Source organism: Blastomyces gilchristii (genome assembly GCF_000003855.2).
Source record: "Blastomyces gilchristii SLH14081 genomic scaffold supercont1.3, whole genome shotgun sequence".
Taxonomy (NCBI): domain Eukaryota; kingdom Fungi; phylum Ascomycota; class Eurotiomycetes; order Onygenales; family Ajellomycetaceae; genus Blastomyces; species Blastomyces gilchristii.
In genome coordinates this window covers 5,629,848-5,689,093 of record NW_003101680.1, presented here as the reverse complement: position 1 = coordinate 5,689,093, position 59,246 = coordinate 5,629,848, and the positions used below count along the sequence as shown (strand labels likewise).

General features: G+C 32.5%; 6 protein-coding genes across 8 annotated transcripts; 3 read left to right on the top strand and 3 right to left on the bottom strand.

Annotated features, from left to right (window-relative positions):
* Positions 1–24,489: 24,489 nt before the first annotated feature.
* BDBG_02585 (uncharacterized protein) lies at positions 24,490–24,896 on the bottom strand (the record flags this gene model as incomplete). Its single annotated transcript, XM_002627868.2, has 1 exon — positions 24,490–24,896. A coding segment is annotated over one exon (407 nt), but the record flags the coding sequence as incomplete, so codon positions are not given.
* Positions 24,897–33,134: 8,238 nt separating this feature from the next.
* On the top strand, positions 33,135–38,330 carry BDBG_02584 (G-protein signaling regulator). Of its 3 annotated transcripts, none has more exons than XM_031720849.1 (3): positions 33,135–33,320; positions 33,507–35,557; positions 35,618–38,326. In XM_031720849.1, the coding sequence occupies exon 3, from the start codon at positions 36,221–36,223 to the stop codon at positions 37,262–37,264; it is 1,044 nt and encodes a 347-aa protein (XP_031577173.1). In that variant the 5' UTR covers positions 33,135–33,320; positions 33,507–35,557; positions 35,618–36,220; the 3' UTR covers positions 37,265–38,326. The 3 variants fall into 3 exon arrangements, with proteins under 3 accessions (XP_031577173.1, XP_031577172.1, XP_031577174.1); XM_031720850.1 differs by lacking the exon at positions 33,135–33,320 and adding an exon at positions 33,406–33,429; XM_031720848.1 differs by having other exon boundaries at positions 33,135–35,557; positions 35,618–38,330.
* Positions 38,331–39,242: 912 nt separating this feature from the next.
* BDBG_02583 (DUF647 domain-containing protein) lies at positions 39,243–41,722 on the bottom strand (the record flags this gene model as incomplete). Its single annotated transcript, XM_002627866.2, has 7 exons — positions 39,243–40,013; positions 40,080–40,124; positions 40,243–40,580; positions 40,659–40,722; positions 40,785–40,797; positions 41,021–41,118; positions 41,558–41,722. 7 exons carry the CDS (start codon positions 41,720–41,722, stop codon positions 39,243–39,245), a joined length of 1,494 nt encoding a protein of 497 aa, XP_002627912.1.
* A 968-nt stretch (positions 41,723–42,690) lies between these two features.
* On the bottom strand, positions 42,691–43,187 carry BDBG_02582 (uncharacterized protein; the record flags this gene model as incomplete). The annotated part of the gene is made up of 2 exons (XM_002627865.2): positions 42,691–42,989; positions 43,106–43,187. The coding sequence occupies 2 exons, from the start codon at positions 43,185–43,187 to the stop codon at positions 42,691–42,693; spliced, it is 381 nt and encodes a 126-aa protein (XP_002627911.1).
* On the top strand, positions 43,023–44,535 carry BDBG_16612 (uncharacterized protein). Its single transcript, XM_031724532.1, has one exon. It carries the CDS (start codon positions 43,891–43,893, stop codon positions 44,278–44,280), a length of 390 nt encoding a protein of 129 aa, XP_031577171.1. The 5' UTR covers positions 43,023–43,890; the 3' UTR covers positions 44,281–44,535.
* Positions 44,536–44,588: 53 nt separating this feature from the next.
* BDBG_02581 (RNA polymerase II mediator complex subunit Srb5) lies at positions 44,589–46,132 on the top strand. The gene is made up of 2 exons (XM_002627864.2): positions 44,589–45,509; positions 45,590–46,132. Exons 1-2 carry the CDS (start codon positions 44,905–44,907, stop codon positions 45,927–45,929), a joined length of 945 nt encoding a protein of 314 aa, XP_002627910.1. The 5' UTR covers positions 44,589–44,904; the 3' UTR covers positions 45,930–46,132.
* The last annotated feature ends 13,114 nt before the right edge of the window (positions 46,133–59,246 follow it).

Genomic DNA, 59,246 nt, shown 5'->3' with positions numbered 1-59,246 from the left:
AAATCTCTTAATTGAAACAGTCTGATCACTTTCATGAAAACAGACTAGAAATATCTCAATTGAAACAGTCTGACTAACTTTCATGAGTGAGAATAATAAGTCAAAAATACACTCAGTTGATGTGAAAAAAGATGCTTCTCAAATGCTATCCTGAAATTCTGAAGAGAAGAAAGAGAGAACACGTAGAGAAATAACAAGTTCTTGAAATACAGGAACTTGAAAAAGCAAGTAAGATTCTTGAAAAGCAGTATCTGAGTAAGATAAATGAAGAAGTTCTGTTAATTCTTCATACTCAGACTAGACAACTACAGAAGATGATTAAGTTCAAACTTGAAATCTCAAACACAGTTTAAAAAACATTGAAAATTCCTAGTACAATCACTGACTCTTCATCTTACTCTTCTTCTTTTTTTCCTACTTCTTCTTCTTCTTTGAATCAGAAGAAAATATATGCTTAAGCAGCTGAATCTACTGTCTCTAAATCTGCTATCTTAAAATCTGCTCAAAATCCTGAGAAAACTGAGAAGAATACTGCTCATATCTCTATTCATAGAAAAGTGAAAAAGAAAATGCAAAAAGAAAAAAACTTTTAAATCTTCAGAAATAGAAGACTTATTCTTAAAGTCTCAAATCAGGATATTCTACAAAGAAATAAGCTAAACTCAAATCTCATTTTCAGAATCAGAAATAAAATTAATCAGCAGTTCTTTTCTCAGTTGATAACTGATATTAAAGTTCAAAAATCAGTTATAGCTTCAATTAAGTCATTATTCTTTGAAAACTCTATTATTCTGACTATAATGTCTGAATTCAGTGCTGAATTTCTTATTCAGAATAAGAATCTCTGAAAGTCAGTAGTAGAATCTTTGCTAAACACAACAATTCTATCTGAAAGAGATGAAAAGTGAGACAAATTCATTCTTTATAATATTTCAGTTGAAATTTTTAACTGTGAAGAAGAAATGCTACTTCTCAAAAATGAATTAGAAGAATACAACTCTATTCAACTGAGAAAGAAGTCTGTATAACTAAATTCAATTGAGTTCAGACAAAGCAGGAGAAATGCCTCTATTCTAGTATATATAAAAACACTTGAACAGTCAAAGATCTCTGAAGTAAGAGTAGCAGATTTGAAAATGAGAGTTCATGAATACAAAGACTCAAGAATGAATCTCAAAGCTCAAACACAGTGTTCAAACTGTCAAAGATATGAACACTTTACAATCTCATATTTTAGAGACTCAAAATGTGCATTCTGTGCCAGAGATCACAAAACTAGTGAGCATAAATGTGAAACATGCTTGAAAAGAGATGAAATATGTGAATATACTCTGCTTAAGTGCTCTAATTGTAAAGAAAAACATGCATCTAGCTTAAAAGAATGTATGTTTGCTTCTAGAACTCAAAAGAACTGAAGAAAAGATAAAGCTCAAAGTCAATCTAGAACTGAAGAGAAGAGTCAAGCCAGTAGACTTACAACTATAAGCTTAAAAAGAAGAAACTCTTAACTATCTAAATCTTCAAACTTCAATTCTTCAGCTAAATGTAAACAGAATTTGAATTCTCAAACTCCTGTTAAGATTAGAGAATTGAGAAATAACTCTGATAATAAACTAGATATAATGTAAGCAGTTAAGATCCCTACTTTTCAAAATAGTTATAATCTACTATCTGATGATAGTGACTAGATCCTACTCTATCTCTACTCTCTTTAAGTATGAATATATAACAAAAACAACAAAAAAAGTTTAAAACCTCTTCAAAAATCACATTTATTCAAAATAATGTGAATAGAAACTCAAATTATATTTATTCTTGTCTTCAAATTGCATTTGAATAAAAAGTTGATTTTATACTACTTCAGGAACTGAATTTTGATACTGAGCAAAATTACATTATTTCTCATTCAAGCTACTACTGCTTTCTATCTCAAAAGTCTGAGATAAAGTCAAGAGTAGTGATCTATGAAAGAAAGAGATCAAGATATCAATTTAATCTAAGATTTGATATCATGTCTGACTCTGATATTCTGATGAGTGATATTATAGATAAAGAAAATGAGTTTAATACTATACAGCTTATAAATATCTATAATGAAAAGTTATTGAAGAAAAATAATAATATCTGAACAATTGATAGAGGATTTCTAAACATAACTTTATCAAGAAACTCTATAATTGCAGGAGATTTCAATGCACATCATCTCTGATGAAATTCAGAATGCAAGAGAGCAGTGAGAGCTGATAATCTGATTGAATGAATCTTTGAGCATTCAATAGATTTGATTAATAAGTCTGATCAACAAACATTCTTTAGAAAAGACATGAAATAGAAATCTATTATAGATCTAATCTTCATGTCATAAAATCTAATGAAAAGAAGACTTATAAACTGATTTATTGATTCAAATGAGACATCAGAATCAGATCATAAGATTATTCAATTTAATATTGAACTGAGTGAAAAATAAATGAGTGAAAATTCTCTTCTCTCTAATCAGTTTAACTTTGAAAAAGCTGATTGAAAAGCAGTTGAAGAAAGCATAAAACTGTTAAAATCTGAAAGATAGAATGAGCTATATTGAAATTCTGATCAAGATATCTCAAATGAAATGCTTGAGAATAGAGTGAAGCTTATTACATCTATTATTCTAACAAGTGTTAGAGATAATATTTCAAAGAGAAAATCTTCTGAGTATTCAAAATCTTAATGAAATAAGAATATCTCATCTAAAAGAAAAGCATTAGCTACTGCTAAAAGAGATTGAAAGAATGATGTAATATCTGATAAAGAGTTCAAAGCTGTCAGAAATGAATATTTTTCAGATATTAAAAGAGCTAAAACAGACTACTGAAATAAATTTCTTGAAGAAGCATAAGAGAAGAAAGTTTTTAAAGCTTTTAACTATACTAAAACAAGAAGTGTAGCAAAACTTCCAGTCTTAGAATATGAGTTTCAGAATGAATCATATACAGCAAACTCTTTTGAGAAAAAATGTCAAGCTTTTATAAGAATTCTCTTTCAGAACTCACCAGATTCAGATTCAGATTCAGAGAAAGAGAATATATCACTTCTCAACTACATTGATAAAAATAACTGAGAATGGCCTGATCTTACATAAGATGAATTAGAGTCAGCTATCTTCTCAAGTTCTGTTAAAACTGCTGCAGAGCCTGATTCAATTAATCACTTGATTATTCAAAATATATATTCCTACTTAAAGAATGAATATTTTGAGCTCTTTTTCAATCTCTTAAAAAATAAATATCATTCTGAATGCTGGAGAGAAGTCACTGAAGTGATTCTTATAAAATCTAATAGAAAAACTTCAATTCCTAAGTTATATAGAGTAATATCTCTATTAAACTGTCTAGAAAAGATTTTGAAAAAGATAATAGCTACTCAACTATCTTTTATAAGCTCTATTAATAACTCTCTTTTATTCAGTGAATAAATGAGAGATAGAAAACAATGTTCTGTAATTGACACTGTTCTCTCAGTTATTCATAATATTTAAATAGCAAAGTATGAAGATCTGGTCTCAACTGCAGTTTTTATTGATATAAAAGAAGCATTTGATCATGTTTCAAAGTCAAAGTTAATTCAGACTTTGAAGATGTTAAAAATGTCACTTTCTCTAATAAAATGCATTAACTGTTTTATATCTAAAAGAATTATACAACTTTTCTTTGATGAAATGAAACAAGACAAGACTGAGATAAAAATAGAAGTATCACAAGAATCTTCAATCTCATCTATTTTATTTGCAATATACACTGCATATCTATTTAAAAATAGAAATATGAGAATAGTATGATCTCTGAGTTATGTGAGTGATATTGATCTAGTTTACAGCTTAAAAACTATCAAAGAGAATTTGAAAGTGATTGAAGAAGCTGCAAAGAAAATCTTTATTAGAGCAGATATCAATCAAATTCAATTTGATATGAATAAAACTGAGTTAATTCATTTCTTTTCTAGATTCAATGAGAAAGAACTATCTCTAACTCTTTTAAATAGAGAGATTAAACCCAGTGTAAATATCAAATGATTAGAAGTATGATTAAACTCCAAGTTGAATTTTAAATATCACATTTAACAAAGAACTGTCAAGACAGAAAGACTATTGAACAACATAATCAGACTATTAAATACAGAGAGAGGTCTATTCTTCCAGGCTATGAGACAGTTATATGTAGCCTGTATTACATCAGTAGCTGATTATGAAGTTCAAGTTTGATGAAATAATCAAGGGAATTTCACTGAACTCTTTCAAAGTCTGTAAAACAGAGTCTTGAGAAGAATTCTAGAAGCATTCAAATCATCTTCTATTAAAGCAATGGAAATTGAAGCTTCAATTTCTTCTCCTGCTATCAGATTTGAAAAGGCCTGTATGAACTATGCACTGAGAGTTATAAAGATGAGCTCAAATCATATAATCAGAGAAAGAGTCTCTTCTTCATTTTCATCAATTAACTCTGAAAATGAACTGAATTAGAATAGATTTCTTGATTGAAATGAAAATAATTCTTCAAAGAAAATATCTTCTCAACTTTACAGACTATACTCTCTGATTAAAAATTAATTTTCTTCTTTAAATGTTGAAAAAGTAAATCATGAGAAGTTATCTCTCTGAAGAGAAAAGCTTGAATCTCTTATAGACTTATAAATAAGTGAACTATCAAAAGAGAAAGAATATGAACAGCATTTAAAGAGAATTTCTACAATTAATATAAAAGACTCTATTCTGATTTATTCAGATGACTCAAAAAATGAGAACCTGAATAGATTAGATGCAGGCATTACTTATACTGAAGATAATATCAATTTTATCTCAGATTTCTGAAATCTAGACTGTGAATCTGAAGTCTTTGATGCTGAACTATTTGTAATAGTGAAAGCTTTCAAACTCATAGAAATAAAATCTTATAAAAGAGGAAATAGTTTGAAAGAGATATAAATATTCTCTAATAGTCAAGCTGCTTTAAAAAGACTTAGAAATAGTCAGATTCATAATAATTAAATGAATCTTGAACTGATCTTAAACTCTGTTTTGAAAATTCAAAAGAGAAGAATATCAAAGCTGATAATTCATCTGCACTGAGTTCCTGCTTATATGAATATTCATGACAATGAATTGGCTGATTCAGCTGTAAAAAAGAGTGCAGAATTAAGCAGATCTATTCAAAAAATTATGTCCTGGTCTTTTATAAAGAGAAAAATAAAAGAATCTTGTTTAGACAAGTGGAATGAAAGCTGGCAGAAATAAAAGAAGAGTATACATTATTCAAGATTTGAAACAAAACTCAAGTGGAAATCTTGTTCAATTAAATGTAAAAAGAAAATATTCTCATCTATAATACAGCTGAAACTAGGACATGGCTATTTCAAATCTTATATACAAAGATTTGATGATAGATTTGACTCAATAGAATGCTCATTCTGCAATGCAAATGAGAATCCTGAGCATATTGTAATGCACTGTGCATTATACAATAATCTCAGAGCCAGATTGAAAGAGAAGTATGATCTAAATCAATTAAATATGAGATTCTTATTCTCAACTGAGACAGGAATTAAATACTTAATAGACTTTCTATCAGAAACTCAAGCAGCTACAAGAAAATGACTAAATTCAGAATAATCTGAATATGAAGAGGAGGAAATCAATCAGATATAGTCTGTTAAAACAGCTATACACTATCTTTTAATAACTTGTTTTGTTACAGTCTCTCTTTACTTTATCTTTTCCTTTCAATTTCTTTCTATCTATTTATTTAATGTGTCTATCTTTAAGACTGTGTTCTCTTTCTCTTTTCCTTTGTCATGATATTGTCAAATGATTTCAAAGTATCAGAAGATGTTAAAACACTGTAATTTGTAAACAGTTTTTATATTCTGGGCTGGAATTTTCTGATATTACATATCTGAAATTGATGAATGTATAATAGTTAACTTTACAGATATAGAAAAAACCCTGAGAACTAGAAGTTCTCAGGTAGATGTCATAGTCTCTGACTGCATACATCTATAATTGAAGAATAATAATAATAATAATAATATATTTCAAGAAATATAACAGAGATTAATCAAGATTGTTTATTTACTTTTATATATTGATGATATTCAATCTGAGTTAGTACTAAAATTATAACTAAGCTAAGAAATAAGATTATTTTCTCTTATATTAATTCTTCTTACACACATCAGTAATCAGTTATTGAAAATAAATTATTATCTTTCTTAAATTATTATCATATCTTCTGAATTCACTTCTTTCACTTCTTTTACTTCTATTGAAGATTCATACACTCTTCAAGAAATCACTGTGAATTACAAAGTCTATATTGTTTACAATTTAATATAGAATACTCTCTTTTAATTATAATAAATAATCACTTCATTCTTCACATCTGATTTCAGGTTATAAAATTTATGAAAAACTCAACACAAATATTGAGATGAACTATGAAATAATTATTAACAGATTATATTATAAATTACTGAAGAGTTATCTCTCTACTACAATCACTGTAACTTTATTCAGAAATATTCATTATAAACTGATCATAGCTCTGAAGAAATTTTTCAACATCTGAAGTCATCAGAATGTAGATAATAAAAGAAAAATAATCAGAAAATTACTACTGAGCTGATAAGTTACTCTATCAGATAATAATTTTTGATAATACTAACTTTCTAATTTGAAGAAAATTATATAAAAATCATTATATATTAGTACTCTGATTTCATAACTCTTATCTGATAACTTCTGTGAATAATTACTTTATATATGTATATCTTCAAATCTTTCTCTTTGATTAATTGAAAACTCTGAATTCTGAACACTTCTTCAAATACTTAATTCAAATCTTCATATTTTATATCAATTCTGTCTTCAGTTCAACCTTGAGATACACTACAAAGTTAATATACAATATTTAGAATCAGAGTTGAAGAATTATTGAAGAGTATCTCTCACAGTGAATATATAAACTAGTATAAATAATCTTATATTTATAAGAGTTATATGTTATTACATTGATGAGAACGGAACTTATTAAGAGACATTAATTGAATTTAAATCATTGATTAGTAGTTATACTAGAAAATATATAACAGAGATATTAATAACTGTGATTAAAAATAACTATTGAAATATTAGTCTCAGTCTTCTTTCAATTATAACTGATAATACTGTGAATAACTACACTATAAGAAAGAGCTTAGAGTAAAAATTAACTTTGTATTTCTGAAATGATAAACAAGGTCATATTCTCTGTATTACTCATATGATTTAACTTGTAATATAAACACTGATAAAGAATCTTAACATTGAGATGAAGAATAATGAGATGACTGATTCTTGAAATGAGAATGAGATAAAAGTGATTACTCAAGTAACTTTTATGTGGTTCGGAAGAACATACGACCGTCGGATAATAACGCGGCCGCTTCCGAACTTGCTTATGAGTGTAAAGAGGCCATAGCGGCTGCTAATTAATTTAGCATATGATATTACAATATATAAGAAGCCGGCATACACCTGTAATCATACACTGGCTTAAGCAACCTTTGAATGACATCTGATAGCATGTCTAAAAACTGATGAGAAGTGCAGGCTCCTTCAGAGCATGATAATTCTGTCTATGAAGTGATTTATAGTTATCATGACAGTGTGGTTCTAGAACACCTTAAAAAGATAGTATATAAAGAGCAGTGAGTGAAAGAGCATCTGACTGATACTGCTTCACTTGTTGAGGGAAAACTTCACACCCAGGTGAATACCATATATGCAAATGAATGAGAAGTGAGAAAAGAGATGAGAGCAGTGAACCAGATTCAAAGAAGACCACTCTTCACTTAAAGAAATAAAAGAGAAGGTGATCACCACCGGAGTTGTATAATAATAACAGAAATCATATAACAATATAGTGATATAATGATATAGTAATAGAACAATATACTGATATAACAATACAGTGATATAATGATAGACATTGTACAATCAATGAGAAATCACTGAAATGAATATCTTTTCTAGCTGATACAAACAACACTCTTCTCTGCTATCTGAACTGAAAGATATACAGAACCTCTCAGAGGATTTACTCAAAGCAGTAAGAAAAGTGACTGAAATCACTGAACTGGAATTGAAGCTCTGTACATGTACAAGGATTCTAAATGAGATCAAGGCCTTGCATATACAGTGACAGACTGAGGCAGAAATCAAACAACAATTGACATTCACTGTGAATTAAGCATTCACTATGAAGAGCTTCACTGATACAATTACCATCATCAATAAGAATAGAGAAAACCAGATCTTAGGCCTGCAGTGAGAGATTGTATAATTACACAGACAGATAACTACACTGAACCTGAAGATCTCATCATGATCATTCACAATCTCTTCAGAAGCATACATATTATCAGAGACTGCTGCACAGAATAAGAATCTGAGCATGAAATATATCAAGTTAGAAGATCTGTCAGAGTCATTAAGCTTCAATAATGACTGAAAAAATAATGCTGCAATCAGCTGGCTAAGTCAGATGCAATCATATTATCAGATTGAATATGAACTCACAGACAGACAGTCAATGAAATTTCAACAAGTCTTAAGATCTGCTGTGTTCCTACATGAAAAAGTGAAGTTATTATGAATAACTGATAAAAAGATGAATCTTACAGACTCAGAGCAATATTCATTTCTATGAACATAAAATGAGTTTTTCAAATGAATCTTACACAACTTTGAGAAAGTGAATGTATAAGATAAGTGTTATAAACACTTCACTGAGTGTAGACAAGTGAGTAATCTTATATCATACTTCACACACTTCAGCTTATACTATCTCATATTGAATGAAGAGCTTTCAACATCTTTCTGTTTACAGATCTTCATTCATAATCTTACATCTGAGTTAAGAGTGAAATGAAAATGCTTAATCTCACAGCCAGGCACAGTGAAGGAAGCATACAATATCCTCATTGTATGAGAACAAGTGAGTCAATTGTGACAGAAAATACTGCAATTAAGTATGTCTCAGTGAAGAATGAGTAATCAGACTTCTATGACACAAGTCACACACTCAGATGCAATGAATCTAGATCTGAATATCACTTTTAAAGCACTGAATTCTCTGAAAAAGAGATTCTCTGAGTGAAATTCTTGATGTTGTGAGCATCAAGCTTGTTTCAACTGTGAATGTCAAAATCATGATGTAAAAGATTGCACTCAGTGTGTACAGTCAAGAGAAGCAAGAGAGTCAAAAAACTAGCAGAATCAGTGAGCTCAGAGACACTTACTGATATTCTATGAAAAGTCTTCAAACTGAAAGAGATGCCTGCATTAGATGATCCTCTGAATTCTGTGATTGCAAAGAAGAAGCAGACTTCTGAATAAGATGCAGATGAGAAGAATGAAGTAAATACTCATCTCAATGTCTTGAGATCTGAAATGTTGATGTATAAGAGACACTTGAGTAAGAATTGAGAGATGGCTGCAAAAGTATTAGTAGACACAGAAGCTTCTACATAATATATTGATGATTATATAATCTGAAGATTGAAAGAGGTCTGTTGAGTGAAGAATTCTCAACATATAAGATTATCTGATAATTAATATTTGATATCATCTGCAAGAGTAAGAGTTTCCTTGCACTTTGAAGAATGATCTTGCTATATTTGGGCGCGAGAGCTGCAGAATGTGAAATATGACCTTATTCTTGAACTTGATTGATTTCAAAGGTTCAATCCGCAGATCTAATGATGTACATGCCATATACAGTTGACTGATAGGAAGAAAACAGTTCATACAATCCTATCAACTGATATGAGAAGGACATTTCATATCTCTGATATAGAAGGGTTAAATCTGCTTATACATCAACAAGTAAAGAGAACAATTCACAAGATCTCATCTGAAAGCATTCTGTATGTCATACAGAACTCAGAAGCAGAGAAAACCAAGATAAAGAATATACAGAAGAATAAGTGTATAAAGAAGCTTCTGAAGAAGTATGAAAAGATCTTCTGAACAGATCTTTCACTGAAATTGCTGCTGAAATGAGGATTTATACATGAGATTGACATGAGGGATGCAAAACCAGTCAACCAGAATGTGTACCCTCTGTCACAAACACATCTCAAAGAACAGAAGTGTCAGATCACAGACCTTCTAGAATATGATCTTATACAACTCTCATCAAGTGTGTGAGACTTTCCTGTTCTATTTGTGAAAAAGACAGATAAGAAGTGGTGAATGTGTATTGATTATTAAACACTCAACAAGCTTATAATCAAGAATGAATATTCACTGTCATAGATTCAATAACAGTTGAATACAGTTGAAAACACTTAATATCTATCAAAGATCAATCTTCTCTCAGAATACTGACAGATTCATGTAGATGAACTGTCAGTTTCATAAACCATGTTTAATATATAATGAGAGAAGTTCAAATTTCTTGCAATGTCATTCAGTCTAACAAATACATCTGTCATCTTTTAAATAATGATGAATATAATTCTTCATAAACAGAATGAAATCTCATGTCTTATATATCTCAATAATATTCTAGTCTTTTCAAACTCATACAATGAATATCTGAAGCATCTTAATAAAGTGCTTATAACTCTGACAGAGCATAAGCTCTACATCAAATCAACTAAGTGTGTGTTTGAAATGAAAGAGTTGGAGTTCATAGAACATATAGTGAGTGATGACTGTATATACCCCATCTCAGAGAAATTGAATGTCATAGTGAATTAACCATAGTGGAGAAATGTACATCATGTATAGCAGTTTCTTGAATTGACCTCATATTACTGCAGGTTCATCAAGGATTTCACATGAATATCTGCATCACTCTCAGATCTCTTAAGAGGAACAGATGTAAATCTGTGAAAGAAGAAGTTTCATTCAATCATCTGAAATGCTGTGTGTGAAGAGACTTTTCTCACACTGAGAAAATGTGTAATAACATTCTCAGTGCTTATTCAATCAGATCATGATAAACCGTTCTACATCAAGATAGATGCATTTGAATAAGCTATCAAAGACACTCTTCTACAGATGAGCAAGGACAGCAAGCTGCACCTGGTGATGTATGATGGTAGGAAACTATCAGATACTGAGCTCAATTATCCAGTGCATGAAAAGAAATTACTAGTGATTAAGCACATACTGGCATTATGAGATAGATATATCAACAACAGGCATATGATAACAGTGATCACAGATTATGAAAGCCTTGTCTATCTATAATTAGTGATAAAATCTTTCAAATGCTTAGCACATTGAATCTCAGAGTTTTAAGTGTATAATCTTCATATCAAATACTGAAAGAGATCAGACACTGTGATGCCTGATGCAATCAGTCACAGACTCAATTTCATAAGTGAGAGTTCTGCAAACCAGGCACAAGGGACATTCATATTAAACATACTGAGAAGATGCAAGGAATCAGAATAAGTGAACATCATTATCTCTCACTTGAAGAATGATAAAGTATTGAATGACAAGCATCTCATGAGAGTAGTAGAAGAGATACTTCTGAACTTCAAGCTGGAAAAATTGAAAAATGATGTTATGCTTTACTGCAATCTAGAATACACAGAAGCTCCCTATCTAGAATCTTCATTTAAATATGACTTAGTGACTCACATGCACAAAGAATTCAGTCACTTAGAAAGCCCTGAACTCATGAGTGTACTTGAATCAAGAGTATACTGATCAAGCATGACTGAGAACATTCAGATATATGCTTATAAGTGCCTGAATTATCAGGTCATAAAAGAATCTAAGAAAGGGTTAGAATGTGAGAAAGTACAATATCAGATGAAGTGTACAATACAATCATTTAAACAATGAAGAGTGAATCTCATAGATATATTACTGCAGACATTAAATGGAAATTGATGAATAATCACTGCTATTAATTATGCTACTGACTGGCCAGTTGTGAAAGCAGTTTCAGAGATAATAGAGAAGATGATAATGAAGTTTCTACATAATAAGATCTATATCAACTATAGAATACTGTATGAGATTCTAACTGATAACAGTGTGAACCTTATAGAAGAAGTGATGAGACATTTCATGAATCAGTTACAGATAAGACATCATAGAACAACATCATATCATCTGCAGATGAACAGAAAGATGAAATACTTGAATGAAATCTTGAGTAACATGCTGATGAAATATCTAGTGAGCAAGTCTACAAGACTATGAGATGAATATCTCAGGCAGGTGCTACTAGCCACACAGATTCAACAGCATGCAGTCTTCAAGTGTTCACCATTCTACCTGTTGTATGGATTGCATCCATGCATCCCGGAGAATGCTTCAGAAAAGGTGAGAGAGAGAACAACAGTTATGAATGCAGTAGTAGCAGTTGCAGATGCAACAGTCACAGACATGAAATCAAGATTGAAAGAGATCAGCCATGCACATGCAAAAGCTAATGAGTTACTCCTGAACTGAGCAATTCAATTGAAAAGAATATGAGACTCACTAGTTAAGAAATTGAGTCTCAAGATAAGAACATGAGTTCTCATATACAATGAGAATTCTGAGAAGTTTCAATCTAGATGATTTAAGCTGTATAAAATACTCAAATCACATTCTCTGAAAATATACACATTGAAAGAATCAGAGGAATGAATCTTACACAACTTAATAAATAATTCATAACTTATAAAAGTAAATATGTAAGATCTGAGTAAATTATAATCATCTGCAGCACTATTATCAGTGTTGAAAAAGAAGAAGCTTACAATTAAAAAGTCTCACAAGATAAGAGAAATTATAGATACTTACAAATCAGATAATCTTACTTATTCTGATCTTTTCATAATTACAAGAAAAGAATGAGAAGTAATGAAGAAATCAGGCAAATATCATACTTTAATAAGTGATGAGACTGTAGCTGATTGTATAATAATATGCCACAGATAGCAAGTGCAATGTGATAAAAAGCAGTCTCAAAGTGACAGACTTACACATGAATCAGATTATAGAAGAAAAAGGAATTCAGAGTTGAATTCAACTATTTACATCAGTTTAATTATGAAGATCACAGAGGACAAATTATCTGAAACATTCACAGACACATGAGATCAAGCTATCTCAACCTCTGAGAACACTCAGAGATTAGATGAGATTAGTTTCAATGAGCTGTTTACTATAGTAATCTGAGCAGGCAAAGAGAGACAGTATAATATATGAGACAGAATCACAAAAGATGAAAGCTGCTGAACCTAGTTACTAAACACTGTACTATATAGAGATTGTGTAAGAGTAGTGACTAGCAGATAAAGAAAAAGTGTAAGAAAAGAAAAGAGATAATGAATTAATCACTAATCATAAGAGTTGACTGTAAAAGACAAATATTATTGTATATACTTTATTCATTTTCATATGTCACATGTTTAATCTATTTTCAACACCACATCACCTGAAAAACATTAAAAATAAAGGAAATCTCAAAACTCAAGATTCATAAGAAATTCAAGGGCTGCAAGCTGCTCTCATAACAACACTGTACATATCTCTGATTTCTCTATCACTCTGTGTATAACATTAATGTCATTTATCACAAGATTGACTAGAATGCTAATATAGAAATGTGTATATGTATGTGTAGAGAAATTGAAGAAGAGTGCAGGACCTGCAGAATCAGAAGCCAGGACAGAGAGAATAAAGACAGAAGAAATGAAAGAGAGAGGTACAGAACTGAATAAATGATGATGAGAGTCACTCAGCACTGAATGCTTATAATCTGATGTACATACAATCTTCTCTGCAGAAGAGAGAGAGAAAGTAATGAAAGAAGCTTAAGAGTGAAAGAGAATAGTCTCAACAGTGTTATCATCTTTGATTAGAATAATCTCTGATATCAGAGCAACTAAGAATCATTGTTAGTATATGAAAATTATAAAATCAGAGATGAGAACAGTTACTGAATGAACACTCACTGACCTTAGAGTTGTATATACAATTACAACATGCATGAGGCTTCTCAGAAAGAGAGAGAGAGACACAGAGAAATGCAGAAAGCAGAACATAGCATGTGAACAGCTCATTCTCACAATAACATCTCAGACAAGGTGTACAAGCCTCATATCTGTAAGTGTAAAAGAGTACAACATTCATGTTCTCATTTCTGAAAATATGAATATTCTTCACCTGCATCATGAAGTTGAATAACAAACACTAAAGAATAGAGTGATACAGATCAATCATTCTGAAGATATTTATCAGAGCAGATGTATCTGCAATATTGAATTTGATAATTATGAAAAGTTTCTTAATGTCTGTGAACACCATGACTTCATACACAGTAAAACTCATAACAATTTTTTCTAAGAATAGAAAAAGAGTTACTTCTGAACTGAGCAATTCAATTAAAAAGATGAAAAGAAAAAGACTTATAATCTTAATACTGTTGAGAAGAGGAATGATTCTCTGATATAAATGAATAATTACTTCATCATAAATATTTGAAATGAACATAATAATCAGCATCTGTGACTGAGCTTCAAATAGTTGTGTCATACACAGTCTTTATACAATAAATTATTCTGAGAGTTGATAAGAAGAGCAGGACTGTACACACTGAGAAATGTAGTTCATTAAGCCTACACAACATCTTCTTGAAACAGGGAGAGCTGGTAATGAAAGCAGAGATGACAAAATCAGAAGTAGCAGGAGTGAGAATCGCGGGAACAGGGGTAGCAGAAGCGGGAGAACCAGACACAGAGACAGGTGTAGAAGATTGAGAGGGAGCAGCAGAGGAAGAAACAGAGAGAGTAGAGAGAGATATGAGAGATCTGATTATACATGATATAAGCAATTTCTTCATTATCACATTCTCCAAGTTCTTGATCAATGATTCAATATTGAGTTCACTATCATTGATGAATACAGATCTGTCAACATGTAAAGATTCTATGTGAATAAAAACAAATATATCAGCATCTGCATTTATGTAAAATTGTGTCAGAAAACACAATCAGAAACCTGCTGAGAAGAAAATGATTGAGAATGTATAAGAAGATGAAGAAGATGTGTCATTCATGATAGTATGTTCTGGTGATTGTTAGAAGATAAACAAGTTCTGGTCACATTTCATAACATATTACACTTACTGCTAATGAACTGCTCAGTATGAGCACTACAAGAACACTTGTTATGAAAATGAGAGATTATTATCAGAAACGCGTACAATGTGATAGATGAACAGATGAAAAGAGTTGAACAGAAGAAGAGATAGGAATCTTGAATAAGATAGTAACATTTGATGATAATGATGATGAAGAAGATAGTTGAAGAATGAGAAAAGTTAGTAAATGAGAGATGTAATATAGTGAAAGTTTCTTTGTAAGAGTGTACACAGAACACTAGCTGAATCAGAGATAGGTCACATGATCACGAACACTAGTGGCATGCTAATCCGCATGAAGCTAGGGCGGACATCATGGTCATATGAGTGTGACTGAATCTGGTGAGAGAGAATGTGATTTGAAAGAACATATGACTGTTGAATAATAACACAGCCGCTTCTGAACTTGCTTATGAGTGTAAAGAGGCCATAGCAGCCGCTAATTAATTTAGCGTATGATATTACAATATATAAGAAGCCGGCATACGCCTGTAATCGTACGCTGGCTTAAGCAACCTTTGAATGACATTTACATTTACTTTACAAAAGATAATATTTTTTGATAACACTTTTTAATATTGCTTTTTGATAATACTTTTTGATAATACTACTATTAATTTTGAATAGATTGATTAATAATTTAAATATCACAGATTTAAAACATTGCTAATATAATTTGTATCTTCTCTAAATAATAATAATAATTTCATTATATTTAATAAATAAACAAATCAGTCATATCACTGAATATGATACAGAATGTTAGAACACAGTGAAGTTCAATATATAAGATAACTGTTCAGACTCTTTGATTGTGTCAGATAATTGATCATTGAGTGCAACACTCTGATTAGAAAAAGATTCAGATATTGAAACTTTCTGATATGAAGTGAACTCAGTTGAAATATGTAATTGATTTACTGTTTCAGTTTTATAAGATAATAAAGACAGTTTTAATCACTTATATATCAATACTGCAGTCAGTCTGATAAGTGTATAATAGTTTATTTACTTATCTTAAGAAGCAGTTGAATCACTTAAAAAGAAATTCAGTCTGAGATAATACTATAGTACAGACTATTATTACTATAAGAAATAAACTGATATATTACTACAGTAAAACTGAACAATCTTTTACAGAGTACTATACTATAGTAGCTCTACTAGATCTCTTCTATTAAGTTAGTATCTACACTTCTCAAGATTGAACAGAGAAGAAATGAGACTTGTATATTAAATTAGTCTGAGACTACTATAATATCAACTATCAGAGATTTGAATAAGCAGATATTTGAGATGTGAACACAGTGAAATACAATTCTCTAGTAAGTAATGATCTTTGATAATACTTCATATTATATAGAACTATAATACTAACTTTGAAACAGAACTTGTATACATTGATTATAACTGAAAATCAGACAAAACTACATACTTGTAAAACTGAATTTAACTGCTATCTTCAAGAAAATCTGATGAATTTATGCATTAAATCAATTCTAGAGTTTTGAAAAATTGTTAAGAGTATATATTCAACTGTTACACTGATCATACATGATATTCTGATAATTTCATTGACAGAGATGAGAATGAAGTGAAAGTTCAACTCAAGTTAAGATATTTATCACTATCATCAGAGACAATTACAAGAAGAAATAATCAAGAAACTTATAATTATAAAACATGAAATTATCAGACAGTTTAATACCTCTGATCACAGTATATCAGAGAAGTGTAGTTTTTATGAGAAAGTAAAGAATAAACTTGTATAAGAATGTATTTAGTTGTTTCATGAGTGTTATTAATAATTATTATCAAATTCTGATTATATAAGTAATCACTGAATAAACTGAATGAAACTGATTTTAATCTTCAGTCTCAGTCTCATTCTGATTTTAAAAGAATGATTTTCTTTCACAGTTTATTCTGAGAAATTACTTTCATTTCACTGTTCTTGAATTAAATCTGGTCATTTTTCATGTCATTTCTCTCAGAAATGATTCATTTTCAGATTTTTTTAAGGCTTGGTTCTGATAAGACTCACGTCAAGAAATGTATGAGATCAGATCAAATGAAACCAAATGTGAAATTCATGATCCCGCCGGCCAGTCTAGATACAGCTGCACTGAGACTGAGCAGCAATTAAAAAATCAGAGATATGAGCACTCTTATTGAAGAATCAGAGACTCTGAACATATCACTATATTATCTACTAGATAGATAGAAAAAGCTATATTCTTATAATCTGAGAGATCAGAAGATATAGACAGTATATATAATATCTTTATAATAAACTCTGATTAAAATATACATCATCTCTGACACTGCAACTGTTATGAATCAGTATAATAAGACATCACTGAGTATAGTATATCTTATATACACTGATGACAGTAATATAATGAGATGTATAGATATCTCAGTGATGTTCTTATTCACAGACAGAGAGAAGATATACTGCTTAGAACTGAACACTTAATACACAGTCTGTATAGAAGAACTCTATGATATACTTATAATACTTTAAATTATTCAAGACTGTGAGAATTCAGAGAAGCTGCTTAGAAGAAGTATCATCTTTATCAATAATTAAGCAGCTATACAAACAGCGAGTACATCAGTAAGACAGTCAGATCAGAAGATTTCAAAGCTTATTATTACAATATATAATAAACTCAAGAGTATGATGAAGATCAGATGAATCTCAGTATACTCAGAAGTTTCAGAAAATGAGATAACTGATCACACAGTGAAGAAGATAGCAGAATGAAGAGAGAGTATCTCAGACTTATAATATAATAAGTCAGAATCTCTTCTAACTCTGACATTATATCTTCTAGTAGTGATGAGAAAGACAGTGATCATATATTAACTAAAGACAAGATAAGAAGAGAGATAATAAGCATTATCTTATAAAACAGTATTAAAGAGACTATATTGACAATTAATAAAGAAGGTACTTAAATATTACAAAAGTCTGTCAAGACATCTAAGTTCTATACGTACACAGATGAGAACAGGCAAGATATATCTGTATATAGACTGGCCGTGTGACCGTGTCTGAAACCAGAATCAAACTTTACAGTTGTTATATTGCCTAAAAGCATTACTTCTGATCATAGTTTATATTCATTACATTGATTTCAAATCACATTATTTCAAATATTAAAGATCTCAGATTCACTTTTCAAATAAAAATCTAGTCTCAGATAAAGAATATATTTGAATTCTTAGTCACATTTTCATTCTGATCTTATTATTGGGAATGACATTAAATGAGATTATGAAATCATTTCTCACTTACATAATATCATAACATAGTGCTCATTTGTTAAAAATTCAATAGAGAGTATTATTAAATATCATTACTTTTCTAAACACAGATCATAGTTTATATAATTTTAATTATGAAAAAAATATAAAATATAAAAAAAAACAAAAAAAAAAAAACAAAATAAAAGTAAGAAAAAATCACAATAAAAAAATAAAAGAAAAATAAAAAAATAAAAAATAAAAACAAAAGAAATCAAGATTGCAGAGCTACAGTATTTTTAAAATACTCACTTCTCAGAGTCTTTACAATGTTCATCATTAATTATATATCTCTTATAGTAAGGAGTAACACAGCTGGGATGAGCCATTGTCTTAACATTATCTAATAAATAATCAGTATATATCTGTATAAATGTGAATAATTAGAAAACATACATTTAAAAAGTGTGATCAGGGTGAACTCTACTGTCACTTGAATAACATCAAGAGTAGAACACTGAAATCAATGATTTCTCTCATTAATTTCATAGACAAGATGTGTGAAGATAATTTTAAGAAATATAAGATTTCTCAACTTCTGATAAAAACAGATCTCACAGAGAGACTCTATTTTCATAATATCAGAGACTGAGTGTTACTAAAAAGTGTTACTTTTATACAATATATATACACTTACTGCAGTGATTCACTCTCTGCATATATGACTGAGAGTTGTAGCTTTCTCACACTGCATGACTCTCTCTGAAATGCTGTTATCAGTTTGCAACTCACACAGTCTCTCAGTTCAGCATGTACTATATGTATACAGCTCTGTGTACTGAGACTGTATTAATCATTATAATCTGATGTAATACTCACTTTTCACAGACCATGTTTCATTTGAGAGAGGGAGAGAAGATATGACTGTTGTTTTATTAAAGAGAGAATGAATAATTAGTATTATTAAATATAATTTAATTCATCTGCATTTAAAATTTGATTAGTCTATACTCTTCAATTTAAGAGTTTCAAAGAGTGTTTTAATAGTTTTCATATCAGCTTAGACTTAGTGATGAATTGAAGAAGAAGAGAAAAGAGAGAAGAAAGAAATAAGAATAACTTATCTTTATAATATGAAAATAGAGAATTGCTGTAATTATTCTCTCTAGTAATAAAGATCTGTTTTCTGCATGTATCTCTGATATAGATTATATGATAAATGTATACAAAGAATATCAATAGTGCATGTATTAAATGAAGATAATATTGCTATGTAACACTGTAGTCATTTCTATACATCTCTGAAAGCTGTTAATAGTTTCTTTGTCTCTTTATGTTTGATAAGTCAATAATATATTTTAATACACTTTCTCTTTCATCATCATCATCATCATCATTATCATTATTATTATCACTATTATTATTATTATTACTATCATTATTATTATTATATCATTGCCTGTCTTTACTCTCTCTTCAACACTTATTAAAATTAATCATGTCATTCTTCTTCAAATATTCTGCGGTTCTGCAGATCATCAAGGTGCGTGAGCACTGTCACAGATTGAAGAAAGAGAAGAAGAAGGTGTTTAAGCATAGAGAGACAGATTATAAGATATGTTATAATGCCTTGAAGAGACTCTGTAAGAAAGTAAAATGATAACAATTTTAAGTAACACTTCTGATAGATTTAGACTGAACTAAGTATAAAAATAATGTGAATGACACTGTCTATAAGAGATTGAAAAAGAAGATAGTGAAGAGTCTTATACAGCAGCAGTGAAACTAGAAGAAGTTCTGAGAATGATTTAAGATTAAGATGAAGAGAGAAAGAAAGAAGAAGAGTATTACTATAAATAAACAGTGATAGAAGAAGATTGAGAAGATATTAAAGTAAGAGATAAAGAAGCTAAAACTGGTAAATTTTTTATTAAGAGATAATGATTTTTGATAACACTTCTGTTCTCTAATTGATTAGCAGAAGCTGACAGAGAAGAAGAGAATTGAGACCTTGTTCAGATCTTGAATACACTTCATGATTTAGAATATTAAGAAGACAGCTCTGCTCTCTGAGTATGTCAATCTGCTTACTACTGAGATGGAACCTGAGACAGCAGATCAGAAAATGCAGGATTTTGAGACACAGATTGACCTGACTAAGAGAGAACAGTGAGAACCCTCTTCTGAGAAGACAGCAGAGAGAGATTTTGAGATGATTATCATCTCAGATAAGAAGAAGAAGAAGAAGAATAAGAATGAGAAGTAAATTATAAAGAATAATAAGAAGAATGAGAAAGAGAAGAAAGATAATAAGTAGAAAAAGTTTTTTTCTTTTTATATTAATTAGTTATAAGTTTGTAACTATTAGTTAATAATTGAAATTAATTTTGAGTTTTCAAAAATTATTGTACAAGTTATAATCAATTATCAATATCAGGAATAATATATATATATATATTCAACTATCATATCACTATAATGTATAAGTATCAACATTTTTTCAACATTGATATTTATAATATTAATATATTTTTAATAATATTATCTGATAATACAATTTGATAACACTCTCTTCTATAATATTAATATATTTCAAGCAATATGATAGAGATTAATCAAGATTGTTTATTTACTTTTATACATCAATGATATTCAATCTGAGTTAGTACTAAAATTATAACTAAGCTAAGAAAGAAGATTATTTTCTCTTATATTAATTCTTCTTACATATATCAGTGATTAGTTATTAAAAATAAATTATTATCTTTCTTAAATTATTATCATGTCTTCTGAATTCACTTCTTTTACTTCTTTTACTTCTATTGAAGATTCACAAACTCTTCAAGAAATCACTGTGAATTATAAAGTCTATGTTATTTATAATTTAATACAGAATACTCTCTTTTAATTATAATAAATAATCACTTCATTCTTCACATCTGATTTCAGGTCATGAAATTTATGAAAAACTCAACACAAATATTGAGATGAACTATGAAATAATTATTAACAGATTGTATTATAGATTACTAAAGAGTTATCTCTCTACTATAATCACTATAACTTTATTCAGAAATATTCATCATAAACTGATTATAACTCTGAAGAAATTTTCTGACATCTGAAGTTATCAGAATGCAGATAATAAAAGAAAAATAATCAGAAAATTACTACTGAGCTGATAAGTTACTCTATCAGATAATAATTTTTAATAACACTAACTTTCTAATTTGAAGAAAATTATGTGAAAATAATCATATATTAGTACTCTGATTTCATAACTCTTATCTGATAACTTCTATGAATAATTATTTTGTATATATATATCTCTGAATCTTTCTCTTCAATTAATTGAAAACTCTGAATTCTGAATACTTCTTTAAATGCTTAATTCAAATCTTCATATTTCACATTGATTCTGTCTTCAGTTCAATCTTGAGATATACTACAAAGTTAATATATAATATCTAGAATCAGAGTTGAAGAATCATTGAAGAGTGTCTCTTACAGTGAATGCATGAACTAGTACAAACAATCTTGCATTTATAAGAGTTATATGTTATTATATTGATAAGAACTGAACTTATTAAGAGATATTAATTGAATTTAAATCATTGATCAGTAGTCATACTGAGAATTATATAACAGAGATATTAATAACTATGATTAAAAATGACTATTGAGATATTAGTCTCAGTCTTCTTACAATTATAACTGATAATGCTGTGAATAACTACAGTATGATAAACAGCTTAGAGTAAAAATTGACTTTGTATTTCTGAAATAATAAACAAGGTCATATTTTCTGCATTGCTCATATAATTCAACTTGTGATGTAAACACTGATAAAGAATCTTAATATCAAGATAAAGAATAATGAGATAGCTGATTCTTGAGATCAGAATGAGATGAAAGTGATTACTTAAGTAACTTTTATATTCACTTTATAAAAGATAATGTTTTTTGACAACACTTTTTAATATTGCTTTTTGATAACACTTTTTAATAATACTACTGTTAATTTTGAATAGATTGACTAATAATTTAAATATCATAGATTTAAAACATTGTTAATACAATTTATATCTTCTTTAAATAATAATAATGATTTCATAATATTCAATAAACAAATAAATCAGTCATATCACTGAATATGATACAGAATATTAGAACACAGTGAAGTTCAATATATAAGATAACTGTTCAGACACTTTAATTGTATCAGATAATTAATCATTGAGTACAATACTCTGATTGAGAAAAGATTCAGATATTGAAACTTTCTGATATAAAGTGAACTTAGTTAAAATATATGATTGATTTACTGTTTCAGTTTTATAAAATAATAAAAACAGTCTTAATCACTTATATATCAATTCTGCAGTCAGTCTGATGAGTGTATAACAGTTTATTTACTTATCTTAAGAAGTAGTTGAATCACTTAAAAAGAAATTCAGTCTGAGATAATACTATAGCACAGGCTATTATTACTGTAAGAAATAAACTGATATATTACTACAGCAAAACTGAATAATATTTTACAGAGTACTATACTGTAGTAGCTCTACTAGATTTCTCTTATCAAGTTAATATCTACACTTCTTAAGATTGAATAGAGAAGAAATAAGACTTATATATTAAATTAGTCTGAGACTACTACAATGTCAACTATCAGAGATTTGAATAAGCAGATATTAGAGATGTGAAGACAGTGAAATATAATTCTTTAGTAAGTAATGATCTTTGATAACACTTTATATTATATAGAACTATAATACTAACTTTGAAACAGAACTTGTATATATTGATTACAACTGAAAATCAGAAAAAACTACATACTTATAAAACTGAATTTGACTGCTATCTTCAAGATAATTTAATAAATTTACACATTAAATCAATTCTAGAGTTATGAAAAATTGTTGAGAGTATATATTCAACTATTACAGTGATGATGTGTGATATTCTGATAATTTCATTGACAGAGATGAGAATGAAGTGAAAGTTCAACTCAAGCTGAGATATTTATTACTATTACTGAGAACAATTATAAGAAGAAATAATCAAGACACTCATGATTATAAAACATAGAATTATCAGACAGTTTAATATCTCTGATCACAGTATATCAGAGAAGTGTAGTTTTTATAAGAAAGTGAAGAATAAACTTATATAAGAATGTATTTAGTTATTTCATGAGTGTTATCAATAATTGTTATCAAATTCTGATTATATAAGCAATCACTGAATGAACTGAATGAGACTGAATTTAATCTTCAGTCTCAGTCTCATTCTGATTTTGAAAGAATAATTATCTTTCACAGTTTATTCTGAGAAATTACTTTCATTTCACTGTTCTTAAATTAAATCTGATCATTTTTCACATCATTTCTCTCAGAAATGATTCATTTTCAGATTTTTTTAAGACTTGATTCTGGTGAGACTCACATCAAGAAATATATAAGATCAGATTAAATGAGACTAAATGTGAAATTCATGATCTCAGTGATCAGTCTATCTGTATAAGTATCTTCACTCTATTAAGAAAGTTGAAGACTCACACTATACATACTTAGAAGAGAAAAGACAAATCATTTAATATATTCTATTAAAATACTTTAATCATAGTATACTCTGTAGAAGTATTTTAACAGCTGAAAGATTAATCTCACTATATCTGAATAGAGTACTGATCATATTAACAGAGATTAAGAAGACTATATAATTTCTTTACAAGACTGAACTGCTTATTTAATTCTATTATATTATTAATATAAACAACTTAACAGAGTCTGATATAGAGAAGAAATCTCAATTATACAGAATATCTTCAATACTACAGATCTACTCAGCTTTAGATAAAGACTTTTAGAATTTAAAGATCTGAATAGTATAGAAACTTCTTTATATCTCTATAAGAGTAACTTGAATCTACACTTAAATACTAGTTGATAACCTTCACAGAGTGTCTTATCTGTTTATTTATTGACTTATTTGTACTGTTTATACTGTTTGCACTATTTACACTGTTTATACTAGTTGTTTGACTTTCAAGTCGTTATTCTTACTCCACGACGAACTCGCTCGATTTTTCGAATAAGAACCCGCCGATAGATCCATCGAAAAGCCCTCGATCATACGAGCATTCTGACCCCATCGCCGACCGCATACCCTGTGTGGTGGTGGAGTTATCCAGCCAAACGTGAACCGGATGTTGTTCGAAACTCCTGTGTGGGATTATCCCCTGTTCTCCCCTACCACACCACAACCCCGGGCCAAAGTGCCATACAAATTGTAAGGTGAAGAGACCTAGCCATATGCACCAATCTTCTCGATTTTGGAAGATCCCCGACCTGTAGTTGTGGAGATATCCGAGGAGCGACCTCCGCGAAAACCCTGTCCATCTTTGATGTTCCAAAACACCAACGCCAAGTCTCACCCTTGTACCGCCCTTCCCAATCTGGCCCATCCCTGGCAGAAAAATACAAAAAGATACCTCGGCGATAATATTAAGCACATAACCAACGGACTCTTCTGAAGTGCAACCTCCACAGTCTGTCGTCAGTGTATCTAGACTTCAACACCAAGTCTCACCCTTGTACTATCCCTCTCAATCTGGCCCATCCCTGGCAGAACAATACAAAAAGATACCTCAGCAACAGCATTCAATACATAATCAGTGAACAATGAGTTAACAGCACATCAACAACTATAAAATCAGTATATTTCAAGATCTGACTGAGCCTTTGATCCCTGCACAGTGAGATATATTAAATCTAGCTTTAATACCTCAATATTCAATAGATTCTGCAAGGGATTGAGAACAGCAACACTAGGTTTCTATTGAATTTGAGAATTAACTCTATATTAATATAATCATTGACAAAGTCTTCTATTTTAAGATATAAATAACCAGTTTCTCTACATCTCACTGACAATATTTATATTATTATATAGAAACAGACTTATATTCTCTATAATATCAAGACTCTGAAGAGGGAAAGTCTTGATAGAGAGTATACAGTAGTACATATCTTAGCAGTTTCTATCTCATTCTTCTGCAGCAGTTAATGTAAAAAAAAGATCTTAGAAATAGTTTTTTACTTCTCTTGAAAAAGTAAGGTGTTTTTCTCTGGGTTTTATACAATATTCTTACAAAGAATAAAAAACAGAGCTGTTTTCTATCATAATTTCATATTCTTTTAAGTGAGAATTACTTTTTCAGTGACTGAAGAGCTTTCATTAATACTTAATTCTTTTTTACACTCTTTATTAACTGATTTGAGTTGCACACTTGTTGTGTGAGAAGAATTGAATGATTTAGAATAAAATTGAATAGTTTTAATCAATTTCTCTGCAAAAAATTGATTTATTTTTTATCAGTTTTTCTCTCAAAAACTGTCATATCATCTGATTCATTATTAATTGATATCATACTCTTTCTCACTGTATCTCAAGAAAGAGATTGTAAAGATTTTATTGATTTATCTTAAAAATCAATTTTAGTTTATTAGATTCTCTTCAAAAATCTAACCTAGTTACTGAACTAGTGTGAAAAAAATCAGGTGTTTTATACACAAAAGTCTTTTATTCTTCTTTTGAAATAGTCTGATCAACTTTTCAATTGAAAACAGACTCAGAAATATCTCAATTGAAACAGTCTGATCAACTTTTCATTGAGTGAGAACAATGAGTTCAAAAATACACTCAGTTGATGTGAAAAAAGATGCTTTCTCAAATACTATTCCTGAGATTGAAATTCTGAAGAGAAGAAAGAAAGAAGAAATAGAGAAATAACAAGTTCTTGAAATACAGAAACTTGAAAAAGTAAGCAAGATTCTTGAAAAGCAGTGTCTGAGTGAGATGAATGAAGAAGTTCTGTTAATTCTTCATGCTCAGACTAGACAACTACAGAAGATAATCAAGTTCAAACTTGGAATCTCAAACACAGTTTAAAAAATATTGAAAATTTCTTGTATAATCACTGACTCTTCATCTTACTCTTCTTCTTTTTTTCATACTTCTTCTTCTTCTTTGAATCAGAAGAAAACATATGCTCAAGCAGCTGAATCTGCTGTCTCTAAACCTGCTGTCTCAACACCTGCTCAAAATCCTGAGAAAACTGAGAAGAATACTGTTTATATCTCTATTCATAGAAAAGTGAAAAAGAAAATGCAAAAAGAGAAAAACTTTCAAATCTTCAGAAATAGAAGACTTATTCTTAAAGTCTCAAATCAGGACATTCTGTAAAGAAACAAGCTAAACTCAAATCTCATTTTCAGAATTAGAAATGAAATTAATCAGCAGTTCTTTTCTCAGTTGATGACTGATATTGAAGTTTAAAAACCAGTTATAGCTTCAATTGAGTTATTATTCTTTGAAAACTTCATCATTCTGACTACAATGTCTGAATTCAGTGCTGAATTTCTTATTCAGAATAAGAATCTCTGAAAGTCAGCAGTAGAATCTTTGCTAAACACAATAATTCTAGCTGAGAGAGATGAAAAGTGAGACAAATTCATTCTTCATGATATTTCAGTTGAAATTTTTGACTGTGAAGAAGAAATACTACTTCTCAAAAATGAATTGAAAGAATACAACTCTATTCAACTGAGAAAGAAGTCTGTATGATTAAATTCAATTGAGTTCAGACAAAGCAGGAGAAATGCCTCTGTTCTAGTATATATAAAAACACTTGAACAGTCAAAGATCTCTGAAGTAAGAGTAGCAGATTTGAAAATGAGAGTTCATGAATACAGAGACTCAAGAATGAATCTCAAAGCTCAAACACAGTATTCAAACTGTCAAAGATATGAATACTTTGCAATCTCATATTTTAGAGACTCAAAATGTGCATTCTGTGCCAGAGATCACAAAACTAGTAAGTATAAATGTGAAACATGCTCAAAAAGAGGTGAAATATGTTAACACACTCTGCTTAAGTGCTCTAATTGTAAAGAAAAACATGCATCTAGCTCAAAAGAATGTATGTTTACTTCTAGAACTCAAAAGAACTGAAGAAAAGATGAAGCTCAAAGTCAATCTAGAACTGAAGAGAAGAGTCAAGTCAGTAGACTTATAACTACAAGCTTAAAAAGAAGAAACTCTCAACTATCTAAATCTTTAAACTTCAATTCTCCTGCTAAATATAAACAGAATTTGAATCCTTAAACTTCTGTTAAGATTAGAGAATTGAGAAATGACTCTGATGATAAACTAGATATAATGTAAGCAGTTAAGATCTCTACTTTTCAAAATAGTTATAATCTACTATCTGATGATAGTGACTAGATTCTACTCTATCTCTACTCTCTTTGAGTATGAATATATAACGAAAACAACAAAAAAAGTTTAAAACCTCTTCAAAAATCACATTTATTCAAAATAATGTGAATAGAAACTCAAATTGTATTTATTCTTGTCTTCAAATTATATTTGAATAAAAAGTTGATTTTATACTACTTCAGAAACTGAATTTTAATGCTGAGCAAAATTATATCATTTCTCATTCAAGCTACTACTGCTTTCTACCTCAAAAGTCTGAGATAAAGTCAAGAGTAGTGATCTATGAAAGAAAGAGATCAAGATATTAATTTAATCTAAGATTTGATATTATATCTGACCCTGATATTCTGGTGAGTGATATTATAGATAAAGAAAATGAGTTTAATACTATACAGCTCATAAATATCTATAATGAAAAGTTATTGAAGAAAAATAACAATATCTGAATCATTAATAGAGAATTTCTGAACATAACTTTATCAAGAAACTCTATAATTGCAGGAGATTTCAATACACATCATCTCTGATGAAATTCAGAATGCAAGAGAGCAGTGAGAGCTGATAATCTGATTAAATGAACTTTTAAACATTCAATAGATTTGATTAATAAGTCTGATCAACAAACATTCTTTAGAAAAGGCATGAAATAGAAGTCTATTATAGATCTAATCTTCATATTATAAAATCTAATAAAAAGAAGACTTGTAAACTGATTTATTAATTTAAATGAGACATCAGAATCAGATCATGAGATTATTTAATTTAATATTAAACTGAGTGAAAAACAAATGAGTGAAAATCCTCTTCTCTCTAATCAGTATAACTTTGAAAAAGCTGATTGAAAAGCAGTTAAAGAAAGTATAACACTGTTAAAATCTGAAAGACAGAATGAGCTATATTGAAATTCTGGTCAAGATATCTCAAATGAAATGCTTGAGAATAGAGTGAAGCTTATTACATCTATTATTCTAACAAGTGTTAGAGATAATATTTTAAAGAGACAATCTTCTGAGTATTTAAAACATTGATGAAATAAGAATATCTCATCTAAAAGAAAAGAATTAGCTACTGCTAGAAGAGATTGAAAGAATGATATAATATCTGATGAAGAGTTCAAAGCTGTCAGAAATGAATATTTTTCAGATATTAAAAGAGCTAAAACAGACTACTGGAATAAATTTCTTGAAGAAGCATAAGAGAAGGAAGTTTTTAAAGCTTTTAACTATACTAAAACAAGAAGTGTAGCAAAACTTCCAGTCTTAGAGTATGAGTTTCAGAATGAATCATATATAGCAAACTCTTTTGAGAAAAAATGTCAAGCTTTCATGAGAATTTTCTTTCAGAACTCACCAGATTCAGATTCAGATTCAGAGAAAGAGAATATATTACTTCTCAACTATATTGATGAAAATGACTGAGAATGACCTGATCTTACACAAGATGAATTAGAGTCAGCTATCTTCTCAAGTTCTGTTAAAACTGCTGCAGATCCTGATTCAATTAATCACTTAATTATTCAAAATACATATTCCTACTTAAAGAATGAATATTTTGAGCTCTTTTTCAATCTCTTGAAAAATGAATATCATTCTGAATGCTGAAGAGAAGCTACTGAAGTGATTCTTGCAAAATCTAATAAAAAAACTTCAATTTCTAAGTCATATAGAGTAATATCTCTATTGAACTGTCTAGAAAAGGTTTTAGAAAAGATAATAGCTACTTAACTATCTTTTATAAGCTCTATAAGTGATTCTCTTTTATTCAGTGAATAAATGAGAGATAGAAAACAGTGTTCTGCAATTAACACTGTTCTCTCAGTTGTTTATAATATTCAAATAGCAAAGCATGAGAGTCTGGTCTCAACTGCAGTTTTTATTAATATAAAAGAAGCATTTGATTATGTTTCAAAGTCAAAGTTAATTCAGATATTGAAGATATTAAAACTGTCATTTTCTCTAATAAAATAAGTTAACTGTTTTATATTTAAAAGAATTATACAACTCTTCTTTGATGAAATGAAATAAGATAAGACTGAGATAAAAATAGAAGTATTATAGAGATCTTCAATCTCACTTATTTTATTTATAATATACACTGTATATCTATTCAAAAATAGAAATATGAGAATAGTGTGATCTCTGAGTTATATGAATAATATTGATCTAGTCTACAGCTCAAAAACTATCAAAGAGAATTTAAAAGTAATTGAAGAAGCTGTAAAGAAAATCTTTATTAAAGCAGATATCAATTAAATTTAATTTAATATGAATAAAACTGAGTTAATTCATTTCTTTTCTAGATTCAATAAGAAAGAACTATCTCTAACTCTTTTAAATAGAGAGATTAAACTCAGTGTAAATATTAAATGATTAGAAGTATGATTAAACTCTAAGTTGAATTTTAAATATTATATATAATAAAGAACTGTCAAGACAGAAAGACTATTGAACAATATAATCAGACTATCAAATACAGAGAGAGGTCTATTCTTCCAGGCTATAAGACAGTTATATATAGCCTGTATTACATCAGTAGCTGATTATAAAGTTCAAGTTTAATGAAATAATTAAGAGAATTTCACTGAACTCTTTCAAAGTCTGTAAAACAGAGTCTTAAGAAGAATTCTGAAAGCATTCAAATCATCTTCTATTAAAGCAATGAAAATTGAAGCTTCAATTTCTTCTTCTACTATTAGATTTGAAAAGACCTGTATGAACTATACTCTGAGAGTTGTAAAGATAAGCTTAAATTATATAATCAGAGAAAGAGTCTCTTCTTTATTTCTATTAATTAACTCTGGAAATGAACTGAATTGAAATAAATTTCTTGATTAAAATGAAAATAATTCTTCAAAGAAAATGTCTTCTTAACTGTATAGACTATACTCTCTGATTAAAAATCAATTTTCTTCTTTAAATATTGAAAAAGTTGATCATGAGAAGTTATCTCTTTGAAGAGAAAAGCTTGAATCTCTTATAGACTTATAAATAAGTGAACTATTAAAAGAGAAAGAATATGAACAGTATTTAAAGACAATTTCTATAATCAATATAAAAGACTCTATTCTGATTTATTCAGATGACTTAAAAAATGAGAACTTGAATAGATTAAATGCAGACATTGCTTATACTAAAGATAATATCAATTTTATCTCAGATTTCTGAAATCTAGACTGTGAATATGAAGTCTTTGATACTGAACTATTTATAATAGTGAAAGCTTTCAAACTCATTGAAATAAAATCTTATAAAAGAGGAAATTGTTTGAAAGAGATATGAATATTCTCTGATAGTCAAGCTGCTTTAAAAAGACTTAGAAATAATCAGATTTATAATGATTAAATGAATCTTAAACAGATCTTAAACTCTGTTTTGAAAATTCAAAAGAGAAGAATATTAAAGCTGATAATTCATCTGTACTGAGTTCCTGCTTATATAAATATTTATAACAATGAATTGACTCATTCAGCTGTAAAAAAGAGTGTAGAATTAAGCAGATTTATTTAAAAAATTATGTTCTAATCTTTTATAAAGAGAAAAATAAAAGAATCTTGTTTAGATAAGTAAAATGAAAGCTGATAGAAATAAAAGAAGAGTATACATTATTCAAGATTTGAAATAAAATCCAAGTGAAAATCTTGTTTAATTAAATGTAAAAAGAAAATATTCTCATCTATAATACAGCTGAAACTAGAACATGACTATTTCAAATCTTATATATAAAGATTTAATGATAGATTTGACTCAATAGAATACTTATTCTGTAATATAAATGAGAATTCTGAGTATATTATAATACACTGTGCATTATACAATAGTCTCAGAGTCAGATTGAAAGAGAAGTATAATCTAAATTAATTAAATATAAGATTCTTATTCTTAACTGAGACAGAAATTAAATACTTAATAGACTTTCTATCAGAAACTTAAGCAGCTATAAGAAAATGACTAAATTCAGAATTATCTGAATATAAAGAGAAGAAAATCAATCAGATATAGTCTATTAAAACAGCTGTATACTATCTTTTAATAATTTATTTTATTACAGTCTTTCTTTACTTTATCTTTTTCTTTCAATTTCTTTCTATCTATCTATTTAATATGTCTATCTTTAAGACTGTGTTCTCTTTTCCTTTGTCATGATATTGTCAAATGATTTCAAAGTATCAGAAGATGTTAAAACACTGTAATTTGTAAACAGTTTTTGTATTCTGAGCTGGAATTTTCTGATTTTACATATCTGAAATTAATGAATGTATAATAGTTAACTTTACAGATATAGGAAAAACCCTGAGAACTAAAAGTTCTCAGATAGATGTCATAGTCTCTGACTGCATACATCTATAATTGAAGAATAATAATAATAATAATAGTTGTTTGACTTTGTGATGTCAAGGTGTTGAGGGCTATATTTGTGTGACAGCATGTGAGGCCCTGCCAGGCCCCGCTTAAGATACCTAATTAGGCTAGATCGAGACCAGTTGCATAGCGCCCTTACGGGATGCAGACATCAACTAAAAGATATAATCAATCAATCAATCAATCAATCAGAGGCTCGTGTGCATTAAGATATTTTATCAATTTATGAAAGTAGCTGCTTTAAATCTATGACATACTACATAGTCAGTCTATGAATGACAGGCTTCACTCAAGAGACATATATATATGACTGAGAAATCGCCTTCTGATTATTGATATGCTGCAGGAGTTTGTTATCATAGAGATGTAAGAATAATCAAGCTGTGAAGATTTCACCGATCGGTGGAGGCTCTTGGCACGGCCGCTCGGGGCCGGTGATTGGTAACTTTTCCATGCTCTGAGCCTTGCAAAATCTGTCTGTCTATTATTTCCTCTGTGAGCAGGACAAATTTGTTGATTGTATGCCTGTAGAGCCTAGACATCTAGACATTATCTAGACATGGATCATGGGATATTCCTTCAGAGCTCTCCTTTCTTTCACAGTAACTTGTACCGTTAAAGTCGTGAGAACTTGGAAGGGGCCAGAGAGGGGTCTTGAAAAACGTATTCCACCAAAAATAAGTAGACTTCCTTCCCTCATCTCCTCCCACTTTCAACGCTCATACATGCACGTACGGAAATAGTTAGTAGTATATAGAGTAAATAAATCAGCTATTCACGAGGGAGGGAGGAGGGGCCAGATCCCCGTCCGTCATGTCATGGATGTTTGGCGTGAGAGGTTGAAAGGCAAAAGCAAGTTCTAGGCAAAGAGGCTAAAACTTATCGGGTTTCTTTCTTCATTCTTTCTTTTTTTTTTTTTTTTTTTTTTTTTTTTTTTCTCCATTTTTTTTGAGTGGTTGGGGGGAACGGTGGAGTTTTTGCGAACTTTTTGATTGACCACCTGATCAGGCCCCGAAACTAGTCGGCTCATTTAATGAGAGGAGTGCCTTGCGGATACACGCCCCACTCTTTTTTTTTTTTTTTTTTATTTTTTTTTTTTTTTTTTTCTTTCTTCTTCTCTCTTTCTACCTGGTTTGACAATTGAAAGGCCGATGACGAGGGTGACGTGATGATTTTTTGCTGACTCGCCAAATAATCCTTGAGGATAACCTAGATTGATATGATCTGGCATGAGTGTCGCAAAAAGCTTCTTGTAAGATAATCTCCAGCTATTGATCCCGTAATCATCAAAATTCCCAGTACAGTTCTCCATATGTGTGTCTCCGTGATTCATGGATACTTCAGAGAAATATTAGTGATCAGTTAGTCTGGCGCTTGTATTATTGCCTTGTTCTTGGCTTGTCGGTAGTTGTTCAACTTATCGACGATTAGGCTTCAGTCAACCCCCCTACCCTACCGCCTACTGCGTACAGCCTGCACGCCACAGACCCCTCAGAGACTCAGAGACCCAGAGACCATCCTCCCCGACGCGACGGGCGGTAAATACTAGAGATTGTGGGCAGCTAACTGGCTAACTGGGTTCCTCCCCACTTAAAAAGAACACCGCAGAACCAGCGAAGAAAGCGGCGAGGGGGGCGTCAACACAAACAACCAACGACACCAACCAAGTGAGTTGGCAAGCGGGCAAAACCCCCCGCTTGGTTTGCAGATAGACCTTGCGCTAATCGTGGATCTCTTGTATTTGCCTGGTACTGGCATTGTTCAGCCCTCTTTCTGGGCACTGGACCATGGCAGTAATTTCCAAGGGTTTTCTGTTTTCTTTTCTCCGTGTTGACGGGCTTACCTTGGTATTGTTCTGGTATTTCTCCTAGTATTTTATATAAGGTTTTATTTTTCTCACAATTTTCAGCAGATTTCGTATTTGCCTGGGATAGAAACATTATTTGGAGGTTGAGGCATGTATTTAATTGTTGGAATATCAATTGAAAGTTTGTTCAAATGGATATCATTTTTTATTAGTGATTGGATACTTGCAGAGATCAACTACCCCTTTGCCCCATCAGCCTAGGCAGTGCGTTGTCTGCCCAAGAGGTTTTATGAGTCTAACAACCTGCATGTCATGATGAAAAGCGGCGATTCGCCATTTCAATCGCCCTTTCTATCTTATCCCCTATTCTTGCGATTTGTCGGATAAAGGTAGTTGTTCTGGAAGGCCTGGCTGTCGCCACGCGGGGCGTACGGTTTTATTTTTTCTCTTCGCGGCGGTACATTACAACTTCCAGTCGAACTACGCCTCTAAAATTATACACCCTAGTCAGACTTTTGCATTTGAGTAGATTAGTGCGGCGATGCTAGGTACAGATGAGGTGTATGACGTGATTAGTGTGGGTGACTTTTAGATGGGAAGGGGAAGATTCAAGATTTCCTTGGCAAGCATAAAGCCCGCCGCCACGCTGGAGAGAAACTCGAGCAACTGGCCTTTTGGGTTGCTGGAGCACGGCTTGACTTTTTTTTTTCTTTCTTTCTTGCTTTCTTTCTTTCTTTTTTTTCCTGTCCCAAGGTTGTTTTTGCGGCTCGACTGCCGGCAGGGAACCACGAATTTTCCATGGATGAGATGGGAACGAACCCGGGGTGGAGTGAATCTATCTTTCCCATCTCTAAGGTTCGGTCTGATATTTTGGTACAGTACATTACCGAATCGAAAGGCGAAACATGCCAGGGGCCGTTTGCTGTATGGGATACACACCTATAGATACGTACAGTACATGTACAGATTAAATACAAACTCGGTAATGATAAGATACTGGGTGATTGAGTCAGGAGAATTTGGCAAGGGACCGCCGACCAGAGCATCGTTACACAGGCCATACGTAATCGGCGGACGAGATCGGCGCCTTGACGATACGGGTACGGTGTGACGGAGTAATATTCTAGAAGAAAATAATTACCGAACCCCTGTAATACTCGGTATGGATCCCTGTCCACGCCAACCAACAGTAGCAGGGAAACCAACTGCCAGCAGCGAGAACAAGACGAGGAGAAGAAGAAAAGAGAGAGAGAGAGAGAGCAGGAACAGGAAGAACAACGCGGTTTGATGTGATGTGTTGCAGCAGACTATCGTGTAAGTTACTCAGGACTCTTCCTCTTCCTCTTCTTCTTCTTCTTCTTCTTCTTCTTCTTCTTCTACTTCTACTCAACTACTTCTTCTTTCCTTCTCCTCCTCACCCACACAGAGACATACATATATCCTTATCTTCTTTTCCTTCTCGTCTTCTTTCTTTCTCTCTCCCTCTCTCTCTCCTCTATTTACTCTGTACGCCAACTGTTTGGCTTTCTCTTCACACACACACACACACACACACTCTCTCTCTCTCTCTCTCTCTCTTCCCCACACAGTGTCTGTACCCTGTGGACGTCGTCTATTATTTAATTCATACCATCACCACCCAGTGTGCTGTCCCAACTACTATTGCCATCTTCTTTCTCTTGGTAATTTCCCTGTTCAAGGCGCAGGATAATTAATGCATTCTAATCTAATATAAATATCAGTCGTTTCTGCCCTCCTCGACGACAATTTCAGTCTGCCATTCAGCTCGAAGAACCAACACTGGGTTGACCTTGTGTGCTGTGTGGCCTTGTGTGCGTTCCGTTGGATAATCCTTAACCTTCCTTATCTTCGACGGAGTTAATTTGTTCCTGGATATCCACGCAAATTCAGTGGTTGTTAACCGGGTATCTTTCCCCATTTGTATTGGTGTACCTACAACAAAATAAAGGACTCCAAAGATCCCCCCGGCTGCTTGGTTCCCTGGGTCTGCCAGCCTCGACTAGGTACCCTTGGGGATAGAATAGAGCAGGAAAATAAAAACAAAGGAGAAGAAGAAGAAAAAGAAGTAGAAGAAGAAAGGTACCCTAATCTTGGATTCGTCAAGGAAGGTTGTCAAGCACTCCTGGGACGACGGGGTAGTGTTGGCGTTGAACGCACCGTTGCGCAGACTAAACAAAACGTCTCAGCTCGTAGCAGCACCAACAACAACGGCGACAACAGCAGAAGGGCTGGAAACAAGGGTTGGAAGCCTAGCGGGGAAAAGAGGCCGGAAACAGGCTCGAAGGAATTGGAAGCAGACTGGGCTCTGTTGTCCACTGGGCGCAATGATTGCGGGCACCTCGCGATACTCTGCCCTCTTATTCCGGTCCCTCACTCCTGACTCTACACCTCAACAGTCCCCTGATTACTCGGATTGCGACTCGGACGACGATAACACGATGGAACGCTGGCAGTCGGGTTCCAGGCCGCTCAGTCTTGCTATCCCTCACTCCGGTGCTCGACCTACCCTGGATGATGTATTAGCCGGCACCTCACCACCTCCCTACACACTCTCTGCCTTCATGGCTTTCCTTTCCCAGAACCACTGTTTAGAGACACTAGAATTCACCATGGAAGCGAAGCGATATCGCGACACGTATTATGCAGACCCTACTCGAACGCAACATCTCCGTATGCTCTTCCAGAGGATATTAACAGCATACATCGTTCCCGCATCACCACGCGAGATCAACGTATCAAGTGAGGTCAGAGACGACCTCCTGAACCATTCTAACTCTCCCACACCGCCTCGACCAGAAACACTAGATTCCGCTGTCAAACGTATGCGAGATCTAATGGAAGAGTCCATATTCATTCCTTTCCTTAAAAGCCAAAGTCCACCTCCAATATCGTCGTCATATTCACCCTTCGACGAATCAACGGCACAGGATGATTCCCAAATGGGCCGCCATACTTCCATGCGCCGGAAACTCTCACCTCAATCGTCATTTGCCTCGCCACGTTCGCCCATGGCAGGGTACGCCCTACAGTCCCACACGTCGGCGGGCTGGTCGTCAGAATCTCGAAGTTCGGGCCAGACCCATTCCCCAACCACCAGCGGTGACTCCGGATCCACCAACCTCACTGATGATTCCGGAAGCATGACATCCAGCCCTGGTGCTGGTGAACCGATGACTCCGCCAACCACGCCACCATTCAGCGATATGGGTTTGCATTATGGCGACCAGGGGCACGGACAGGGACAAAGCTCCAAGACAAGACCGGAAAATGCTTGGAAGAAGATGGGTATGAAACTTGGTTGGAAAAAGAGGCCAGGGGGCGGTCCCGGGTCGAGGGATGGCCGGTTTCCTGCGCCTGAAGAGGAATAGATTATTGGAGTAGTATCCAGCCCTTTCTTGCTCGATCCCACGTCTCCCCTTTTCATTTTGGATGATATTACTACTACCATGACCACCACTACCCGACATATATGAGCGTTGCATATGAAGCATTCATGAAGCATTCTCCCAGGCCCCTAGCCTCTCACCTCACGACATAACTTCATCCACACCTACAGACACAGACACGCCAACTATACCTTCACCTCATCTCTGCACTTATCTCGACAATACTCTCCCCCAACCCCCAAAACAATTTCTCTACGCGTGTATGTGCCAGTGTGGCTTCCTCATCAGCATGTTATCAGCCATTTTCTTCCTCCCCCATATTCCGCATATCTAGTTTTTCTTTTTTGGTTCTATTGCATTTTAAACACGGCCGGTTTTTCTTTCTCCCGTTCTTCCCGGTTTTATTTTTATTTTTTATTTTTAGTTTTGTGTGTATGCGTGTTTGTGTGGCATGTATACCCATTACTTGCATTAATGGTAATTTTATAGCATGCGAATTTCATTCTTACATTTTTTCCCCCCTTGCCCTTCTACAGTCTCAACTTGAACCTATATTCAGTTTTCTCCTCGTATCTAACCTATCTAACCTGTATGTGGTGGGTAAGGCCTGTGACTTTGGGCTGGATCTACCTAGGTTTAATGAAATACCTGAGTATTTTCTTTCTATTTTCTTTCTATATCTCTCATTCTCCCAATCTTCTTCTATTTTTGCTTTTTTGTTGTTGTTTTTCCTATTGTGCTTTCACATGTCACGAAAGTTAGAATAGATATTCAATTTCCTCCTCCTTTTTGTTTCGAACAGTGTTAACTACTTTTCATGAACAACTATTATTTTATTACGGTTTATTTCGATATCATTGAGGTGATTATTTCCTTTTGATTCTACATTATATATATACCTGCTATTCTGGCCCCTTCTCGCTCTCTCAAACTTGAGAACTCATGCAAAGAAAGCGAGATAGAGGGGGGTAGGAGAAACAAAATAATAATCAAAATAAAATAAATCAACAAAAGAAAATTATTAAAATTTAAGAATGATGAAAAGACCAAAAGCTTCTTAGGAGAGTACTTACATAGATAGGTGAAGAAGAACTTTCAAATTAATTTCAAGCAAGCAAGCACAGACAACAATCATGCTTACTTCCCGCTGTTTACAAAATTTCCTGGGGGAGATGAACACAGCATATACACATCACACATTGAAACTGCACACCCCCAGTTCAGCGCCTCTTTGCAAATCTTGATGGCGGGCTTCGATTTTGATAGAGGCTGGGTTCGGCTTTTTTTTTTTTTTTTTGTCTCCAATTCTGGCTTTAATTGACACTCCAAGCGGAATCTTCCGGGGTGGGGTTGGTTATCAAATGTTTCTTTCCATGAACGATGAACGATGAACGAATGATTATTCGGCCAGTTTAAAGGGTCTTCCTTGGAAGGTTTGCGCCCTGTGGGGTGCGTGGTTGCCTTTGTAGCTGCCTGGTCTGGTCTGGTCTGGTCTTGTCTCTGGCGGGAATGATGTTATTATTAATACGAGGACGTGGGTGGTGGTAGTAGTGGTGGAGTTGTGGGATATTATATCATGTGAAGTGTGAAGGTCCCTGGACAATTAGGGATTTATGACATTCGGTTGGGGGCTTTTTGTAAACAGTGGAGGTTCAGTTTTCTCATCGATGGAACCCATTTTTTCTTATCATAACCTTCATAAATATTGGAATGGTATCTGTATTTTTAAGTTCAGTGTATTTATTTCCAGGCGTGCGCTGGGGGTGAGAACACGATGGCCTCTAGAAACATGATAATCCCTGTCATCTCATCGAGATGAGGTGGCCATGTTGGTCTGAACCCCGGAAAAACGATGTCATCATCGAGACACACTTGAGAAAAATCACGTATATGAGATAGGAGACAATCAGATCGCATATGAGACAGGTTCCAGGAAGAAAAAAAGAATTGAAGTATACTTTCACTCCACGATCTGAAACCTCCTGGCTGGCCTGGTTTCCAGGGAGGGAGTGTCAACGTCCCATCCAGCATCTTTTAACATTGCTACCTGGCCGTTGAAGCTTGTAGAATGGCTATGGAGCGTGGACTCAAGAATCGAGAATATGGTATCTGGGTCGGTTAGGTTGGCGATAGAATCATCCTTATTCCTCTGCTGGTCTCGCCGTGAAGATTTTTCTCCATTGCCTTCCTTCCCAGACAAACTACCAGCCCCTTCTCTCAGGTCCGCGATGCGCTTCGCAACCATCAGGGCATGACTCCAGGCCTTGAGCTGTGATAGAGGTGTCACACTATTCTTCAAGACGATAGTTCCCCCTTTATCGCTGGAGTTGAACCACAGGATGTATTCCTCCTCTCGAAACAGATGCAGAAGCCTCCGGATATCAATGTTGATGTCACGAATGGAATTTACTCGGCCCCGAGAACCACACAGTAGCTCCTGGAAAGAAACACCTATCCGACAGGACCCCAGGGTCGCTGCGGATGCTTTCCAGCGGAGAACCCCATCGCGCTCGAATATCCTTTCGCATTTGGATGCTTGTTTTGGCGTGAGAACGCGGCCGTCTTCGAAGAGAGTTGAGAAGACGATGTTGGCTCGTTGGCGGTTCAAAGTGGTCATGTTAACTGAGCGCACTGCGGCGTAGTTTGTCGACAGATGGACTAGGAGGAGAAATAAGAGAGTTGCCCATGTTGCAAAGGGGGTGGAGACGCGTGAGACAACGAGGCTTCCGCACTGTAATCGTGCCAATTAGCTATAAGGAGCAATCAATGACCTTAGTTGTATGGGCTATCTACTTACCAGCATTCCTAAGAGCGATATTACTGTTTCTTGGCTTGAATCTTTCTGGAACTTTTCGTTAGCACTAGAACAAATGTAGGAGGAACCGTAAACGGGACAGGCCCATATTTCCCCGTATGTATTCCCCCAGAAGAATAGAATTAGCACGCTGGAAACAACTCACAGCATTCAATTCCCCCAAATTCCCCCATCTCGCAAAATGGCTACTCAAACTCGCCTTTGAACTCCCAGCAGCCACCCCACACAGCGCTCTCAAAACACTCGAGCAAGCCAAAACCACAATTCTCAGGTGCTTCGGAAACGCTGGCGAGAGGCAATCAAAGACCATCGCTGAGTCATTGAGAACGTCAGCAGCAAGCCTATACATCTTGCATTCGGGCTCGAGAGACGTCCCAAGACGATGGGCGAAGAGTATTGTTGCTATCCTGCCCATGCTGTCATGCAGGACGCTATGTAGCAAGGCTACTGTCGGGGATGCGGATGCATCTCCTACTCCAACGCCTAATAAAAATTGACGGAAATATTAGTTTTTGATATTTTGATATTTTGATGGATCGTGTACCTCGAGAGGAACAATACCTTGTAATACAGCCCGGGATGCCAATAGTCCAGCAATCGAGCTTGAGAACGCTTGCAGGGAATCCTGTACAGCTATGTGGTCAGATCTGAGTCATTTTTATAACATGATAGTGGTCGCACACATACATATATTTGATACCTTGAGAAGGTAGATATTCATAGGTGGAACTAGTCAGCTTCGGCCTCCAACAGCATGTGAGAAACAAGAGACAAAATGGAGATAGGTCATTCCGTCGAGTGAAAATAGGGGGACAACTACTCGCTCCTTTGTAAAACACGAGACCGCCAAACAAAACGAAACAGGAAAAGAAACAAGGAGCTTTGAACGTGGCTGTAAAGAAGAAAGGGCAACAGCAGCTCACTCTAGATAGTCATCGCTGACACTATGTGGGTATCCCACCGGTAGAAAAACATTCAACAGCGACGTGAGAGAAGACAATGATTCCTTTCGTGAAGGCGGCTAAGGGGTTAGATAGATATATAAAGGTTAGCAAGTGATATGGTAAGAGATGAGATGAGAGGAGAGGCATGCGGCTCTGGTGGTGAGGTTAGATATTTCCTAACTGGGCGCTGGGATGTGATGGATATCTTGGTATGGATGTAAGTATCTTACGGCCCCGGACACAGGCCAGACCGCCACAATGATTGCGGGAGGAAGAGGGTTAGTTAGAGCAATTTTGGTGTGGGGAAAGGATGCAGGGCATTACGCAGGGCCTAATGTTCTCATGGATAGATATAGTCCGAAGCGGAAATGCATGCGAAACAATGGACGTATGCATATCAGATGCATACTCGGGACATTTCCAGCACAGTACACGTTCGAAATAGAAAGTGGAAGAAAGAAAAACAAACGATAACTCTGTAAGTTGGAAAAAGACAAAGTATATATATAAACCTACAACAATATCTACTCTCCGCCTTTCACGGCGAATACTGTCATTCTCAGAAGAACCCGGGGTGGGCAGTTGGATTGGCTCCGGTGTTGTAGAGTAGATGTATGTCGCTGTTGTTGCGCCGATTTCATTCGTCTCCCTCACCGTTATCGCGCCGTGGACGGGTGGCATTGTGGTTTTCTTGATTGGTTTAACATGAGTTTTGTGTGATTGGATGCAAGTTATTTGTGGGGGTCTAAGGGAGGGGGAGGTGCTAGAGAAAGGGAGGGTGTGGTGCTTGGTGTTCAACTTTGCGCAAATCACTTATTGTTGAGGTCGATGTTGAGATTCTGGATTCGGAGAGGTTGGGGGGGATTGACTATTTTTCTGCGACGGTCATTTGCTGAAGCTGTGCTTCCGAGCTTGCTAGGGCTGCATAGGATAGGCCGGTTCAATGATGTCGAATTGGTGGTGCGGGAGAAGGTTTTCCCTGGTCGCTTCTTTTCTTCTGTTCTTCTTTTCTTTTTTGCCCCCCTCTAGAGGCAAGCTACGTCCGTCTGCTACTTGCTTGTGGTCATCCCGGAATAAATATTCGAAGGAGTAACAATAGTAGGTTTAAAGGAAACAGTAGTTGTAATAATGGCTGAGCAGATAGTACTGTACACCTTATCTGACAAGGAATGTAATTGCAGGAGAGAAGAACCTGGCCTACCAAAACAGTGTTCATAACAGAATTGGTCCCTTAACATCCCGAAGAAAATATTGACAAAATTGTGATATTTGATGACAAACAGACCAACAACGCCCCTCGGTAAATGACAAGATAGCAGCAGTAGCAAGAAGAAGAACTGAGTCGTATTATTCCATGCTCCCCATAACCTATGATACCGCGAGAAAAACCAACTTGCAATACCCATACCAGCGAAAATTGGTGATACAACAGCGGCGACTCGATGAGGATGAGAAGAGAGATGTGATATAGCGGGTATCGAGGACGGCGACATTGTCGACTGCCCAATGCCGAGGACCAGCCTAGTGGGATGATGCTCGCGGTCTTCTAGCGCCTCTGGGACGGCCAGAGGAACCGCGAGTGTCCTAGTAGCATTCATATATAGGAAAGACAATAATAATAATATATCATCCGTTGTAGCTCCATACATTCATGCAAACAAGCTAGCGCCGCCGGTCTCGACAGCATCAATCTCTTCCTGCGACCAGGTCAGGCGTCTGAATCTTTCAGGCAGCTCGTTTCGGTCGAAGTATTCGCCTTTTTTGGGCTCCACGGGCCCAAGAGATGCACCCGGTTGGCCTCCAATGGCACCGCCGTAGATTCCGTTCGTTTGAGCCGAGTGGTTCAGCGGGCCATGCTGCTGGGCCTTGGCTCTGTATTTCACGAACGATTCGGGTAGTTCGGGAGTAGGGGAGGCGGGATGAACGCGGGGAGAGCGGTCAATGGATTCTAGTGAGAGCACCCAGGTTAGTTTCTTTCTTCTTTCTTCCTCTTTTTCCAAGTTTCGACGTCGGAGGAGCGGGCTTTGATCTCCTCCGTCTGATTCCTTCGGGCGGAGAACATACTGGGAACAGAGCGTTTTCCAATGAACTTTATCAGCGGAGCTCTGGCAGCGGCTGCTTGCTGCAGAAGGGATGAAGCACGCATGGTAAGTTAGCTGAAGTTGAGAGGATTGAGTGGTAACTTGATGGATGCTTCGATCAGGGCTGGGCGGATTTTCAACGACGGAGGATGGCTGGACGGAACTAGCTGGCAGATATTGACGGGAGATGGGAAAAGATATAATATGTCCGATTGACCACTCTCTTGATCTCTGTCTCTTCTGCCAGCTGTGGAATTGGTTGTCTGCGGGGAGAGAAGAGGGAGAAGGGAAGAGAGGTAAAAGAGAGAGACGGAGAAAGAGAGAGACGAAGAGACAGGCGAGACAGGCGAGGGTTGGTGGTTCTGGTTGCTGGTAGTTAGTTAGTGGTGTTTTCGTTAATAATCGCGACCACCGCAATGAATAATCAGCACCCGATATAGGGGGCAGAGATAAGCTAGCGTTCCGTCAACTCTCGTGCTCTGCAGCCCGTGGCCCCGACGGCGGCAATCTTTGCGAGCTAGCTAGGCTTGCTTGCCCTCACGATCACACCGCCGAGGTGGAAGCTCTCACCCCCCGATTTCGCGAATCACAGGCTGCAAACCAGCTATGCCAACCAAACCTCCAAGGCCCAACGCCGAACTTTCCGAGCCGACTTTCTGCCCCGCCATATCAACAGCGAAAATACTCTGAACAGAGTACGGAGTATGTCTGTAGCTTATTATCTTCCCCATCCCCCCAGATGTCGGCATCTTGTTGGAGCTAATACTAATGCACGTGTCTACGGCACTGATTCTATCCGGTGGTGCCAGCATCATCAATGGCCTGATCAAGTCGTCGTCTGTCGTCGTCGTCGTCACAAAATTTGCTGGAATTACTTCATCAACCCTGGCAATTCTCCTGGTACAAAGACTCCATCCGGTGCCATTCTCGCAAAATATTTACATGCCTCTTCTTGAAGTTATCAGCTTCAAATCCTTGTTCCATAGTCCGGGAGTGGTGCTAAAAAAAGTCAATAATGTAACTAATCCCGCCACCGATCCCCATGTTCGTCTGGATAGCTCCAACTGGCTGGAACACCAATTACGCTCAGAGGGCTGCATGGATAAGTACTCCACTGCACGGCGCGCAGCGGGGATGCCACAAAATGCTCTTTTTTAACCCGCTGGTATCCTTCATGCGCTTAAAACTTCCAGTTGCATCCCCGTTGCCCATCCAAGCTTGCGTGATCGCCAAGAAACGTCGAGCTTCTTTGGTATTTCATTGGGTAACTTTTCCATAGGGCCAGATGCATACATCCATGGTTGCTGTAATTAGAAGTCTTTCTACTAAACCATCCATGATTATCCCTATTATTATTATTATTCCTTCTGGTAGATGTAAATAAACACGGCATAAAAAGACCCTCCGGCTCGGCTACCGTCCGCGAGTAAATCACGTGATGATACTCCGGGTCCACTTGACAGACACAAAATTTAGTTGACGAGAGATATGTGAACAATAATGATACGCAACTAGTTAGTTAGTTAATTCACACAGGTTTTGTTCTCTGCCGTCAATCATTCAGCTTATTTTCTCGTGTCCGATATTCTCCGCTTCGTCTGCCCAGCCGCCGCCAACACACAGTCTTCCTATTGATTACCTAGCTCATATCATACCGGAACAGAGCCCTTCCACCCTTTGCCTTAGGACTCGACGTCTCCATCACAACAGCACCATAATAATAATACATATAGAATAAACCCACGAGCAAAAATCTTTGGGGGAAGTACACGTCGATATCACATGCATGAACTACTGCTCTTCTCTCCCGTCCCAGCGAAGCAACATCATGATTTGCTGCAACAGCTCTCCGGGCTCACTGCAATGCAGCCGACCCGCACCTTTGAGAGACGTCTAGTTTTCAAAGCATACAGAAAACCAGGCTTCATTAAAACACGCCCGGGTGGAAGCCAGGACGTGCAAGCTCCCGAAACACAGAGGCTGAATAAGCTCCTGAATGGAGGCCTGTACTATATCCAGGTCGTGGGCAATGTGCAAGAACGAGACTTTGGCTCCATGCCAGCTTCTTCTTCTTCTTCTTCTTCATCATCATCATTACCTTCTTCCTCTGCTTCTTTGCGATCAGATGTTGTCACCCAAGGTACGGGTGCGGGCGGAGACGGTACTCAGCAAGGCCAGGGATCATTGTGGTCATCGACGCCAATGAATCATGGAGCTGCTACCGCTGCCGTGAGTAAGGGTTATGTAGCGGCGAATCAATCATGGAGATTGGAGTTTAAAGATACACCAGAGGCCGGAGCCAGATCTGGCGTCACGTCTCGGTTTGTAGGGACTGCGAATCTCCCTTCTAGCAATATCCTTCCTGAGATGACTGCTTGGGGGTTTGAGTGCGTTCCCCCTCTACCCCTTCCCCCCTATATTTACATTTATATCTCCGCCAGGCTGAGCGCTAACTTGTTCACTTTAGCTACGTCTCTGAATATGTTGTTGAAGGCCATACATTTGTTTTGGACGACACTGTATTATTTCTGCACCGTGTGCTAACATTCCCACCAAGTGCTGATGGCGTTGGTGGTGGCCCGAAAACGCTGACGCCAACTGAATATCTTCCTCCCTTAGATAAAATGGTGCTGCTAGACACGAGCGGTGCATATGTCCTACAGGCCTCTATTACGGTTCAGGACAGCGGGAATCCAGACATGTTGAAAGCGAATTCTCAGCGACTATTGGGATTGAAGGAACATTTGAAGTCTGTCGTGAAGCTGGAGCCTGAAGATCGACTTTCTCTTGATACCAGAGTGAAATAACAGAAAAGGGAAGAAAAAGAAAGAAAAAGAAAGCATTTTTTCCCTTTATGCTCTCATGGAATCTGTGGAGGAGGCGAGCTGGCTGATGTTTAACTTCTTGGGATCTTCAAGCGGGTTGCAGTGATCGAGACGGTTTTCGCGAATGGATAGCTCCATTGAGCGCCGCCGAAATGTACACCTCAAAATTTAGCGTTGATATTACTGTTACTAGCCATAATTTATTCATGACTGATGCCTATGATATGTACATTCTTCAACCCTCCATGCGCTGTTCCCAAGCGTAGGCAACTAGTAGCCTACCACCTGGAAGTAATTGTTGATGATTACTACATCTACCCTAATCACGTGCCACCCAACTTTGTTGGTGATTACTACACCTACCCTAGTCACGTGCCACCCCAACCTATCCATTTAGTGTAACTCGCGTAGTTAGATTACAACACAATAACATTATTCTTCAAGAGGTTATGAAGCTCTTTTGCAAGCAATAAATAATCACAATAACATGCTAACTACATCTTCACATATCATTACACATGTCTAGATGTTTTTTATTGATTAATTGAACTCATAATTAATCTAAGATTCAAAGAGATATCTGACTTAATAAGAGAATATATATCTTTAAGATGAAGAAATGAGAAAATATCAGAGCAGTAAATACAAGATCACAGATTACTATTAATATTAATAATAAATCAGAAGATAACTTCAGAAGTATTTAAATTAGATAAAATTATTATAGAAGAACAGTCTGATAAGTTTAATATATATAAAGACTTAGTTAAAGATATCAGTGAGATATCAGATAATATAGAGAGCTTAAATAACTGAAATAATAATAGCTCAGTGAGTGAGAAGACTTATATAAGACTTAAAATTATAAGACTTCAGTATGAGATTGAGTGAATAAAGATCAGTAGAGATGACTCTGTAAATAATAAAATAAGAACAGATCTGACAGAATATCTTCAATAGAAAGAGAAGATATCTATTATAATAAAAGTTCTTAAAGAATTCAGAAGTTAAGTAAGACTTATTAAAAGATTAATAGTTCTCACTGAATTTATTAACTACTTAATATAAAGAGAGAAAATTCTTTTGACTGTAGAATAGTCTAAAACTAATAATATTCTTAAAGATAATAATCTTGATAAGAATATTATTATAAATATATAATATTTCTGAAAAGAATATAATTTTTAATTATATAATTATATATAATCTGTAATTATCTTACAGATTAAAACTTATTTCACTATACTTAAGAAGTTTAAATTATTAGCTTATACTCTATAAACTATTATAGAGAATAACTTTTTTAAGAGATCTGCTATATATAGAACTTATTTATTTAAAGAACTTATTAAAATAATCTTTAAAAGTAAAGAATCTGACAGAGCTTTTATTAAATAATTAATTATTATCAGAACTGATTATATCTGTCTGAGATATAAGATTAAAGATATTATGTTTTTCAATAGATTACTGATAGAAGTTAATAGAGATTAAGTATTCTTTATAAAGAATAGAATGAATCAGATTGATAAGAATAATTCAAGATCTTTAAAAGAAGACTTTATAAAATTATACTGTGATATACTTCTATATCTTTCTACTGTAAAAAATAGTAGTACTGAATTCATAAAAAATTCTGTGAATAATACTTAAGATAAGAATAAGAAAGATAAGAACAAAGATAATAATAAGAATAAGAACACTGAATTCAAACCTGAATATAGAGATAATAATACAAGAATCTGCTATTATTATTAAAAGATTAATTATATTCAGACTGACTGTTGAAAGAAATACTCTGAGAAACATTCTTCAAACTTTAATATAAATAGAAACAAGAATAAAGATAAGAATATAAAGAATACAGATACTGCTTCTATTCATAATATTATAAAGCAAGTATTTTATATTAAAGAAAAGATCTATATAAGTGATTAGATAGAAAAAGATATCTGAATTCTAGACTCTGAATTAGACACTTATATCACATTTTATAGAGATCTTGTTATAATAAAACCTTAGAAGATGAAAGTAATATTAAAAATAATAGATAAAACAGTAGTCTCTGCTACAGCTATAGAAGATATAAAGATTTCAGTGAAAGAAGTAAATATACTGTTAAATAATATCTGCTATATTCTGAAGTTAGAAGTGAATCTCATGAGTATGAGTAAGCTTATATATCAGAGTTATATCTATAAGCAGTTGATATATAAGAATAATCATACTATATTAATTATATCTTCTGACTGCATGTTCTTATTTATAGTAAGATTAAATAAGAATGATATCTATAAGATAAAAAGACTGATTATATACAGAGACTTGATCTGATTTATTATACTTAATAATGATTTTAAATCTGTGAATATATTACAGATGAAAGATGATACAATATTAATACTATCTGAAAGAAATGATACAAAGATTATAGAACTTACAATGATATAATAATATTAAAAGCTAGAATATCTGAATTCTGTGAATATTGTAAAAATAATAGTAAATTCATGACTAGAAATAAGAATAAAGAGTAATAGAGTTTTGTCATTCTGTAAGATCTGTATACAGATAAAAATAACATATTCAATCTTTACATCTATAATATAAGCTATTAAGCTAATAATGAGATTCTTCATTAATCTGATAGAGAATGAAAAAATACTTTTTAATGAGAATGACATTCTCACTAGAGAGAGTGTAAGCTACTGATTAAATATAATAGATAATATAATCTATTATAGATAAGTAATTCTTATAATAAGAAAGAGACAATCTACTGCAAGATTAATAAATTTTATTATAAGTATTAAAATAACTATATAATATTGAGTTGAAATTCTATACTAAGATAATGAAGAAGAGTTCAAAAGTCAAGAACTTAAGATCTACTATCAGAGTAAAGAAATAACATATGAAATGACTACATCTGACATATTATAATTAAATAACTCAGTGAAATGCACAAATTGAATAGTTATAGAAAAGATATAAAATCTACTATTTAATAGTAAATTAGAAAGAGAACTTTGAGATGAAGTAATACAAGCTGTAATCATGATAATTAACACATTCTCAATATTAATAAAGATATTTAAATGTAAGAAAGAAACATTACTTATATTTTTTAAAGTGTGAACTGAGATGTAATCTTCTGTTTATTAAATACAGAGATGAGGGTACAAGATCTACAAGAAGAATTTGAAAGTGTTGAATAAGCTCATAAATAGAACTGATAATAGAAAATGACAGCTGATTGAATATCAAGAATTATATCAATATTGTGTGTGAGATTCTGTTGCATGTTGTCTTGAGATTGTATGAGATATCATATTTAATGAAGCTCTTGACATGAGTGTAAATACATCTATAAATACAGTGAGAAAATTCAATGAATTGTCTAATGAATTAAATATTCTGAATGTCAGAGAGAGATAGCAGCACTGCTTACTATAATATCTAGTGAAGAAAAAGTCAGATATTTTGAAGATAATTATCAATGAGAACTTAGAGAGTGTAATTAATTCAATCTATCTTCTAGATAATGAGACACAGCTTATTATAAATAAAGAGTCTGAAGATCTTATTAATGAGAATGATTCTATTCTAAGTATTCTGACAGACTGATCAACTACACTGACAGAAGTCAAAAGAAGTTCAAACTGAGACTATTGACATGAGACAATGAAAAAGAAGATTAAGATATTTAAATAGAAGAAGATATATATTATTGTTGAGAAGACTCTGAAAATGAATATTCTTATAGATAAATGAGTATATGATTGAAAATTCAATAATAAGAGAGAAATCATTCACTTTAGAGCTCACTGAGTAATTAGAGAGTTCTTACAACAGCAGAGTATTTATTATATAAGATTGTATACTGCAGTGATATCAGGGTCTACATCATGCAGTCTATTCACTATATCAACTGTCAAAGAATGAAAGATTAAATCAATTGATTATGTATCTGTGTTTTTGAATAACATACTATCACAGAATGAGATAATCTATATACAACTGCTCACAGATGTTAAACACAGCAGAGAGGACTTGATAAGACTACTTCATCAGAGTCTATATAAAATGAAGCAAGCTGTGAGAGTATGATATTTTCTAGCAATGAAACACCTCATCATATTAAGATTCAAGATATCATCTTATGATAGCAGATTTCTATATCACTCTGTTCATAAGATCTATCTGACATTGCATATTAATGATTGTTGAGTGATGAGATCTCAAGAACAGCAATTAGACTGAGTATTAAGAGAGATTACAAAGAGATTTGAGACAAAGAATGTTAAAGAGATCAAGTCATATCTTAAGATAAAGATCAAATATCAGAGAAATGATGATCTAGCAGTTACACAGAGCTGTTATATTGAGGAGATTCTTGAAGATTTTGGCATGAATAAGATGAATCCTGTGAGAATCTCTATAATGACAGGCATACAACTGGAATTTTCATCTGATGAGAATGATGAATTGAATGATGACTTTACAGCTATGAGATATTGTCAAGAATTGAAATCATTGCAGTATTTAGTCTCAAGCAGTCAGTCAGATCTGGCATTTACAGTCAACTATCTCTCACATTTTAACTTGCATTCACACAAAGCATGTTAAGCAGCATTGAAGCATGTTCTACATTATGTCAAGAAGATGAAAAATCATGGCATATTATACAAGAAGAAGATAGAAGATGGCCTGAGTTCTGTGACATACTGTGATTCAGACTGAGCAGGGACAGATTCTTAATACAAATCAACTATCAGCTACATTATATTGATTAATGAGTCACTGATCTCATGGCAGTTGCAGAGACAGATATTTATTATCAAATCAATCACAGAAGCTGAATATATTACAGCTAGTGAGACAGCTTGTGAGATAATCTGATTGAATGATATGTTATATGATACTGAATTGATAAATGATGAAAAAGTGAAAATATGCTTGCATCTATGAGTTGATAATAAGAGAGCAATTGATCTAGCAAAGAAGGAATTCTTAATGTGAAGGTCACATCATATCAAGATTAGATATTATATTCTTCATAATTTGATTGAAAAAGAGGAAATCATGATGAAACATGTTAGTTCTACAGTGAACATAGCTGATAAGCTCACCAAGTCACTGATGAAGCCTGTGTTTGAAGATTTTATCAAAAGAATTGATTTGAAAGAGATTAGAAAGAAATGATTGAATGATAATAATGATACAGTGAATCAATGAATTTTGTATGTATTTCTTGATTTTTATGATTATTGCTGTACAGACACCTTTCCTAATGAGGAAATCAGGGTCTGATTCATGTAATTAATTATTATTGCATTTTTGAAAGATTTGAGAATGAGAGAGGCCCCGAGTAGCAGCTTATTATAGATCACAGTGTAGCAAGGGAGAGTGTTGATGATTACTACACCTACCCTAGTCACGTGCCACCCCAACCTATTCATTTAGTGTAACTCGCGTAGTTAGATTACAACATAACAACGTTATTCTTCAAGAAACTTATATATAGTTTCACTCTAGATAGGTTACAGATAACAACATTATTCTCTAACAGGTTATGAGGCTCTTCTATGAATAACCACTGATAATATGTTAATCATATCTTCATGTATCATTGAACATGTCTAGATGTCTCTTTGAATCTATGATTAATTTGAGATCTGACTGAATACTACATTTAATGAAAGAATACATGTCAGTGCATAGAAAACAGAATCTGAAAGCACTGAAAGTGTAACAGAGAATAAAAGTGAGCTTAATAACATCTATAATAAATGAATTTAATAATGATTTTGAAGACCTGATTGTTGATTATATTATCAGAATATCAAATCATAAGAATAATCTATATAAATGTGATATAACTTCTGCAAGTGAGATAACTTATCTAAAGTTGAAGATAATGAAACTTCAGTATGAAATTAAACAGATGAAAACTAGCAGAGTTAATGAGACTCTAACTGATAATAATAATACTGTCAGTGTAGATCTGATGCAATTTCTATAAGAATAAGAAAGAATATCTGCTCTGATAAAGGCTTTGAGAGAGTTTCAAGATTAGATTAAGTATATTAGAAAATCAGTTACTCTTACAGACTCTGAAAACTATTTAATATGAAAGAAAGAAATCTTACTAATAGCAAAGCAATTTTATACAGTTAATATCATAGCAAATCAGTTCTATGAAGAATGTAAGTAATAATATATAATAATTTTGAGAAAAATGTAATATATAACTGTATAATTATATATAATCTGTAATTACTTTATAAATAAAATCTCATTTTACAGTACTGAAGAAATCTGAGCTGTCAGTCTACACTTTATAAAAAGTTATAGAGAAAAATTTTGCTGAAAGACTCACTGTTAAAAGAATAAGATTATATAAAGAAATTATAACTCTGTCTACTAAGATAAAGAGCTCTGATTATATCTTTATTAAATGTTTAATTATTATATAAACTAAATATATCTGTCTAGAATATAAGACTGAGAACTATATATTTTTTAATTATTTACTCACTGAAGTGAGTGAGAGATGAGCATTATTCATTAGAAACTGAATGAATTAAATTGATAAGAATAATAGTCAATCTCTAAAAGCTAAGTTTATAAGTCTTTATCAAGATATTTTACTACATCTTTCAGCAATGAGAGAACTTCTGAAGAATGTGATAATAAATACAACTAATAATATAAGAAGCTTGAACAAGGGAAAAAGTAATAATAAGAATACAGACTTCAAATCTGAATATAGAGATAATATAATAAGAATCTGCTATTACTGCGATAAAGTTAATTATATTTAGAATAACTGTTAAAAGAAATATTCTGAGAAATATTCTATCAATTTTCATATTACTAGAAAAGATAAAGATAAGAATAGTAATAATACTGAAACTAATTCTGTTCACAGTGTTATAAAACAAATGTTCTATTTAAGAGATAAGACTTATTTAGATAATAACTTAATAAAGAATACTTAAATATTGAACTCTGAATCAGATACTTATATCATATCTTATAAAGATCTTATTATAGAAATAAAGAAGAATGTTAAGTTATTATTAATAATAACAGATAATATCAAAGTCTCTGTCATAATAGTTGAAGATACAAGAATACTAATTAAAGAAATAAATATGATATTAAATGATATCTGCTATATCTCAAATTTTAAGTTAATTTTATCAGTTGAACAAGCTTGTATAAACAAGGCAACATCTTTACATACTTAATATGGGAAGAAAAATCATGGTACGTTACTTATGTCCAGACTGATCATATGACCGTGGCTGAGATCAGAATCAAACTTTACAGGCTGTCATACTTGTCTAGTAGTTTTACTTCTGATCATGATTTGCATTCCTCACAATGATTTCAAATCATGTTATTTCAAATATTAAAGATCTCAGATTCACTTTTCAAATAAAAATCTAGTCTCAGATAAAGAATATGTTTGAATTCTTAGTCATATTTTCATTCTGATTTCATTATTGAAAATAACACTAAATAAGACTATGAAATCATTTCTCACTTACATAATATCATAATATAGTACTCATTTGTTAAAAATTCAATAGAAAGTATTATCAAATATTATTACTTTTCTGAACATAGATCATAATTAATATCATTTTAATTAAAAAAAAAATATAAAATACAAAAAATAATAAAAAAACAAAAAATAAAATAACAAGAAAAAATCACAACAAAAAAAAAAAAAAAGAGAAAGAAAAAAAGAAGAGAAAGAAAAAAAGAGAAAGAAAGAAAAAGAAAAAAAAAGAAAAGAAAAGAAAAAGAAAAAAATAAAAAATAAAAATAAAAAAAAATCAAGATTACAGAGCTGTAGTACTCTTAAAATACTCACTTCTCAGAGTCTTTATAATATTTATTATTAATTATGCATTTCTCACAGTGAGAGTAACACAGTTATAATAAGTTATTATCTTAATATTATCTAATAAATAATCAGTATATATCTATATAAATGTGAATAATTAGAAAATATACACTTAAAAAGTGTGATCAGAGTGAACTCTGCTGCCACTTGAATAATATCAAGAGTAGAACACTGAAATCAATGATTTCTCTCATCAGTTTCACAGATAAGATATACAAAGATGATCTTGAGAAATATAAGATTTTCTGACTTCTGATAGAAACAGATCTCACAGAGAGACTCTATTTTCATCATATCAGAGACTGAGTGTTATCAAAAAGTGTTACTTCAATGCATATACACTTACTGTAATAATTCATTCTCTGTATATATAACTGAGAGTTACAGCTTTCTCACACTGTATAACTCTCTCTGAGATGCTGCTGCTGATTTACAACTTATACAGTCTCTCAGTTCAGTATATACTGTGTATATACAGTTCTGCATGCTGAGACTGTGTTGATAATTATGATCTGATATGATACTCACTTTTCATAAGCTATGTTTTATTTGATTAAGAAAGAGAGGAATGTGACTACTATTTTATTTAAGAGAAAATGAATAATTGAATCTATAGAAGATAATTTGATTTCTTCTGCATTTGAAATTTAATTAGTCTATACTCTTCAATTTGAGAGTTTCTGAGAGTGTTTTAATAGTTTTCATATCAGCTTGAAATTAGTGATTGATTGAAGAAGAGAAAAGAGAGAAGAAAGAAATAAGAATAACTTATCTTTATAATATGAAAACAGAGAATTACTGTAATCATTTGTTCTAATAATAAAGCTCTATTTTCTGCATGTATCTCTGATACAGATTATATAATAACTATATACAAAGAATATCAACAGTGTATGTATTGAATGAAGATGATATTACTATACAATACTGTAGCTGTTTCTGTACATCACTGAAAGCTGTTAATATTTTCTTTAAGTCTCTTTATATTTGATAAGTTAGTAATATATTTCAATACACTCTCTCTTTCATTATTATCATTATCATCATCATCATCACTATTATTATCATTATTACTATCATTATTATTACTATTATTATTATTATTATATCATTTCTGACTGTCTCTTCTGCCTTCACTCTTCTTCAACACTCACTGAAATCAATCATGTTATTCTTCTTCAAATATTCTGCAGTTCTGCAGACTATCAAGGCACATGAGTACTGTCACAGATTGAAGAGAGAGAAGAAGAAGATATTCAAGTAAAAGAAGACAGATTGTAAGATATATTATAATGCCTTGAAGAGGCTCTGTAAGAAAGTAGAATAATAATGATTTTAAGTAACACTTCTGATAGATTTAGACTGAACTAAGTATAGAAATAATGCAGATGACACTATCTGTGAGAGATTGAAGAAGAAGATAGTAAAGAGTCTTATACAGTAGTAATGAGATCAGAAGAAGTCTCAAGAATGATTTAAGACTAAGATAAAGAGAGAGAGAGAGAAGAAGAGTGTTACTATAAATAAGCAGTGATAGAAGAAGATTAAGAGAGTGTTAAAGTAAGAGATAAAGAAGTTAAAACTGATAAGTTTTTTATTTAATAAAAGATAATAATTTTTAATAATACTTCTGTTCTCTAATTGATTAGCAGAAGCTGATAGAGAAGAAGAAAATTAAGATCTTATTCAGGTCTTAAATACACTTCATGATTCAGAACATTGAGAAGACAGTTCTACTCTCTAAGCATGTCAATCTGCTTACTACTGAGATGAAACCTGAGACAGCAGACTAGAAAATGTGGGATTTTGAGATACAGATTGACCTGACTGAGAGAGAGCAGTAGAAACCCTTCTCTGAGAAGGTAGTAAAGAGAGATTTTAAGATGATTATCATCTCAGATAAGAAGAAGAAGAAGAAGAAGAAGAATAAGAAGTGAATTATAAAGAATGATAAGAAGAATGAGAAAGAGTAGAAAGATAATGAGTAGAAAAAGTTTTTTTCTTTTTATATTAATTAGTTATAAGTTCATAATTATTAATAATTGAAATTAATTTTGAGTTTTTAAAAATTATTGTACAAGTTGTAATCAAGTCAGGAATAATATATATATATATATATATTTAACTATCATGATTCACAAATCACTATAATGTATAAGTATCAATGTTTTTTCAACATTGATATTCATAATATTAATATATTTTTAATGATATTATCTGATAATGTAATTTAGTAATACTCTCTTTTATAATATTAATATATTTCAAGAAATATGACAGAGATTAATCAAGATTGTTTATTTACTTTTATATATCAATGATATTCAATCTGAGTTAGTATTAAAATTATAACTAAGCTAAGAAACAAGATTATTTTCTCTTATATTAATTCTTCTTACACATATCAGTGATCAGTTATTGAAAATAAATTATTATCTTTCTTAAATTATTATTATATCTTCTGAATTCACTTCTTTCACTTCTTTTACTTCTATTAAAGATTCATAAACTCTTCAAGAAATCACTGTGAATTACAAAGTTTATATTATTTATAATTCAATACAGAATGCTCTCTTTCAATTATAATAAATAATCACTTTATTTTTCATATCTGATTTCAGATCACAAAATTTATGAAAAACTCAATATAAACACTGAGATGAACTATAAAATAATTATCAACAGATTATATTGTAGATTACTGAAGAGTTATCTCTCTGCTACAATCACTGTAACTTCATTCAGAAATATTCATCATGAACTGATCATAACTCTGAAGAAATTTTCTGACATCTGAAGTCATCAGAATACAGATAATAAAAGAAAAATAATTAGAAAATTACTACTAAGCTGGTAAGTTTCTCTATCAGATAATAATTTTTAGTAATACTAACTTTCTAATTTGAAGAAAATCATGTAAAAATAATCATATATCAGTACTCTGATTTCATAACTCTTATTTAATAACTTCTGTGAATAATTACTTTATATATATATATCTCTGAATCTTTCTCTTTGATCAATTGAAAACCCTGAATTTCAAACACTTCTTTAAATACTTAATTCAAATCTTCATATTTCACATCAATTCTGTCTTCAGTTCAATCTCAAGATATACTACAAAGTTAATATACAATATCTAGAATCAGAGTTGAAGAATTATTGAAGAGTGTCTCTCACAGTGAATGCATGAACTAGTATAAACAATCTTACATTTATAAGAGTTATATGTTATTACATTGATGAGAAATGAACTTATTAAGAGATATTAATTGAATTTAAATCATTGATCAGTAGTCATACTGAGAATTATATAACAGAGATATTAATAACTGTGATTAAAAATGACTATTGAGATATTAGTCTCAGTCTTCTTACAATTATAACTTATAATACTGTGAATAACTACACTATGATAAAGAGCTTAGAGTAAAAATTGACTTTGCATTTCTGAAATAATAAACAAGATCATATTCTCTACATTACTCATGTGATTCAACTTGTGATATAAACACTGATAAAGAATCTTAACATTGAGATGAAGAATAATGAGATAACTGATTCTTGAGATAAGAATGAGATGAAAGTGATTACTCAAGTAACTTTTACATTCACTTTATAAAAGATAATGTTTTTTAATAACACTTTTTAATATTGCTTTTTAATAATGCTTTTTAATAATACTACTGTTAATTTTGAATAGATTGATTAATAATTTAAATATCACAGATTTAAAACATTATTAATGTGATTTATATCTTCTCTAAATAATAATAACAATTTCATAATATTTAATAAATAAATAAATCAGTCACATCACTGAATATGATACAGAATATTAGAATATAGTAAAGTTTAATATATGAGATAACTGTTCAGACTCTTCAATTATATCAGATAATTGATCATTGAGTGTAATACTCTGATTGAGAAAAGATTCAGATATTGAAACTTTCTGATATGAAGTAAACTCAGTTGAAATATGTGATTAGTTTACTGTTTCAGTTTTATAAGATAATAAAGACAGTCTCAATCACTTATATATCAATGCTGCAGTCAGTCTGATAAGTGTATAACAGTTTATTTACTCATCTTGAGAAGCAGTTGAATCACTTAAAAAGAAATTCAGTCTGAGATAATGCTATAGTGCAGGCTATTATTACTGTAAGAGATAAACTAGTATATTACTACAGTAAAACTGAACAATCTTTTACAGAGTACTATGCTATAGCAGCTCTACTAGATCTCTTCTATCAAGTTAATATCTACACTTCTCAAGATTGAACAGAGAAGAAACAAGACTTATATATCAAATTAGTCTGAGACTACTATAATATTAACTATCAGAGATTTAAATGAGCAGATGTTTGAGATGTAGAGACAGTGAAATACAATTTTCTAGTAAGTAACAATCTTTGATAACACTTCATATTATATAGAACTATAATACTAACTTTGAAACAGAACTTACATACATTGATTATAACTGAAAATCAGATAAAACTATATACTTATAAAACTGAATTTAACTACTATCTTCAAGATGATCTGATAAATTTACATATCAAATCAATTCTAGAGTTATGAAAAATTGTTGAGAGTATATATTCAACTATTACACTGATGATATGTGATATTCTGATAATTTCATTAATAGAGATGAGAATGAAGTGAAAGTTTAACTTAAGTTAAGATATTTATCACTATTACTAAGAACAATTACAAGGAGAAACAATCAAGAAACTCATGATTATAAAATATAAAATTATTAGACAGTTTAATACCTCTGATCATAGTATATCAGAGAAGTGTAGTTTTCATGAGAAAGTGAAGAATAAACTTATACAAGAATGTATTTAGTTGTTTCATGAGCATTATCAATAATTATTACTAAATTCTGATTATATAAGCAATCACTGAATGAACTGAATGAGACTGATTTTAATCTTCAGTCTCAGTCTCATTCTGATTTTGAAAGAATGATTATCTTTCACAGTTTATTCTGAAAAATTACTCTCATTTCACTGTTCTTGAATTAAATCTGATCATTTTTCACATTATTTCTCTCAGAAATGGTCCATTTTCAGATTTTTTTGAGGCTTGGTCCTGGTGGGACTCACACTAAGAAATGTATAGAACCAGATCAAATGGGATCAAATGTGAAATTCATGGTCCCGCCGGCCAGTCTACTTATATCTTCAGACAGAATGTTCTCTTTTACTGTGAGATTAAATGATAGAAATATCTATGAGTTGAAGAAGCTAGTTATATACAGAGATTTAATTCATTTTTCTGCATCTGATGATAGTTTCATACTTATAAATTTCATATAAACAATGAATAATAATGTGATATTAATATTAGCAAAAAAGAATGAT

What these genes read in the sequence shown, in the direction of transcription:
- BDBG_02584 (XM_031720848.1), top strand. Translation starts at nt 36,221, where the DNA reads ATGATTGCGGGCACCTCGCGATACTCTGCCCTCTTATTCCGGTCCCTC.
- BDBG_16612 (XM_031724532.1), top strand. Translation starts at nt 43,891, where the DNA reads ATGCACGTGTCTACGGCACTGATTCTATCCGGTGGTGCCAGCATCATC.
- BDBG_02581 (XM_002627864.2), top strand. Translation starts at nt 44,905, where the DNA reads ATGCATGAACTACTGCTCTTCTCTCCCGTCCCAGCGAAGCAACATCAT. An exon ending in ATGACTGCTTGGGGGTTTGA is followed by an intron (nt 45,510 to 45,589) that starts GTGCGTTCCCCC and finishes TGTTCACTTTAG; the next exon opens with CTACGTCTCTGAATATGTTG.